Genomic DNA, 72,089 nt, shown 5'->3' on the forward strand with positions numbered 1-72,089 from the left:
CCTCCTGCCAGATGCTGATAACCTAGGATTTAGCCACAAGTTTCTATTGAAAAATTCCTCTTTTAAGGGATTTTCCATCAGACTAACTTCATTCGTTGTGACATTATCAACATTTCTTTTTTTTTTTCTTTTTTTTTTTTGAGGAATGGATGTGAACTTGAGGCCCCACATAAAATCCTTGGAAGCTGCAGGCTTGACAACCAATTCCTCTTTCCAGTGTGTTTTATCTCAGACATGAGAAATGAAAAAGTCTTCAGGCTTTTTTTTTAAAAAACAGGAGGAAAATTTAATGACTGATCATTGGCTCTGCAAGATGACTTCTGTATCACTGCTGAGAGCTCCCAATCACACAGCTGAAAAACTCGCAGCAAAGCTCTGACCTGCAGCTTTACAGAGCAGATGGTTTGTTGCCAGGAGATGTTGAGGCTTCCTTCTTTGAGATGTGGGTCTGCTGTCACTCCAAAGAGAAGAGATGAGTTGGTGAAGTGCATTTTTCCCTGAGACAGCTTCCCAAAAGGTCTCCCAGAGCTCCCTGTCGCTCTCTCTCACAGCCTCTTCCTGGAGTGGGTGAACAAATGTAGCAGATGAGAATATTGCAGCCATAAACTTGAAACCTCTATTTTTGTTCTTTACATACTGCCATTTCTTCCAGGAATAATTTGTTTACATTTACATTCATATGATATTCAAAAATATCAAATAATATATTTCCTAAAGTTATTCTATTCTTCTCCCTTAGAAATAAGCAGTAATTGCACCACCAGCCAGCTTCCAGGGGATTGATGACAATAATGTAAGCAGCTGCATTTTTACATTTTGTTTAATAAAATTGCTTTTATGTAAAAGTCTGCTATTAAACATTTGATAGCTTCACACACACACAAAAAAAAATCTCAGGTATGGAAAGGCAATTATAATTTGAAGAATTATTGCCATAAACTTTAATGTTTTTCAATTTCAATCTATTGTAAGGCAAGAATTTCTCTCGAGCAGTCGCATTCAATGTTTCATCATAAAAATGAGTAATGGAATAAAAAATTCTGTGTGATGTATGGAATTTTATGACAAAAAGGCAAAACCCCCTCAATTTTTCTCTCTGTAGTCATCTCTACATTGAGTCATATTAGTTTCCATGAAAAATATCTCAAAAAGTGCCAGTAAACCCAAATAATTATATACCTGGGTGCATAACTTGTTGATAGAAGCTGAATTTCTAAACATTCTTTATGCCTTGGCCTCGCACCTAATTCATTTCGCCACTGCTGTCTCTAGATTTGTGTGTTTTAGCTAAACTCTTTTGCTAGGCACCAAAGTACCACAGGAGGTGATTTACCCTTTTCCTCTCTTTTGGCATTTTTACTCAGGTAAAAGCAGTTGTGTTCCATTCCTGGGTGACTGAGATCAGGGGAAGTCCTTCTCTGGATAATGAATTTCATAGAGAACCACACCTTCAATGACCTTGACATCATTATTACTAAGGCAGTGGATAAGGCAGTGGATCAATTAAATCAGTGTGAAAGGAGGTTTAGATTGGCATTGGAAAGAAATTCTGTGGGATGGGGAGGCCCTGGCACAGGGTGCCCAGAGAAGCTGTGGCTGCCCCTGGATCCCTGGAAGTGTCCAAGGCCAGGCTGGACAGGGTTTGGAGCAGCCTGGGACAGGAGAAGGTGGCTCGTGGCAGTGGGTTGGAAGTGTGTGATCTCTGCAGTCTCCCCAGCCCAAACCACTCCATGGCTCAGAGATTTTCTGCAAGAGGGAGTGAACCCCTGCAGCTGGGCTCTAGGAGAGCAGACAGGGTCTGGCTGCAAAGCTGCAAACCCCTGGAGGTGCTGAGGGACAAAGAGCAGGTTGACATGGAGTTGTGAAAGTCCCCAGAGTGCTGAGGCACTGCTCCAAAGCCAGCAATAACCCAGGGATGCAGAGCGACTCTGAGCTCACCTCCTGCACACAGCCAAACAGATTTACAGCTTTGCTGCCAGGGGCTGACTTCAAGGTGTCACACCTCACCTGTTTCTGACCTGCTGACAAAAAGAGCAGCTGGTGACTCCATCAAAGCAACTGCTGGGCTAGAAATCAGCCTCAGACAGCCAAAGGGAGGGAGGGCTGTTTGCAAAAATCTATTGCTGTTATATGAAAGCTCAAAGTGATCAAACGATCTTGTGTTCCACATCCTTCCAGTGATGGATCACAGTCCAAAACCTTCCAGTTATAAAGCTTCACTTAGACAATGAGCTAAAAAGAGGGAAGAAGTGACAAATTTGAAGACTTCTCCTGAGTGCAGTGATGATAAAACTTCTGATCTGCTGTAATTCACCAGAACACTTGAGCACGTTCTTACGTTCAAGCTTGCAGGCTGGCACAGAGATTTCAATGCATTTTATTAAATACACCAAGTTAAGTGCTTTGCTGGCTCCCAGCTTGACACAAATGCTTCTTGAAATGACTCTCAGGGTATTTCTGTAAAAGAAATCAGTGTCTGAAGTCGAATAAACTGGAGGCTCCAGGATGCCAAAATAAGTTTTACCATGAACATTCTTCTTTTGGGAATTAATCTTCAAGTTAAAAAAAGAAGTATCTTCATTATAGAAGATCTTATTTTGAAATCATATCACTTTCTGTTGAAATATAGGCAAATAAAACAAAATATATAAAAATTAAATTATTTAGGAGTTTTGTTGTTGGATTTTTTTAACACGTGGACCATCACAAAAACTTTTCAAATACAAGCCAAAGAGAAGAAATAGTATTTTCCTCTTCAGCTGTGCTGAGTTTGACAAACCATCCATTTTAGTTACATACAGATGAGTAAATATTCTCAAAACTTAATTTATCTGAAGAGGATAAGTTATTCCAACTACTTTCTAAGAAGTAGGGAGAAAATTTACATTAAAAATTTATAATAAATAATAAAAATGTCACTGTGCGGTATGTTGGTGCTATAAAAACTGATTTAAAAATTAAATTCCACTTAAAATATAAAATAAGTGGAAGGGTTAATACAATACAGAATTCAAAATTAAATATTTGATTTTGGCATGAAAAGCAATTTTGAGTTTCTTTTAATTAATCTAAGGGTATTTGTTGTAAGCAAGCCCATTTTCTCTGTCTTAAAAAAATATTAAACATATAAAAAAATCCTTTCCCTGTGTCCTGTATTTGATTTTTCCCTCAGGAGAGCCTCTCTCTGAGCTCTGTAACTGAACACAATGCAGGAGAGCAAGTGCAAATGAGACAAAGAAATAGCAGAGAGATTTGTCTAAGAATGCTGAAAGAAGATCTCTTTTGGAGGTTAATATAGGTGAAGTAGCCTCCAGAAAATCTCAGAAGGGTGATTATGCTACCTCAGAGCCTAGTGGGGAATGAATCTGAGGGGATGCAGCAGAGATGAGTGGTTTTTGTGCCTCTGCTAAGATGTGGGCTTTGGTTTAACCATCTTATTTCCAACTTGAAACATCAGCATTTTCATGGGGATTGGCCACAGTGCTCGTGAGGTTTAAAAGGAATGAGCAAACAAAGATCAGGGCAGTGATTATGGAGTTTTTTCTGATATATTTTGTAATACACTTTCCATAGGGGAGGAGTGCCCAGTGCAGGAGGGTTGGATACTCACAGGGCCCTTCTGTATCCCAGATGATTAAATTGTTCAGAACATTTCAGGTCACCCAGGGGCTGTGCTTCTCATTCCTCTTTCCCAGATTGTGTGCTGGTGTTCATAACAGGTGCTGAAGTACTCAGCTGATGACTTTTTTCTCCAAATAAATAACCAAACTGACCTTTTATGGGAAAGCAATGGAAGCTCTTACACTTTACTTTCAGACATGCCTGAAATTTGTTTTTTCCCAAATGTAATTCATCAACTTGGTACCACAAGTACCCAGTTTGGAGCTCCCTTGAATTCAGTTCAGCCCAGTGAACTTGAGGTAAGTTCATGGGTCTGTTTTCCACGTGTGGCAGATCTGTAGGTCAAACGAGGTTACCCAGCTGGGAGGAACTTCATGGCTGACACCCCAATCATTTTATATTCCTTATATAAGTGATGAGTGTGGAAAGATTTATATGGAGGGATCTTGGCCAAGTCAGCTCAGGCAATGACACACAAGTGGAAAGCAAAGCAGCCTGATCCCTGATGTTCATGGAACTGACAACCCATCACTGCAGCTCACGTGTCAGCACTCTGGAAAACTCAGCATGATTTCAGAAGGGATTGAATGACTGCAGTCCAAACAATCACTGGAAGAGATTTGGCTGATACTCACTCAAAATGGAGTTTTGGTTCCAAACTGTTTGTCTCTAAGCAGAGTAATAAATTTTGGGTTTGTATACACAGGACCTTTTATTTTCCCCTAAAGAAATTGCAGCTCTAACAAGGAAATAACCTGAGTATTTTCTGACTGTCTGGAGTCTCCTAACAATTCTCACAAACACCTCTATTTTCAAATACTGAACTTCTGGCATTGTATGAGAACTAGGATTCTGACCTAGGGACTAAGTAAGGCCCGGGGTGGTGCAGAACCCAGCAGCCCAGATTATCTCACTTTGATAAAAAGCTGTGGTAACCTTTAAGAGGTTGTTTTCCACATCCCTGGTGTGGTGACCACCTGCAGGATTTGAGCTGGGGGTCCTTGGCAGGTGAATCCCTTTGCATCTATTGTGCTAAACAGCCTCAAGTCTTAGTTTTATTTTTTAACCTGCCTCTCTGCAGCTGACCTGCACACTCTCATTTTAGCTGCTAGCAGCATACAGGACTAGGCTTCAAGATGCTGGACTGAGTTTAGATAATGATTTTTAGGCCCAGGCACAATTTGGGAGTACAGAATATAACAGAGAGCATCAGCTAAGAGTGAGAGCCTCCTCTGCACTGACCATTCAGCCTGCTGTCACCACAGTAGCTCTTAAATACTTTTTTTTTTTTTTAATTAAAAATATTGCTGTTTATATGCAACTCTTGGCAGCTTTAATCTGAAGTGCCAGACTCAGCCATAGCATTTTGTAGCATTTAGTGGAATTGCATGAAATTCAAATCAATAAAAACTGGCATGGTGTGATACATGTGGTGTTTAGTAAACAAAGCAGATGAGATTGACCTGCCTGAAAGCTGTGATCAGCACAAACACACTGAATACAAAATGTGGTGTTGATTTGTGGCACAGCTGAGCTGTATGTGCATTTATCCAGCTACTTTGGGAAGATCTAATAGTTTTTAACAGTGATCCAGTCTCAGGTGTAAAGCTCAGTACTCAGTTTGCAAATTTTCCACATTTGTCCCCTTGTCCAAAAAATGAAAATAAAAATGGGATACATTGAGATCCTCTCAGACTTTACTTCTTTGAACAAAACTTATTGGACTCCCTGCCTTGCTCTTGCCACTTATGAATTCCCTAAGGAGAAAAAAGCAGGGTAACAGAAATAATTTTTTAAAAGATAATAAATTGAAGAAGGGCTTTTAGCTGGTTTTGGGTGGAAAAGCATTACAACAAAAATCCTGTTAAGTAACTTTGTCAGATATGGATATTACAGAGAAAACTCCATCAGGTTTATTTGGGGTTTCTCTCTCTCTTAAAAGTAACCAAAAATATGGAACATAGATACAGGATGGAGCAAATCTTTGGCACAAGAAATACAACATTTTGCTAATTAAATATCTGTTTGTTTTCCCTGGTATTAAATTCTAATTCTTGTCATTTAGAAGAAAGCAGAAATGGAAAACAGGATACAGCTCCAGTTTATGGAGATTGGCAGCCTGACACATCTCAGGCCTCACAGAGTCCATGGAATTGTTTATTTCCTACCCAGAGCTGGGACTAAGGGACTTAATGATGTGTCTGACAGAGGATAAACATTAATTGATGTTACATGGGAAGATAAGTGCCATTATATCAGTTTTCTAGGTGGGCAGCTGTGGCAGAGTAGCCACATGTTATGAAGCAGTTCCTATCTTAGGTCACTGGAAAAAAGCTTCCTTCACTCCCAGCTATAAATCTCTGAATTATTCAAATTCTGCTAATAAATGCATTATGAACTAAAATACAGCACCAGCTGATTCTCCAGGGTATTTGCTATGAGATGTTGTTTTAGCCCAGATGTACTTGCTAAGCCTGTGAGATTGTCACCTAATGTAAAGATAAAATTAAATGCTGCCATGAATTCAGAGCAATATATTCCAGACTGTCCTTAAAATAAGGTGGCCAAATATTAGCCCAGTTTGACCTTTTTTTTGCTGGGTTTTCTCCTGGATTTTTTTTTCTTTCTAAAAATTATGCTTGCCTTCTTTACATGCCCGCTAAAGCTCTTGCTTAGGTAAATTTTTAATCTGCATGCTGGTAATATAGGTAAGAAATGGCATAGGAATAGAACTTGTTGTCTTCCAAAGTTCCAGTAAAGTGACCAGGAGACAAAACCAAGTTCTTAAACTGATCCAAAATATGGCTCAGATGACTTTGGGGGAGATCTAAGCAATGGTCTTTGAAACCTCTGTGATCTATCACCCTTGGAGGCTTTAAACTCTGAATTTTCTGAGTGATTTCTTTTTAAATTTAATGTACAAGCATAAATGCCTTAATCTTGTAAAGACCAAATATCCCATAAATGGCTCTGGTATAAAAACATTTCAAATAATTTACAAACTCAGATGTTTTGATTTAATTAAAGTGTATTTAACTATTCCAAGAGGAGACAATATATTTTTTTTTATTATTATTAGGATTCTGCACTCTAAAAAATGCTGATACTTTATTCTTAACAATAAAAATTATCTTTCAGCACACAGCTCTCCAGGCTCCAGTGTACACTGAAAATGCAATTTAAATGATTATAATGTTGCCATAATATGATATTTAAGAATGGATGGCAAAATCTGAAAAAGATATAGTATCTTAGGAGGAAAACTTCTGTGGATGTCTACTTAAATTTACAAATATTTGCCTAAATTCAGCTGAAGGATGTCAGAGAAAAAAGTAGAGGAAGATGGATAGCAGGGGATCTGATCCACCACTACTGTCAGTGAACAATGCTGTGACCATGGATATTCCTCCTGATTTTCTTTTTTATCCATTTTTGCCTGATTTGATAAATTTTTCCAGTTCACTGACAGGTGGCAACATTTAGTCTTGTTCATCTGTTTCTACATCAGCCCTGATTTTGTGGGGTTGTCCAGAATGGCAGCAGGGAATCTTCCTGCTCAGGCAGGGAGGTTTAGGAGGAGCAGAGGCCTCCTGACTGGTGTTATCTGGAAATCTGGATGTCTTCTGCAGGTTGTTTCTACTCAATCCCCTGAAACAGGAAAATGGATTTGTCACTAGTCAGGTCAGCAAAACGAGAGAGATTCATTAAAAGATAATGTGGCAGAATGGAGCTAACAGAAAACAAGGACAAAATTGATGTTGTTAGATATTATCTTATGAGACACAGGGGGTTTTTACAAAACTCTCTATGTGAAGATATTTTTCCACCACCTATTTTTGTCTCTGTGCTTTTGAAATCAAGCTCCATTAAGTTTTCATGAATCTTAGGACAAGTGCTGTGTTCTGCCAGGAGCTGTTACCTGGCAAATGATGTGTAAAAAAAAAAAAGAAAAGTAGAAATCTGGACAGGGATAATTACTTATTACAGTATATCAGAGTTTGTTCATTTATGAGGGGTTTTTGGTCCTCTATCCAGAGTTAGCTTATGCCATCTTTCCAACTCAAATCACTTTAAAAAATGCTTTGAAATCTTAAATTAAAGAGTCATGGAAAAATTACTCCTTTCCCAGTCATGGATAAACTACTTCCTTCCCAGTCCTACTGACTCTGATCTCACTGTTGTCCTTCTTCATCTCTGTGACTGGTTTGGACCAGGATGTCTCTCTGGAAGTTGCTAAACCAGAAAGAAGCCAACCAGGTTGAAAAAGAGAAAATGACCAAAAAAAAAACTAATTATACCCACTGCTTTTCTAGATTGGCTTTCTAACTTATGTATTATAGTAAAAGTCTGGATCTACATTAGCATGAATAAAATATCAGGCAAGGGAAAACAGATTGAATGATTTAATTTTCCAGTTTCTCAGGTGCTTTTATTGTTTGAAAAATTTTATTATTCTCTCCTCTCATGAGGAAGTTGCACAGACAAGTTCACCTGAGCATCAGGAACCAACCCAAAGCTCTCTTGCCAACAGAAAAACTCATTATCCTCTGCTGAAAATCGGTTCAGCTCATACAGCTGGGAAAGTTCTGCACGATGAGGAGGCAAAGAGTGACTTAGTCCCTGAACAAAACCAAATGTCAGGTTGTTTTCCTGAAGGGAAGGATGAATCCTCTGTGTGATCCAGTGCACTGCAGAGTGAACACCTCTTTGAATTGCACAGGGAGGAGGATCTGAGGACAGAACAGAGTGCTCAGTTTGGTTATTCTGCTGGATGTCAGCTATGGCTGCATCTTTCCATGCTAGGAGACAAACCTGGCAGTTCCCTGCCTTGGCTGGATCTGCTCCCATTGCTGCTCTCTAATCCATGGGGATTTTGTTGCTATAAGGGGCTTTGCATGTTTCTCTCATGCCACTGGTTCTCTTTCAGCAGCTTTTTCTAACACCCTGCACTCCTTCACAAGCTGCCACACTGACATCCTTCTTCACATCAGCATCCCTCAGCTCTGCAGCTGCTGGTATGAGAAAGTGAAAAATAACTCCAAAAAATACCCCCAAGATAGGATGTCACCCTGAAAACTCAGCTTTTTGAGCATGCTGACATAGTTTTCTAAAGACTTGCCCAGGACAGTAACTATACACATAGATATGTGCACATTCTTTTTGATACAAATCTCTTGATGGACATCTCTCACAGCCAGTGGGGTTGGGAAGGTGTTATCCTGACTACCCAATCCCTGGCTGTGGTCAGAAACCTATAAATCCTGGGAGAAGAAATAAAGTTTCTCTTTCCTTTCATCACACCTTGAGCTGTGTCTGTGTGACTCATTTTGTGTCCAGCAGTGACAATTAGAAGTTCCCTTCATCCTCCTCCTGTGAGAAATGTGATTCTCTTCCACTCTTCTGATGCTCACACTGGGCATCACTCACAAGATTTGCAAAAGGTTGTGTGCATAGAAGGAAACAATTCTTCAATAATGAGGCACTTTCTCTGGTAAAAAAAGCACAAGTGATATAGCAACTGTTTGTTCAAACAACACATAACAACGGCATGTTTCTCTGGAGTGAAAATAATTAATCATTGGAACACTTGAATCCTCCAGCAATGGTCTTTGCTAAACTTAAAACTGAAAAACTATAGAGACAAATCTGGAAATGTATGTATATGAAATGCAAATCAGAGTATGGATTGGAAAGATAAATTCTTCAGTGAAGAATTACACTTGGAAAGTCTTAATCTTCTGGTTTTTTTGTCCCAAACTGTTGTATTCAGCCTGTGCTCTGTGGAGCTGAGAAGCATTAGCTAGGAATCAGTAGCAGGTAAATAAGAAAAATATGTTATTCATAATCTTAAACTTGCTGCAAGGGGAACTTTTCTGTGCTGAAAAATACACAGGGGGTGTGGAAATCTCTGTGACTGGAAATCACTGAGCACACAGGCAGGAAATGGCTTTTTTTGCAGTCTCAGTTGTTTTCTGAATAATTCCAGCTGTTGAAAAAAACAACACAAACCAATAAATGAACTAAATATGAACCTCAGCCCTCATTCAAAGCAGAGACCTACCCCTCAGATGCAGCAGAAAGATTGAAATTATCAACAGAGTGGAATCCAGAAATCAAAGGGCAAATGGTATTTTTGCTTTCCACCTTAAGTCATTTGAATCTACTGACCCAAGTTAGTTGCCATTAATTCATTTTCCAGCACTAGACAAAAAGGTTTTCAATCCAGCTATTAACATGCACAAATTTTATAACTTTTATTACTGTATCATAGTCAGATTTAGTGGAACAGCCAATTGCATAACTTGATGTGTAATAAAAACTCGTTGTAATCTATTTCTGCAGGAAGTCTTTCCCCTTCTTTTTCCCCAACAAGAAACAATATTACAAAAGTTTAATTTTCCCCTTTCCTCCTCTTCCCCCCACTTTATATCCTGATCATGATTCCATAAGGAAGGTCTGGAATATCCCTTTGTTCAGCTGGGCTCACCTGCCCTGGCTCTGTCTCCTCCACCCTCCCAGGCACTCCCAGCCCTCCCCAGCCTGGCTGCAGGAAAACAGCAGGAAAGGCCTTGGATCTGTGGGATCCTGCTCAGAAATAACAAAAACACCTCTGTATCAGCAACCCTGTGCTCAGCACAAACCCAGAACACAGCCCCACACCAGATTAACCCAACCCCAGCCACAGCCAGCACGTGCACTAAGACAGTTTGGGGGTTGACTTCATTGCCTTGATTACATTTTTCCCCATCTCACAGTTTTTCACAGAGATGAGAAAGGAGCTCACTGTGCATTGCACACACAAACACAGCCAAATATTTTGGTTATTCTCCCAGAACTGAGTCCCCAGCACTGCTGTGAAGGTCAGTCTTGGTAGTGGTGTAGCAGGAAGCAAAGCAGCCCAGCCTGGGCTCTCAGATCCCTGGAGCTGCTCTGAAGAACTCACAACCCAAGGCAGGTTTCTGCCTGCTGAGGGGCTCATCATTGCAGTCATCTTTTCTGTCCTACAATCTTCAGTTCTGCTCCTGCTCTTGTATTTATCTCTGCTTGTCCTTTAACTCACTCCTGTCTTAATCTCCCTCTTTGTCCCTCTCAATATTTTTTACGTTATTTCTGTTTTATTTTTTTTTTGTCCTTAAAGACTTCTGCAGAAACAAAAAAACAAAACAAGGGAATTTCCACTGAAGGTAGGTGTTCCATAATTCTATAGGAAAGGGTGTAGCCTGGCACAGGCACTGGGAGGGTCAAGGATTGTAGATTAATATCTTCTACTTAACTGCAGCTTAAGCTCCCACTGTATTTGTATTCAGAGCTGGTTCAACTGGGGAAGGAAGACCTCCTATATCAGTCAGATAAAATGATAGATGACAGAGAAAATGAAATGAAGGAATCAAAATTCAGTTATGTCCATTTACATATTTTAACATAAACATAGACCGGTGCACATGCTGTTTCACAATCCTTATAATGCATCAAATGTCTTACATTAAAAATTAAATAAAAATTATCTTCTCTCTGACCTCCATACTGCCACAACCTAGGATGCTTTTGTTGCTTGTAAACTTTACCTGAGTTTCAAATGCAGGTACTATCTAATTTCTCTTTTCTTGCCAGCTTTTGAAAGTTCTTGTTGCTGAACAGGTTTGGAAAGTTAACTCACTATGAACATATTTGGTAATATATTTCCACATCATCACTATCCCAGTGTCACAGTTCTGAACACACTGCTGTGACAACCCTCACATCCTCAGCCTACAGATGCTGATAACCATGGCTGGAGAATGTGGAATGGGAAGAGATGAATGGGACAGGAAGGACCCCTGTGACCTCATTCCTCACACACCAAATCTTTTAAGAATCTATTGTAGAGAAAGTGAAAAAAATAAAACAAAACAGCAAGCTCGAGATGTGAACATCCAGAACCTTTGTTTTCATTCCTCTATTACAGCTGGCACTCCAGATGCAAATCTTCTGTTTTCATGTTTAAATTTGAGATGGCCAACATGCCATCCAGAAAGACAGTGCTTCTATGCCTTGCAATAAGGAAAAAAATATATATATGGCAAGCAAAAAGCTCAAATCCCAGTCTAGCAGAAAAAAAAACAGCTTTTCACTTAAAAGTAAAAACCCTTCCAAAGCCAGAAAGAGGTCTTGCATGAGAGGTTTTACAATATAAATAGAAGAGATAGGAAACAAACCTTTTCCAGCCTCCCAAGCTGTTGCATCTCCATTATGTATTTTCTCTGACCTTGACAACTTGAGTCTGGTTTTGTTCAGCTCACCTTTTTGTTTTGGCTTTTGCACACTAGTCTGTACATGTCCCCATGTGTGTCTGGTGCATCTGATAAGCCTTTTATCTCAAATCCTTTCATTATCACCACTCTACTTCTCTCTGTGATTAGGTATTCAGAAATTGATTCCCACTTTTGTCCTGCCCATTGCACAAACATCCATTTCCATCCTATTCAGCTTGCAGCTATGTATATTTGTGATTTTTCCATGGGGAAAATGCTGGGAAGAAAACTCCTTTTCTTTCCCTTGTCCCTGGTCAAAACATCCTTTGAGATTTCCCTTTGTCCTCATATTTCTGAATATTGGTGGAGATTCTGATATATAAGAACAATGTTCTCCCTTGCAGAACAATAATCCACCAATATTTCCCTGTACTTCTCCATCTGTGTCATAGCTGTTCATTTCCTCCAGTCTCCTGTAGAGATTAGAATCTGCTTTAGATCCACATTTTTAAAGTTCTTAAAGTCAGGTCCTGACTTGTATGAAAGGTCATAAGTGTCACCACAGAAATTATGAGGATGGATAAAAAGGTGTTGCTATCTCACTCTCAGAGAGAGTTAGATCAGGAAGACAGCAAGTAACACATCAGTGGCAGAGCTGTAACTTAGCCCCCATCTTCTGAATTCCAAAATGGGCTTTCTGTATGAAAAGAGCCTTTGCTGGTTTCTAAATATGCACTGGAACTGTTCATTTCCTCTCTCTGTGTTATGTAGTGTGTGATTAGTCATGGTATGGGACTTTCATTGCCATTCTTTCTGTCAGTGCAGAGGTGTTTCTGTTTAACCCATTGCCCACGCTGCCTTTAAGCAAATGGTGTTGTTCTGCCACTTGTCAGAGCCCTACATTTATCATTCCAGGAGTCAAATGCAAAAATAAACAACTTACTCCTTTAATCAACATGATGGCCAATTTTATTTATCCCACAGTCCCCTTCACTCTCCCTGTAGTTCTCTTCATGCTCTCAGAAATACTGAACTTCTAGAGATTTTTTTACCCATTTAGCTCTTTTTAGTTCCCCCACTTCTTTGCTTTTAATGAAGACAGATGTGTGTTGACTTCTGTGAAGCTGCTCAAATTTAGGTGTATGGTCTTATTTGTCTGTTTATTTTTTTTATTCACAGCTACTGAAGTGCCAGTGTGAGCAATGCCAGCATCTAACATTGGCTGTCCTGCTCTTACAGTGTTTTAGAAAACTATACATAGCGATAAACTTTAATAATTCCAATTTTCCAATAAGATAATTTTATCTGAAGAAGTCAGATTTGAATTTAATATTATTATAATTGTTAATAGGCATACTACTGACCTCCAATCATAGCAAGTAAGTTTTTTAATAAGAGAATCTTTTCAGTGATGAACAGCACCCACACTGTGTTATTGTACAACCTGCTTAAGCTTTATAACATCTGTGAATGGATGAATATTATATCTTTTTAAAAACAGGATAGATTAGGCAAAAGGCAGTCAGCCAGCACTTCTGAACTCAACTTCAGTCAGTTCTGTGTGCTCTGAGACCTCACTACTTGATTTTATCTCTGCCAGTACCTATGCCCCATGGAGACTAATACACACAGAGAGAACCACACCACTGATTAAGGGGTCTGAAAACACATTTAGATATCTTCCTTCAGGGGCTGAGTTTTATCGAGAACAACATCTTCTTTGCAAGCTGTGTTCCAATGCCCAGGATGTCACATCCCACTGGCACTCAGCTGGTGCAGACTGGAAGGGACCATTAAGTTCCCAGTGGGGAGTTAAGCATTACCAAAGTGTGAGCTCTTGGAAATGATGCAGCTCAGGAGGGCTGTCCATGTGAGATTGAAAAGTGCACTTTTTTTGGTAATAGCAGGAGCGCTGGCAATTCAGCACTGTCAGTTTTAAACTTGGATGTGGTTTCCTGCCTAGTCTGTCTGCCCAAGTTATGGCACATCATAATCATCCCTGACATCACCATTTTATAGACACTCAGATGTGTCTGTTCTTTCTGAAGGGGTTGCTGCTACCTGTGGTGATGCAGAGCTTTCCTCTCTGGAGTCTGAAATCAGGTGGAAACACTAGAGCTGAGTGCATACACAAACCCTGATAAATTAACTTTATGGCACTTGCTGTATCTCCCTAGTAATGGCTAGTGTGGCTCCCACATCTAACACTTATGCAGGGCATAAAGCAGCTGTAAAGAGAAGCTTCAGTGAGTACTTCAGGTACAAATATCTACATCCATCTAGTACTGAGTGATAAGACTCCCAACAGCAGATATCTGGAAGTTTGGCACTTAAGTTGTATTAAATGAAAAATTTCTTCACTGATCTTAATGCTGCCTCAAATGAGGAAAAAATTAGATCAACTCTTTGATTTTTTTTCTTAATATTTAATCAATTTCATACCAGCTGAGGCTGCTAAATTCTATTACAAAGTTTGTCCAATAGATGTTCTGTGCAATCTTTTCATTGTTTGGATTTCTGGGATCAATAACACGTATGAAAGGTAATTTGTTCCTCTGTTCTCTTTTAAGTTCCTGTTCTTACACTATAGCAAATAATCCTAGCTATTTCTTAAAGTATATTATTTTCATAACTTAAAACTAAACATTACAACAGAAAAATCTTTCTTGTGGAGAGTCACCAGCAGAAAAATTTGCCAAAATTATATAAGTAATTAATCATATAAATAAGTAAATAAATAAAAATTCTTTTGAAGAAACTGAGTGAGAAAACTGAGTGGCAGGAATTCTTTCACATAAGGTGATGCTTTGTTTGTCTTCATTGTAGGTTGATGAGATCTGCCTTAAACATAGAGGGATACAGATAATTTCCATGAGTTATGAATATGAGTATTTTGTAATACTAATCCATGGGACCGTTTAGTTGACTTTAAGGAAAATGAGATTAATTTAGCAGTGGCAGCAGTTCTGAATACAACAGATGCCCACACTGTTCATTTCCTCAGCCACTGTCCAGATGATGGGGGGAGTGAACCTTCAGCAAACTTGTAGATTATGCTATAAATTATGGGAAGAGGCTGAGGTACCAAAATGTAGACTTTCTGACCAAATGAGTTTGTTAGACTGGAGCACTGTTAGTCAGGTGACAACCTGCAAAATCCACCAAGGGGAAACTGAAGCTTTTCATGTGAACTGGGAAATGCTCCAAAATCTTGCACAGAGCTCTGCAAAGCCTGGTGCTCCCTGCTGGAGAGGGCCTGAGAATAATTGTGGATGAAGTAGGAGCCAAAGGTACACTCTCATTTTGAGTTAAAGCATTTGTGAGGTTCAGGTCATTTCATGCAGAGCAGGAAGAGATTGTTCAAAGAGACTGAAATCTCCACCCTCAAACTTTCAGACTTGGCTAGATAAAATTGCCAGTTATATGGATCATGGTTGCCCACAGTCCTACTTTGATTCAAAGGTTGAAGGTTTCTAGAGGTTCTTTCCAAACAATATATAAATTATTCTCTATCTACATCAGGCTCTGCAGCTCTGAGTTGAAGAGAGAAAATTTCTCAGTTAAGTCCCCAGATCCGCACATTTCAGGTCTGTGCACCAACCTCAGCTCATGTTCTGGAAGCAGAACAAGGCTGCCTTCATTGAAGCAGAAGCATTAGTTCAGGAACAACATTATGCTGACATGACTGCTGTGTTTCTACATCAAGAGTTATTTTTTTGCAGTTAAATTGAGTGTCTCTGCAGAGCGCTGTTGGAAGAAGGCTTTAAAAGAAGTAACAGACATTTCAGTCCACACTGAAAGCAGAAATTCCAGTACACAAAGTCTGTAATGTACTACACTAGGTTTTGTAAAAGAAACTAGAATTTTGAGGCAGGACAAAATTTTATGCAACCTTAAACTCATTTTGGACCCTGCTGATCTAAATTTCATTGCAGAGATATTGAACTGCTTCATTATTGAATATAATAAAAAGTCTGAACTAGTATCTTGGTTTATATCAGTACTGGAGGTTTATTTCTCTTTGAGATCCTAATTATTGTTTTCAAAAGTAAATTAATCACAGAATCACTAGGACTGGAAAATACCTCCAAGGTCAAGACCAACCTCCAGCTGATCCCCACCTTGTCAGCCAGACCAGAGCACTGAGAGCCACATCCAGTTTTCCTTGGACACTTCCTGGGACAGTGACTCCACCTGGGCCACCTGGACCACCAGGCCACTCCCTGGGCCACCCATTACAATGCCTGACCACCTCTCTCCTGAAGCAATTCTTCCTGATGTTCATGAAACACTGGAACTGGTTGCCCAGAGAAGCTGTGGCTGCTCTGGAAGTGCCTGAGGTCAGTTTGGACAGGGTTCTGCTCTAGGGGAAGGTGTCCCTGCCCATAGCAGAGGGGTGAAACAAGAAGCTCTTTAAGGTCCCTTCCAACCCAAACTATTTGTGATCCTGTGACTCTGTGATTTCCAGCCACCTTTTTAGACATTCTCTATTTCAAGTAAATAAGTCAAGACTCATTATGGTTCATATGTTAATTTGTGAAGGGAAATCTGTTCCTCCCAGTCATTTAGCCATTGTCATATTGCTATTTGATGCTCCAGGGTCACAGGCTTTGGGTTGGCTGCACACTGAGCACTGTGGAGCACAGTTCCCAAGTCCTGAACTTGCCATGAGCAAGTGATGCAACTTCTGTTGCTGCCCCCAAGGGCTCTTACAACATCCAGCAAGAAGCCGTGGATAAATACTGGGTTTTGCACCACATATGTCAAATTCTACATTATCCTCAGAGGAACTTGCTGAATACAAAGTTTATAAAGTCGTTAGAGTCATAGCCTATCTAAATCTTTCTTTAAGACACAAATTCTCCCTGACTGACTTGTGAGAAACTCAGCTCTTTAGCCGTGATCCTCTGGATGAGTTCTCAGCTTTCAGTATAACAAAGTTTTTAAGCACGTGACTGCTTCCTTAGCTTCAAAGTAATTACTCTTACTTTTCAAGTTATGCACAAAAGCTTAAAATCTTTTGTCAGTCACAGTTCATCTCAGAAAGAGTAACCATTGTACTGTGCTTTACCTTTGAGACAGTTCTCACAGCAAGTAGAATAAAGTAGAATAAGGTATCATTTCTTTCTCTATTGCTGCTTGGGCAGACAGTGGAAAAGTTAAGTATATGGTTAACTGCTGTAGAATAATATAAAGATTTGAGAACACTTCAGTTTAGGACAGAACTCAGACACAAATTTATTTTCTGTAAGCCATCTGTATTTCTGTAATTGGCTCCTATCAAGCCCTCAGAATGTGTTTTCACACTCCTCTAAAACTTACATTTTAGTCAGTGGCCATGCTGACACCATTCTGCTGCAATAAGGCACGAGCACATCCCAGAGGACAGATCCTCTGAGCTCCTTCCAGAGATCCTTATGGCACCACACAGCAAGCTGGATACAGTTCCAGGAGTGCATTGAGGTCACTTACACACCTCTCAGAAAATGTGTGAGTGGTGCTGCTCGTGCCCTTACCACACTCCAGCCTCCTCCTGGAGGATGCATCTCTGAAATATCTCACATGAGATGACCCTTCTCATTTACTCAGCTGCTCTCCCCACACACATTACCCAGCTCTCCTGAAGTACCATGGAATCTCATGACAAACTTTAACAAGAGTGAGACTGATCACAGATGTGTTTACAGCAAGGATGGAGCTCTGAATCAGCCCCCAGAGAGAGCTGGAAAATTCAGTACAGCAGCAAACTCCAGAAGCTTTTCTCCTTCCTTGACAGCTGTTTATTGAGTTTAGAATCAAATGCTCCCTAGGGAGGAGCTCCATGAGCCAACAGTCTTGGCTGAGTAGAAGATTTGTTTGCCAAAGAACTCTGATTTGGCTGGCAAGCAGAAAAGTCAAAGCCAAAATAGGCACCTAGTCAATGCTGGTCGATAATCAGGATCACAAGTCTCCTGAAGTTGGTGTAAGAGGTGAGAAATGAGATGAAACTAAAGTTGGCCCACGTGGAATAGCAGGGTATCAGCACCTAGATGGCAATTTTCTGTCATTCCGATTGGGAACGGCGATAAAGAACGACATAAACTCTCAAGGGAGTTTCAACACGAGAATTCTCTGGTTTATTACTTCAGGCCTGTCCTATAGACAGATACATGGAAAGTACAGAAAGGAAACTCTTATTGGTTAGCAAAGTGCTACATCACCATCATTGGTCAGGGGCACAACACCCCCCTGACTTTCTCCTGCAAGAGAAAACAAGAGACTGCAAAACAACACCTGCAAGGCTGTTTAGTGTCCCTGAGAATTGTTTTAATTCCTTCTCATATTTTTCCCAGGCTGCTTTCTCAGGCAGCCTGAGGAGCTATGCGGCCTGTAATTTGTACAGGCACTGTGGTTCAGATTTAGCATCCATAATTTTCAGCTATCCCCAAAATTTTGTCCAGCAGTTCCTGCTGTACTTAAACCATCTGATAGACACAGCCTGTATGCTCATGTGTGTTAAATAGCATTAATGTGGATGAAAATCTGACCATCCCAGAGAACTCTGGAGGAGTTCCTGCTGCAAAATTGGCCATTATACATAGATAAAACACTTGTAAATAATCCATAACAAGTATTCCTGCAGATACAAGAGGCCTTTAGAACATCACAAACCACTTCCACATGTGCTATATACTGGAAAACTACAACTTTCAACTTTTGAATCTAAGAGGATAAAAAGACTTTTCCAAGTAAAAATCTCACCTAGGGATTTGACAAAACATTATATACACACAAGTGTGTATATACTTGCTTTGACACACCAGAGACCACGATCTTAGATTTGGCCAAGCGTGTAGGATTATTTTTATTCATTTCAATGGATTTCTAATCTCATGTGGCTTATTCTGGCAGGATTTAAAACTGTTACCTTTGATGGCTGGCCTTTAAAATCAATTTTTATGTTGTAGTACATATGAGGCCAGCACTGTCCTTGGTACATCAAGTGCCAATAAAGAGGTGAATCAATCAAAATTAAGCCCTTTGGGACTAATGCTAATCCAGATCAATGAGTAAGAAGTGAAAATTCCATGCAAATATGTTCAAGGGGTTTGTGTTCAACTATCAATTGTAAAAGACCTGGAATAGGTGGAGTTTATAGCATTTATTAGAATGCTATGAATACATTTGTAAGAAATGTTGGGAAAAGATGCCACTGACTGGATGGTGGAAGATCCTGCTTATTAAATTGAAAAGAGAGAAGAAAATGTCTGATATTAAGTGTTTAAGACATGTATCTTGCCTTGACTATGACCTGCAATCACTGCTGGAAACATTAGTAAAACACTGGACAGATGTTGAAATGAATTATATGTTTCTTCAGGGGGAAGAAAGGATGCTGAAGGAATGCTTTTGGGCTGAAGAACCAGCTGGGGGAGATCAAAGTTGTTAAGGAGCATGAGATTTTAAAAAATCTGGCACAGTGGGCACGTGAAGCAAAAATGGCTTACAACAATCACACAAATGGACTCCCTAAAATGATGGAGGCTCATCTTTTGTTGGAGAAATGTGGACAAATTAATAAAGGAAAGCACATAGTGCACCAGAAAAATATTGGAAAAATCTGAAATGAGTAAAGAGAACAATGTGAGATTTACCAAAGTGACTGCTTGTCACTTCTGCAATTTGTTATCTTCCTGTTTCAGCTTCATTTCATAAGAGAAAAAGCTACTTTTTCAAAGAGGGGAAGAGGGTAATTGTAGATTGTTTTGTACATATGACTTGAAGTTTTATGGCTGGAATAAGGTAGAGGTTGATTCTTTGAATTACTGTCTGAATTTTTTTGACTATTTTAGAGCAAGAACCTGTCAGAAGGATGGGGAGGGAGGTAACAGTCTATGAAATAATGCAGTCAGACTTCCTTTGTTTATTCTAGGGCTGGAGGCAAAAGACTGAGTGCAAACAATGAGGCTGAGAAACACAGAGGTATAATTATAATTGCTATAAATATAATTACAGAAAAAACAAAAAGATAAAACTCAAATGACTAGATGTTGGATCCAATTGCAAAATGAATAGTACATTCCTTCTGAGAGTAATTTTTTAGATGGATGTGAGCAAAAGATACATGAGAAGAAGAGATTGGGTAAAAAATTGAAAAAAATGTGTCTTGAGGCAAGTTGTTTGTTGTGCTTAAAATGTTCTTATGCAAGAAAAAGAGAATAACTAACTCTAAGTGAATTATTAAAGAACATTAGAAAATGGAAAAAAATTAACTTTATATTGCTAAACTTGAGATATTTACAAGTATAACTTCATTTAATATTCTTGTAGTCGCTCCATTTACAGCCAGCAGAAGAAGTGGACTTTTCTAGGACACAATTCCTTTCATCCTAATGAAGACATCCAAATTAGGCCAGATGAATCGAGTAGTGACTGTGACATCCCAGTGAGTACAAAGGAAATTTAAATGCCTGCCTCATCTGTGGATATCTACATTTGTAGGCATTTCCATTCATGTGTTATGAGTCTCATTCTAAGGTTTTATTTAGACTGGCACAGGAGGGCACCAGTCACAAGAAATGCAAGACCATTGGGTAAGAAAGGATTCCTAAAGTTAGACATCCAGACCCAGGTTCAAACATTGGTAAAAAATTGTCAGATAACAATATCAAACATCACCAAGTCAGAAGAGCTTCTCCCTGAGATATGGACCTCAAGCAGAAAAGAAATATTAAGAGTGCCAAAAAAAATTTCATGTAAATAAAAAGGGGAGGGAATTTTCAGCCCTTCTTTCAATTTTATACAAAATGTGTGCTAGGTTATGTATACAGTAAATATAAAAAAATGTAAAGGGAAAAGTGCACTTCATCAAAAACTTTTCACACAATGGAAATGTTTATTTGACTATTTTTGTTGAGAATAGCAAAAAAATTATGAGTGTCTTCAACAGAAGCTGAGGAATTGCTGGGTAATTAAAAACAAGAGCAAAAGACCAATTATTTTTGATATTTTGGGACTCAATGGCATCCACCATATCAAAACTATTTAAGATGGGGTTGGATCTACGTTGCACTTTTTTCCTCGGTATCCTTCCCACAGGAAGGAAAGAGACAAATGTAGCATCAGTAAGTGAGTCACAGCTTCCCAATCAATATTTTGGTTTCCATGTATGTGTAATCTTTCTGTCTCACCTTCTAATCTTCTCCCAAGATGTAAAAGTAACCCTGTAGGAAAGACAAGCAGCCACCATATCCCAAAGAAATCTGGGAAAAGGGTGTGTGACTTCCAGATTCACACAGTCACACTTTATTTGTATTATTATATTGAGAAAAAACAGAGATGTACTTAAAATCCTTATAACGGAAAAGTTTTCTTGTGTTTGGATTCCATTAGGCATTTGATGCAAGCCAGATTTGCAGCAGAAAATGAATCCAGCAGGATTTAACACCTTGAAAACTGAAGTGTAAGAAACAAATTAATGGATGCCTGTGGAAGGGTCTTCCTCTGGCAATGAGAACAATTCAGCCCTGCAGTAAATTAACAGATTATTTCTGTGAATAGAACTTTATTGCAAATGTCTTCTCTTGTTTTGTTAGTAAAAAGTTTACAATTGGTTGTGATACCTTACAACAATGTTGTGTTTATTATTCATAAGAATTTGCCAAACAGATGCACTTTTAAGTAATTTCCAAACCCTGAATCACCTGCTAGCTGCTTCTCAGAAGCTGTACTACAAAAACAGTCTCTCACATACTTAATCTGGGATTAATGGAATTTATTGTACACTGGACTTGGGGTCAAGCCATATTCACAAATCTGTGTGCATTTTATTACGTTGGTTGCTCACACATTTTTCTGAGACTTGATTAAGTGACAAATATATAAAAAAAAATTTAAAAAAAAAAAGGAAAGAGAAGGAGAAATGTAAAATAAATAATACAACTTGCTTTTTAAAATAAAAAACCCAGAAAACTGTATTGGATTTAATAACCTCTTAGGATTCAAGGACATTTTGCAAGTGGAAAGAACATGTTCAGACAAATAACAAACAACACTTTATGAATCAGGCAGCTTGGATGTTGTCCTCTTTCCTGCAATGAATTCAGTAATCATGGGAAACCAGAGCTGTGTTTGGCTTTGATCTAGGAAAGCATAAAATAGGTAAACTTAAAAATTTGCTGCTTCAAAAATAAAATGTGCACAAGGAAAGAAATACAAGACACAAGCAGGGAAAAAGGACTGAGAACTGAGGACATGTTCTATAATTTTATTATTGATTATATTATATGGATTAGATTAGATTAGATTAGATTAGATTAGATTAGATTAGATTAGATTAAATTAGAATTTTTACTTTGATTTTCTACCTTTATTTTGAGGATAAAGTAGATTTTGTTATGGAGCAATAAATGGTCAGGCAGGAATGAGTGTGGAAGCCATGGAATCCAGCCTGCTGATGACAGACACCGAGTGTTCCTTGAACACCAATATCTTGACAGGTTTAGCTCTCCCTGGTTCAAAACCTTACTTTTTCCTCTGTGAATATATTTTCAAAGCTTTGGTTTCCTGGTGCAGGTTCATCCCTACTTTCATTCAGTAAATGAGGACTGCTCAAATTAGAGTGAAGGTGGTGGTGAGGATGTGTCACCCACAGTGATGCCAGGTGTTGGGAAAGACAAATGTCACTGCAGAAATACTCTGCACTGTCTTTGGAAAGATTTCACTCTCCTGGAGCCACAGGCTGCTCTTCATTTGTCCAGTCTGCACATTTTCAGGTGCTCAGTTTCTCACCTGTCTGCTGTCCATGGCTCCTTTCCCTGGGACAGTGCTCAGTGTGGTGGACAGAGAAAATCACTGCAAATGACCAGAAGCAGGGTTTAAAAAATTACACTAAATTCTTGTTTTCATTCTGCTGATTCACCAGACTGAAACAATTGTGTTTTTTCTCATTATTCCTATTTTTATATTAACTATATTAACTACTAAATAATTTATGGTCATTTCCAAACTATTTTACTACCATGCTCCAAAGAATTATAACTACATGGATTCACTCATTCCTTGATCTCTCCAAAGGCAGCACAAGTTCCAAGTAGCTCAGGAGATCACAACAAGGGATTCTGTGGTATGGGATGCTTGAACAATAAAAACTTGTGCTTATGAAACTGTCACTACTTTCTTCCCCAAAGAAACGAGTCAATGATTCAAAATGCATGGATGGATGGGCCAGCTGATTATATTGTCTTCATTGGAGCCACACCAAAGCAGGAAAAGAAAAGCTAATGGATCATATAAAATGAAACACTAAAGTCACATAAATGAGAGCAACATTTATTTCCCTTTTAATCCATTAATGTTGAATACCATAGTTTATCAGTTCATATTTTTACTTCACTACATTCAGAATAAAATCCCCTCACTTGCCTTGGATGAGGTAAAGTCGCTTTGCTTTTCAGGATGCTCATGGATTATCAAATGATCTATAGAAGATAAAATGGGTTAGAATAAAAAAATAAATACTGAGTTATAAATCCAGTATTTTGACCTAAATTGTGTGAATCTTTTTACAAGAAAGATTTTAGAAGCTGTACATTTGCACAAAAAAGGATTTCTGAGCATTACAGTATATTTAAACTGTTTTACATTTTCTTGAAGTAGTAAAATAAATGTAGAATATATCTATGGATGGAAACTCCAAATGTTAATGTTAATACTCTTTTAAAAAGTGATTCCAGAAGAAGTGGAAAAGAAAAAGTAGTACACTGTGATTTTCATATCAGGTGGCATTTTGTGTGTGACATATGTTTGTGCCTGTGCATGCATATTAATATGGCACTATGTAGTGCAAGGGCTTTGGTGAGAATTCTATCTGGAATGATGAAATCCCTGTTTTTAAGTCCATTGAAAATCAATCTCTAAATTTTATTTACAAGTTGCTGTTCAACTTGCAATAAATATCTCTTCAGATTTTTCAGGAGAGTGTGTCACTGTTTTAACTGTAAGCTAAGGCTGATCTTCAGATATTAACTTTTTTTAAGGTCTTTCTTTTTAGTCTTCCTCATCTTTTGTTAGTACAAAACTCAGTCTCTGTAACTGATCTTATTGTAAGAGGAAAGCCATTCATGGGACAGCTGAAGTGTGATTAATTGGACAAAATATAGACAAGATCATTTCCAGCCTTCACTAGGCAACCCCTTGGATACTTTATATTCCTTCCAGCAAACTGGATGCTTTTAGATAGTTTGAGTACCTAAATCATAAGATATAAGGCTTCTAAACAAGATTCTTCCACAGGACACCTTCCACTACCCCAGGTTTCCCCAAGCCCCATCCATTCTGGCCTTGGACACTGGCCAGGATCCAGTGGGATCCTGTGGGATCCCTGTGGGATCCAGGGGCAGCCACAGCTTCTCTGGGCACCCTGTGCCAGGGCCCCACCACCCTCTCAGGGAATAATTTTTCCCCAAGATTTAATCTAAACCTGTCCTCTTTTTTAAAGCCATTCATCCTTTGTTCTGTCCCTCCACCCCTTGTCCCAAGTCCCTCTCCAGCTCTCCTTCAGGCACTGCAGGGTGTCCAAGTTCTCCCTGGAGCCTTCCCTTCTCCAGGCTGAGCACCAGCAGCTGTCTCAGCCTGTCAGCCCCCAGGTACCATGGAAAATTGCATTTGAGACCTGGAAGAAAACACAATTTGGTGATGCACCAGGATAAAAGCACACTCAGGAGGACAGAGGATTGTTATTGGTTGTGTTTCTTCCATTTGCAAGGCCCATGTGAAAGGATGTGATGAACAATGAACATTTCTAAAGACTTCTTGTCGCCTTAGGGAAATGATGAGTTTATTTTGGGTCTAAATTCATGTACAGAAACAACTATCAGCTTTTTCCATTGACTGCATTTCTATTGTGAGTCTTTAGTGCAGGACTGGTCTTTGTTATGTGTTATCTTAGTGTCATTACCTAAACAATTCTCTGCTGAATATGAACCTAGAGAGAAGGAAAAAAACCCAAAATAATGCAATAAATAGGTTTGGGTATTTTTTATTCAGGACTGCCAGTGATAGATAAATTTTGCACATACATTTTAAACTTGTTCAGAGATCCCAGTTTCAGTGCTCAGATGTTGTATCAGTGTTCTCAGACATTGCTGCATTGCAGAAATAAGTCACACTCAGCTGAATGACTATGAGGGAGAATATTACATTGAATAATCTCCAAAGGAGAGTGTTAAACTTTGCATTTTCAGATGCAAGCAAAGTGATGGTTTGATGAAATGGTATCAGTAGTACAGGAACCTCCAAGGGCCCCTTCAGCAGCCACAAAAGGGGCTTTAAAAAGACTGCAGTAATTGCCTGCAAAGAACTGTGTGATCATTAACTGTTAACCTGAAACTTCAGTAATGTTTTATTTTACCCATGAGTGCTTTTTTCTCTTTCAGAGTGAGCTCTGCTCTATTGTAAATCTTCCCAGAAAAATCCCTCAACCTTGCTGGTGCTGTGGTGTGAAACTCCACCTGCTCCTTGACCAAACATGGCCTGGCTGATTGCTGACACCAACAGAAAATAATAGCATAAAATCACCACTTATGCAATGTAATGGGAAGGATTACCAAGAATAATATGGGGATTTTTTTTGTTAAATCATGAGGAGAAAAAAAGTTTAAAAACTGGAGATTATTTTTAAACCGAGCCTACAAAACAAAACAAAACAAAGAAACAAAGAAAAAAGTTCTTTGAGATGTATTAGACAGTTATCCCCCACACCCTCAGATTTAGGATGGATTTATCACAACACATAAGCAATGTGAAACTGTAAGTTTGTGGAAGCTTTATTGGCAGGTTAGCAGGTGTACAGGAAGCACAAATACAGCCAAATGCACACAGGGAAGCTGGAGCTGCTATAGGAGCTGTGTTTCTCCCATCAACATTGATGGGTGTGGCAATTCTCATTTTTACTGCAGGTCTAATTAGCTGAAATGGGTAACATATTTAGGTAATAGCACTGCCATTAGCTCAGGAGCTGCCACATTTACAGGAAATGTGATTATCTCCTGGTAAATGTGGTCTCTGTATCAGGGATAACTATGCCCTAGTAGGATGTAATACAATAATTTGGTTTTTAATCTAAGGATGACAAGCATGGGCTTTGCTGTCTCCTTTGCAAAGGTTACAGCAGAAATTCAGATTCCTACAGAAAATTGTCCACCAGCACTGCCATGTTATTGAAAATGGGTAAATAAAGTCATCTTCAGTTGTCTTATTCACTAAATGGGAGGAGGAAGAGTGCTTAATTAACAAGTTTGTGAGAAAGTGTAGGTGAATTTGTACTTAGGTTTCATAAAAAGATGAAATATTAACCCAAATTTGGGGTTGAATTGATAATCAGGATGGGTATCCTCTGGTTTTTGGTTTGTTTTTTTTTCAGAGAGCTTAAACCTAGACAGTCATTTCATTCATCTTTTTCCTGTGGGACATAATATCTCTGTCCTCACCATTTCCTAGACCAAATAATCGAGATCCAGTGGTTTTTGATGCCTAAAAAGTGATTAAAGAATAATTACACAAACAATGGAAATGGAAGCTGAGCTAAGGTTCAAAGTCTATCCTTACTGCTTTGGGCTCTGAGTTAATGGGTTCTCACAGATGAATTAGAGAGGAAAAAAATATAGGAAAAATGTAGGAAATAAAAATAGAATATTAATACAATAGATTTAACCATGGACTAAGTGAGAATGGTGCAGACATATTTTTGATTGCTCCAATTAGCAGAATTATGGAGATACTTCTGTTTATCTCCTGCCAGGCTCTGGGGGTAGCCTGGAAATAGATGCTCTACTACAGGACAGTACAGAACAGGAGTTACCATAAACCTTTTACTTGCTTTTCTTACATTTTTCCCATTGAAAATAAAGTGATTCACAGAAGCTGCAAGTATTTTATGGTCTGAATTCACATCTCTTCCTGCTGTGAAAACCCTGTGGTTCTAAGGTCAGAAAGAAACTTCTTGGACTGCTGCTCTCTCCAATGCTCATATCAGTCACTGAGCATTTCCCAGATAACTGGATGAAAGAACAAACAGAAATAATCTCATGAATATGTATTTTATAATTTATAATTCACATCTGAAAATAGAAATAGGGCCTAAGCTTCATGATCTTACCATTAGAACAGACTGAACAGTGGTGTGTGTATTTTGTGTGTATATATATGCGTGTGTGTGTTTAAATAGAATTTTGATTAAATTTTCCAATATCAACAGAAAAATTATGTCTTCTAATTAAATTTTACAAACTCCACAAACTAATCTAGCTTTCTGGTCCCTATTTGCAACAATACAGTTGAAAAATCATTATAATGAATACACATAAAGAAGCTACAGGTCATGCAAGATGATAGGCTATAGAAAATCAAAAGCAATAGAATTAAGATTTTTTAAAAAACCCTTTCATTTCTTTTTTAAACTATTCAGCTAGTTAATGATGAAGCCAATGGAGAAACAGAAAAATAATTTTGTGATTGAGTTACCCAAAATTATGCTATAGAGACAATGCTATAGAGAACAATTCCACACTAATGGCAGTGAACTTAGATGATCTCAGATTATCTTTTCCAAAGCTGATTCTTGTGGGGTTACTTTTTTAGCTGACATATCCATTAATGGCTTATAAAGGAGAAATAAAGAGGGTGAATTCAAAAGGCTGTTAATAAAAGAAGTTTCCCCTAATTGTTCAAGGGACTTTTTTACACAGAGACATCATTTAGAGTCTCTACCACATTGATCACAGTGTTATGTTACATATTTCCCTTAATGTAAATAATTTATGTGTTATGTGTTTGTGCATCAGAAAGTTTGAAAAAAAAACAATGTAGAAGATGTTTAATTTGTCATATACTTTAATGCAACGGGGGTTTTTTTATATTGTCAGTGCCTTTTTGGTCCCGAAGGTTTTATTGTGTGATCAGCAAAGTGACTTTGGAGTTGGGCCCAAAGCACAGCCCTCACATACACCCAAGGCACACTTGTGGGATCCCACTAAGAACATCAGTAGTTCCCACAATATAAACAGCCACCATAAGCAAGGTGATCTGGGTTTTATCCCCACGGCTGCAGTCAAAGAGGAGACATCTCAAGTGTCAAAAGTAACTTGCAGCTGTAAATTCCTAAATGGCAGCAGATGTGCTGCAATGTACAACAGTTTCATGGCATGGGGGAAACTACAGGGTTAAAATAAATCACAGTGTGACCCCCCAAAAGTGAACACCTAAAAACCACAAGGGGCTGGTCTCAGGAGCCATTTCTCACCATGATATTGCCCTGTAGCCACTGAGTATTGCCACTGGAGCATTGTTGTGGCATTGTGGTCTCTGCCCTGTTGAGCACTGGTGCTGCTCTGGCTTCTCCAAACTTTCTGTGTTGTCCTTGGAAAGCACTCTCTTGTCCTCATCAATAAATCAAACACAACAAGAGCTAATGCAGGCAGAGTTTTTGTTCAGTAAAATACGAGTGAAACTTCTGATGTTCAGTGAAAATATGGTTGGTTACACAGCGCAGACGATGGTTCTGGTAGGGACTGCCAGGAGGCCAAGTCATCATCATCTCTCCCCAGTGAGATCTTCCCCAGCTCGTCTTCAGGCTGATAAATGTTTCCCAAATTGACTTCCTGTGAAGTTAGTGAGCTGCAAAATCAGAATGAAGACAAGGGATAAATGTGATCTCTGGTGTATCAAAGGGTTATAAAAATTGCAGACCAAGCTTTCCACTGTGCTTAGAGTGTGCTTCATTTAGATTAACACTGCATGGACTTCAGGTCTCATCTCTTTGCTAAAGGATTTACAGGCTTCCTTCCCTCTGTCATTACTTTTATTCATTCTAATTGCTTTTATTCCAACTACCAACCACTCCAGGGTCTTCTCTAATAACTGGGAATCCCAGACACCCAGCTGAGCATTTATAAATTGAACTAAAGAATAAAAGACAAAACAGTAATATTTTCTCACTATATTACAGTTGAATCATAACAAACAGCCACGTTCATCATAGAATCGTCATAGAAAGGCTTGGGTTGGAAGGTCCCTGAAAGCCCATCCAGTTCCAACCTCTCTGTCATGATCAGGGACTCCTCCCACTATCCCAGGTTGCTCCAAGCCCCATCCAGCCTGGCCTGGAACACCTGCAGGGATAGGGCAGCCACAGCTTCTCTTGGCAACGTGTGCCAGACCCTCACCATCCTCACAGTAAGGATGTTCTTCAATCCTTACTCATATCCTGGTGTAGATGACATAACAACTTGAGTCCATGGTACAAACCAGAGAAATTGGTCCTGTTGTCATTTTCCTGCCTTTTGTCTATTCAGAGCCTATGTGTCCATCATGATGTCAAACCTGTCATTCTACAGAGGAGAAAACTCTGCTGAAGAGCACAGAGATCACTCAGTCCTGTGCAAAACATTGCCTGCAAACTTTTTCTCATTTTTACAGTTATAAAATAAAAAAATCTCTTGTAAAGAGATAATCAAATAAAACAAATGCCTATCAGGAAGAGAGAAAATCATAGATTCTATTGTTTGTGACTTGTACAAATTTACACAAAGTTGTCAGCAAAGTGGTGTTTTTCTGTTCTTTGTTCCTGCATATTTCATTTTGTTGTTCTCACAAAAGAAACTTCACCACTGAAAGGACTTCAAAAACTTAAGAAAGAGTAAATCATTTCTATCTGTATTTGTGTCACAAAAGACAAAATAATTTTATGAGATAGAGAACAATAAATTCTCCTTTGCTCTTCTGATATGGGAGCCACATTTTCTGGGTACAGAGTCTATTTAGTTATAGAAAAACGTTAAAAATGACACCAGGTATAATTCACTCAAGAAGCTGAAAATGGCAAGGCAGCATGAGTCATCTTATTCAAAGTGGCAAAAGAGAAGAGTTGTGTTCTTTGACAAAACAAAATTGGACCTAAGCCACGAAGAGTGCATTGCCCATTATTTGAAATTGCCAGTGAGAACCCTGTGATTCCAAAGCAGATTGGATGCTGTCCATAGCTGTCTTCCATTGTCTCTGGGAGATGATAAGAAGCAGACAGGAGCTCATTTTAGCCATCCTGCCAAAATCAATAGTATTTTAGAGAGCCTCAGTGAGAAACAACTTGTCGTGCCAGCAACTGAAGCAGTGTGTGTCAAAGAAATTAAACTCTTCTTTTTACAGCCTTTGGTGAAATTTAAGGGAATGTGAAGGAGGTAGTTGGTGAGCTTTGCAGCCCTAATAGGGATGGAAGTTACCTCTCTGCAGCCTCCTGTTCTGCAAAACTGCCCTCAAGGTCAAGTAAAACTTTTGTCTGAGTAAAGACTGAAGGGCTGGAATAAGACATGTGGGCAGAGGGCTCTGAGACTCAGAGAGACTCTGAGCAGAGTGGTTTGAGTGCCTTTGTTTGGAAAATTGATCACAGACACCAATTGTGAGCTCGAGCAGTCCCTTTGTTTCGAAGGCAAGAGAAGTCTTCACCCCAGCACAGCCATTCTCAGGTGTGTGTGCTTCAAGGATGTTTGAAAATTGACATCTGTGAGCCATCAAAACTTAACTATTTCCAGCCTGCATTAAACTTGTGATTCCTTACAGCTTGTCTCACACCTTCCTCCACCCAGCAGTGCTCCTCTCCACCAGCTGGAATGCAGGGGGAAGCTGGGGCAGGATCCAGCACTATCACAAGAAAATATTTCTCTTTCAAGGGCTTAATTCCCTACTGAAAAAAAATAATCAAAGTACATAAAAATATGAACTCCCTTAAATCTCCCCCTCTAAGGCCATGACACTTTTGAAACAGCTTCACATTCCTGCTAAACAGTCCCAGTGCCTAAAGGAGCTACAAGAGAGCCAGAGAGGGGCTTGGGACAAAGGCCTGGAGTGACAGGACAGGAGCAATGTCAGACTGAGTTTCAAACTGACAGAGGGCAGGGTTAGGTCAGATATCAGGAAGAAATTCTTTACTGTGAGGGTGGTCAGGCTCTGGCACAGGGTGCCCAGAGAAGCTGTGGCTGCCACATCCCTGGAAATGTCCAAATACAAATTGGATTGGGCTCTGATAAATCTGCGATAGTGGAGGATGTCCCTGTCCAAACCATTCTATGATTCTATGAAATCACCTGCAATTGTTGAAGGGCTGTGTGATTAGCTTAGCTGCCAAGACCAATATTTGTCTTTCAGGACTAAGATTGATCTGTTTTGCCTCAACTTGCTAAAAGAGTAAAATTAAAAACTCTATCAAATAAAAAAAATGAAACATTTATTAAAAGTATAAGTTCTTATTTTTTCCCTGAGGGAAAATGATCAATAACAAAGCACAATCCTTAGTTTTGGTGACTTTTAGCTATAAACCTCCCTCTGGGATTTTACAAGGTCTCCCAGCCCAGTACCTGCAATAACTATGGCTCTAACACCTGAGACTGCACCTCCCATTATCCCCATCATCTACTCTTCTGAGAAGAGGAAAAAGAACTTATATTCAGTTGTTCCCATAGTCAAAGGTTTTGTCACAGAAGGGACCCACTGTACACAGTCTGATGAATTTCTCTAAAATCACATGTTTCCTTTGTTTCAGCATTCTTGCTTTCTTTGTATCTCAGTTTACTGATGTATCCTGTATTGGTCTCCAATTGCTCTTTCACTGTGACTGTAAATAAAAGAATAAAACATAAATGTAAAAATACAGAGTTGAATAACTCTTCAGGTCTGGGATTGGAAAGAAGACAATCATGGCATGACTCAACACCTGAACATTCTTTTTCTTCATAATTCATTAGATTAAAGCATTTCTGGTGAAGTAAATATTCCTAGGTTCAAGTGTAATTTAATTTGTCATGGTAGGTGGGATTTGTTCTACATTCTCTTAAAAATTTACCTGAAAAAGATTTATCTCTGAGTAAAGAAGTTAAAGAAATAAACACATTCAAAACCTACTTAGCCTGTGAGTAGTTTTATTTTCTGAGGCATTCATAAATGACACCTAGCATGTTTAAAAACATTTCACCATGATAATAATAACAATAAAGTTTAATGTTGTGAGGCTTCTGAAAATGTCATTTTTTTAGAGAATAATAATGCCATACCCGGTTTGTCCAGTTATTTTGGGGGAAGGGATTTTTAGCAGCCTGAATAATCTGATTTAAAAATTTATTTTCTAAAATAATTTTTGTGTACAATTTCTGGATATTAAATGTTACAATATAAAAAGAATTGAATTAAATTCTATTTTTTGTCATATGGAATTTTATTGTAGACCTTTTGAATTTACTTCTGCACCTTGCAGGAGGTGATAAATCAGTGTATCCCAGTAACAGCAGCTGTTCAGTCACATATAATGTTGCTTCATGACTTCAGAATACTAATTTTACCACTAGTTTTAAAGTGTCAGATCTCAGGTGATTACTTTCCCAATGTTTATTTTCAGAGCCCTTTTTTTAGACAGCACTGAATATAAATACAGGTATTGCTCAGCACAGCAGCTCAGCACAAACAGCTAGAAAACCATTTATCTTTGCTAGTTGAAATAGTTTTTGTAGATATTGATTCCCATTCATTATTTTTCATACAGATTCCTTTTAATGCAGCAACTTCAGCAGTAAACAATAAAGTGTGTCCTTAATGGAATCATTTGCATTTTTTTTTTAGAGCAGCAGCCTATTTAAAATGGATTTTGCCAGGCTTGGATCTCTCATGGTAAAAGAAAGAAATAATAGGTAAGTAGGTGAATACATAAAATTTGTGAAGCTCCACTCACTTGCCCCACGAGAGAAAACCAAGATTCTTGCTGTCATTGTTCCCCCAGTGTACCTTGTTAGAAGAGCAGCTGAAAGAAAGGCTGGATGCACACTGGACATTTAAAACAAGTGCCAGATAAACCCTGATGTGAATTCAGCAGCTGCATGGATTTGTGTGTGATATACAGTGCTGGTACTGCAGTGGATTTTAAAATAGAAGTTTACTGTTCAGTGCTCTCAAAGTCCCAGTGGATCTTAAACTTCTGTTGACATCTTCCACAGACTGCTCAGGTGAGCAAAAAAATAACTTAATGCCTTCATATCATTGGTTTTCAGCCTTAACTCCACTTTAGGGATGTCATTTTTCTTAAAAGGTGAGAATGGAATTGCAGTGAAACATTCATTTGATATCTGATGAATTCTGACAATTCTGATGAAAATTTTTAAGGAGAGTAAATATCCCTTCCTTTTTTTTTTCTTCTAAAAACAGTCTGTTGTAGTGAATTCAGAGTTAATGGCACCAAGTGTGGTAGCAATTCTATATGAGGCTTGATTAATGTTTTCTTGTTTATTTTGGGATTAGCTATTCCCTAATATTCCCTAAGCATGGTAGATGTGTGTAAACTGGGTAAGGTATAATATTTGGTTTACTGGTGCTCCAGAAGGTATTGTTTTGTGCTGCTAAATATTTACATTGAGTCTTCAACAGGACTTCTGACCTTCCCTGGGGCTGTCCTGAGCCCTGGCCACCACACAGATCTGCTCTTCTCAGCTTCATGGAGATCAGTGCAGAGCCCAAAAGGGATAACTGAGCTCAGCCTGCACAGCCCAGCTTTACTGGAATAAAATAGCAATGCTATTCCAGCTCAGAGTGCTTCCTGAACTCCAGAACATTTAAAATATTCCCACTTTAAGGCAGCATGTATAAAACCACAGCAAGGCTGAACCACTCCAGACCCCATCCTAAGGCTTTCTAAGTGTTCTGGTGTTTACTTATACCTTGACAGCACATTCCTATACTTATTTTCAAACCTTACTTTTTTCTTGCATAAAACAGTGCATGTCACTTAGGCACTGTTGAAACTACAGAAGTTTTAGGGATTTGTATGGTTTCTAGGCAACTAATTAGTTTTAAAGAAGTATATTGTTTCTAGGCAACAAATTCCTATTAACTTTGAGGGCAATTGGTTTTGTTGCCTTACACTCCTATGAAAAATTGTAGACAGGCATACTTATCTGAAAGGGAAATAATATCTTTAAGGTATTTAGAGGTATTTAAAATACATTGCTTTGTTGAAACCAAAACATTTCAAAACAGTGAATATTGCTTGAAGGATTGTTTTTATTCCTCTGAGGAGTAAAAAACAAAATTCAAAACCTTGAAAAATGTTGAAAGCTTCAGCAAGAATTCCTTAAAATATCAGCTGTAGTTTTCTTGGAGCATATATATAGCAAAATATATAGCAATAAATATATAAATAATAAAATATAGCAAAATATATAGCAAAATAGCAGATAACCTGTTATAGATTCACACAAATACTGTTTGCACACACTCATGTCTGCAGTAAGATTTGGTCAGTCTTCTTTCCATACCCCTACCAGAAGTGTGTGGAGAGTGGTGGAAATAGCTCCTAAACACAGTAAAGAAGGAGTTTTGTCACTGGGATGGATTAAAGTTTTTGACTAAATAAACTACATTGCTGAAAGGAGTTATATCTTAAACTGTACATCATCAAAACCATTATGAAATTTATTTATTTGTTTCAAAACCATTTATTTGACAGTCTAAGTCACCATACATGCCAAGGTGCAGGTCTGCAGGATCAGTTTTGCTATTCCCACAAAATCCCTTCTCTTTGCATGAGGGACAGCCAAAAGCTCCCAAAGACTCTGGAGAAGATGCACAACCATGCAGAACCATGAAAGTGTTTACAAGTGAGGAAATAAGGAGGTTTCTCAATACCTCTGAGGAGGAACTTATCGGGCAGGCTTCTCAAATTATTGGAGACAAAGGACTTGTTTTCACAGCTCTTTCTGCTGCTACCCTGGCAATCTGTATTCTATTGGTTTAAGAGCAGGATCCAATCATAGAATCACAGAACAATTTGGGTTGGAAAGGACCTTGCTCATAACCATGTTTAAACAGAAGCATTCATGGAAATGTCAAATGGATCAGACTGAGAATGGAATTTCATTATGAATTCATAGCACACAGGGAAAAAGGGAGGGAAATGCAGTTCAGAAGGAAAGGAGTGGGGCAGGCAAAGAGGCTGGAGAGGGACTTTTTATAAGGGCATGCAGTGATAGGAGAAGGGGGAATGGATGCAAACTGGAGGAGTAACATCTAGATTAGATATTAGGGAGGAATTGTTCCCTGTGAGGGTGTCAGGCCCTGGCACAGGGTGCCCAGAGAAGCTGTGGCTGCCCCTGGATCCCTGGAAGTGCCCAAGGCCAGGCTGGATGGGGCTTGGAGCAGCCTGGGATGGTGGAAAGTGTCCCTGCCCATGAGACCATCAACAAGATGGTCTTTGAAATCTTTCAACCTGAACAATTCTTTTATTCTATGGACTATAAGACAGTGAGGTATGTTGGGATCTTGACCATCAGAAAAAGAATGAAAAAAAACAAACAAAGCAGTCTTTTAACACAAAAAAACATGAGTTTAGACTCATTGCTTACACACTGTGGCTTGGTTTTCCAAAAACTTGAAATTTTATTATGACATTCAGTTATGAAAATTTGCCATAAGTTGTCAGAAATTACTTATAACCTTCTTTTCACAAGACTTTAATGATCTCAATATGGGTAATCTACAAGCAAACAAATGTGGCATTTCTTAAATTTCATAAATTGTTAGAACTTCATAATTTGCAAGGAGAAACTCATTTAGTAGAACTCAATTATTTCTTCAAATAGAGAAGCTCTGTCAAGATCCATCATTAAGGAGTTCTGCTATTAGTTATTTTTATTATTAGTAATTTCCTCCAGCTTTTCAAAAATTCAGCTTCACCAATAGCCTCTCGTCAAAACTTTTGGCATATTATTTGTAAGAAGAATGAAAGAAAAGAAAACAGAGCAAGTTGCATGAATAGATAAGGAAGAAATAGTTGTGTTCCTCCAATCCAAACATCCAGCACTAGGTGTTTACTATGTTAAATATTAGCAGACACAAATGTCTTTATTAACATTATTAACACCACTTGTAGAGTTCACAGGAGAAAAATAAAGACTCTGCCAGGGACTTTTTACTTAATTTCCTTGAGAAATGAGGTTCATGAGTTCATTCTTTCTTTATTAGTCCATCAGGCACTCCTGCTTCCAATCATGATGAGCACATTTTCCAGCTTCAATACAAAATCAAAAAAAGAGGACAACATCTTCTGAATGCCTCAACTAAGTTAAAGTTTTAACAGCTGCATCTGTGGCTGCCACTGCTGTGGAACAGACTTGTCCCACCATGGACTGCAAGGACCAGGGCAGAGAGAGATCTAAACACTGCTGGTGGAATGAAATGCACATCCCCACTGGCAGGGGATGAAGTTCAGCTCAGGGGGACAAAGGATTTATTTTCACAGCTCTTTCTGCTACTGCCCTGGAAATCTGCATTATCCTGGTTTGAGCTAAAGAGCTGGACCCAATCATAAAATCACAGAACAATTTCAGTTGGAAGGGGCCTTAAAACTCATCCCATTCCTCCCCCTGCCATGGGCAGGGACACCTTCCACTGTCCCAGGTTGCTCCAAATCCCATCCAGCCTGGCCTTGGACACTTCCAGGGATGCAGAGGCATCCACAGCTGCTCTGGGCACCCTGTGCCAGGCCCTCCCTGCCCTCACTCTCAAGAATTTCCTCCTAATATCTGATCTAAATCTATCCAATGACAATCCTCTACAAAGAGACCTGGTGGCTTTGAGACTTTTTTTTAGGTGGAATCAATCATTACTGCTTAATTTTTAAGAATTTAGCAAAACATCAAGCTACACTACACAAAGCAATATACTTATAAATTGCAGTTTTACTCAGCTCATTAAAGCTTCATTAATGAAGTAATCAAATAAAGGTCATAATAAAGATTAAATCCATAAATCAATGTTTATAAGCTTTTAATTCATCAGAATAATAAATACATTCTTATATTAAATTTTCATTTAATACTAGAAGAATTGCTCAATTTTTAGGCTTTTCTTGGCATTACTTGGAGTGCCTGTCTTCTTTTTATCTGAGGAAGGAAGTTAACAATTGTGTCACTTCTCTATTCCACAAAACCTCTTGTTAAATCTTCAGACCAGAAAAATACATATAAGGTTATGACACTTCTGGTTTAAACCCCACACTTTTCATATGAATTCAGTCGTGGTCAAACTAATTATTTGATTTAAGTGAAGAGAACATTATCTCTGTTAAAGGTAGGGCAGGGTAGCAAAAGGATTGAGAAAGTCACAGGATGGAAAAACAGGTGAAAGAAGAAACATCTTGTTAAAATCTTCTTTGTGACCCAGGCACCTCCATAATGCAGCAACCTCTATTTGCTTTAAATTGTGAAAATTGGGGAAAAGATGGGGTGGGGTCAACATTCCTCTGTTGTGGGAGTTCATCCATGGTTTTTACTTTGTGTACGCTTGTTGACTTTGATTTTGTTCTATTGAAATCAAGCTTACAGGCCTGATATGTCTTTTTTTAAATGTTGGGCATAGATTTATGAAAAATAGAAAATATGAAATGGGTGGACTTTTCCTCTTATTTTCAACCAATTATTTTTTATATAAAAACCAATCTTAACACACAACAAAACACAAAAATATTGAATTAGTTAATGAAGTCCTTTTTTCTATTTAAGCACAGTTACTTTGCACATTTGATTTTTTAACAAGTCTTTGTTATTAGCTAAAGAATCCATTCATTTGCTTATAAAATTTTCAAAGGCCAAACAAACCTTTTTTTGCAGAATATGCTTCTCTCATGAATGTTTTTTAATTTTTTTTTTAATACATAGGGAAATATCTGCAGCCTTTAAGGAAACATCACAATTTCTGCAGCATGATGTTTGTATATTGCTGACCAAATTGCATGAGGCTGTTACTTACTGTTTTAATTTTTCTTAAACCCTGGAAATGTGCTTCATGGATTGAAAACTCATTTGAATACAGGAAAGAATCCTTGCATAGAAATGAGTTGGTCAATCCCTTCCACAGCACCAGCTCACAAGTATCTGTGGATAATAGAAAGATCCTGCTTAAATGCTTAGTGCCAGCAGAAACAAAAAGCACCCAGGCTAAGCCATTATTAAGATATAAATAGGCTTGTAAACAATTTAATTGCATAAAAGAGTTGGTTTCCTTGGGACTAGAGCAATTTGCATAATGAACTGCAGCAGTAGCCCTTCAATATTCTCTGTTGACATCAAGTGAGGATGTCAGCTCTTGAAAAGCTCGGCAATGTTTGCTTGCAATCCTTCTGTTCAGGGGAGGAGCCCTGAAAAGGGAAATGTGTGTCTGGGGGACTGGGCTCGTGGAATTTTTCTGTACATTTGGTTTAAGGATGGTAACTGGTAAACAACACATGCTCCTTTCAAATAATATCTTGATAAGAATGATTATGCTTATTACTAAAACTCAGCTGTCATAAAGAACTTCTCAGTCTACTACTACCACTACTACTACTGCCACCACTACTAGTCTAGGTCTATTTTTTTCCAAGCCATGCCTGAAACAATGGTTTAGACCTGAAGGTTTCACTTTTTGTGAGAATCATCTCCTAAAGAGCCTTTTCATTTACATTTATAACCATGGGTTTTTCCTGTTTGAGGGAATGGACATTATCCCATTACTTAGTCTGATCACAAGTGTTTAGCTCCATTTTGGATAATCCAAGGATAATCAAGACACGGGAATGAGACTCGAAGATAAAGAGTCACAGAACTGGAAGGAGATCTCTGGGCTGATGCCCTGGCTCAGAACCAGGTCATGAATCCAGATCAGGTTGTTTAAAGCTTTATCCCTTCTGATCTTGAAAATCTCAAAGCGTTTTAATCCCACCAACCTTTAATCTCAGTGGCCACCCTTTTACCCTGCTTCGTTGTGCTCTCATTTTGAAGGAGAAGCTGAAAGTCAGGAAGTTCTATCCTAGAGATATTATAAAACCATGATATGCACTAAAATATTTGAAACAGTTAATAAGGAAGTAACCATGGTGTTCCTGATGGTGATTTCACCTAATGACAAAAAGGGACTAAAGTTGCAAGGCTGTTCAACTCATCTTTCATCAGCAGATTTACCTGTGAAACTTACATATCCCAGATGCCAGAATTTTACAAAATATTATTCTACCTTTATGAAATGTTGTCAATAAATAGAAAAAAATCCTCTTAAAAATAAAAAAAAATTATCTTGATAATAGAATAGTGAAATCACATATTTTGCTATAGCACATATATATTGTTATAATATCTTGTAAATTTAACTCTCAAATAAGGCTCAAAAATAGTCATAGAGTGTTTGTAATTTGGGAGAGATTTTGTTTGTTGGTATGTTTTGTTGGTTTGGTTTAATTTGATTTTATTGGGGTTTTTTAATCCCAGAATTAGTGCGGGTTAAAAAAGAAAAACTACTACCTTATAAGGGTAGGATATTTTACAAATAAAAATGTTCCCAGAATTTTAAACCTTTTTTAGCTGCATTTCAGTGCACATTACTGTACCAAAGATCTCATTTTGACAAATCAGGATTCTCTGGTCTATGATTCAGCATCAGCAATATAATTGCAGTAAATGAAAATATTTCCTGAATATAATATTTTTGCTTTGGACATCAGTGTGAACCTTGGATTCCTATATTCCTATCTGTCCCTTGAATGGATGGCAGAAAGGGGATTTAGGGGAAGATTAAGGATAAATCCACGTCAAATATATTTTTACATGCAGCCTTGGGAAAGTCATCCATGAAAAAACACATCCAAGAGTTTTAAGTGACACCATTAACTGCAGCCCTCATTGCCTTGGTACTTTTGGCTATTTCTTTTCCACCAGTTTTCCTTTTGTTCAGAAATATTAATTCTGAAAGTCTCATTTTCTCTTTACAAACTCAAATAGGGAAAAATTACTGATATAGGGTTGGGTGGGGTTTTTTGGTATTTTAATGGCCCTTAATGTTTAATCTGGAGAATGTTTAGCAAGTGTGGTAAATGCTGAACTGATGTTACCTGGATTTCAAGGCCAGAAGCTTTCCTAGGACACGTAAAATATTCACAGCAGATGCACGGGCCAACAATCTGCTGATGCAGCACATACAATAGTTTTGGGAGCTTTGAGGCTGCAAGAAACTGGAAAGGACTCAAGGGTGATGCTGCATTGACACTGCAGATTTCAATTTCACTGTTGTCCTGATACATTTTATTCAATTTCTCAGAATGAATAATGTCATTAACACTGAATTCCTTCCGAAGGAACAACACAAACATATCAACTAAATTCATTTTGAATCCATTTACTTCCCCACAGTCAGCCAATGCTCTTGGTCAGACACTTTGGAAGATTATTTCCTGGATAGAAAAAGAATGAGAAATGCTATTCTGTCTAAAATTATGTTGCATATAATATTTCTGAAGGATTATAAAATTCATTCTCACAATAGAGGCTGATTGCTCCCTGTATTTTCATTACTTTTCCCTATTTTGATCTATTCATGGTGGCATTGGAGGGAGACTTAAGAATTTTATTTCTGTGTGTCTCTGGAAAGTTAGATAACTACTTTTTCAGCTTGCAGAAAACTGTTATCTACTCCCATAGTCTTCTTAAATGGGAAATATCCATTTATACACAACTGCTTTGCTCATGGAAAAGATAGGAGCAATGTTCATGAGATTAAAGGTTCACACTGCAGTCGTGTGTCACTCTCTGGCTGCAGCTGAATTACCTGAGGAAGTTGCTGCTTTATTCTGTCCCCAGCTGCTCCTCACCGTGTCAGGAATTTCTGCACCTTCCAGTTTCCAACACACCAACTTCTGTGCTGCCTCCCTAGGCAGGTTCCAGCCCTGTAACCAAAATTATTTATATGTTTTCAATGCAGGTGTTTTCTAAACCATCTTTCACCTGCCTGATAACAGAGCTGGAATGTGTGTGGGTGTGCTGGAACCTGAAGGAACCTTTTGGGGGAAGAGGGGAAAGAGGCTGAGGAGTCACGGGAGGCAGGCTAGAGCAGAACACAGGCATGCAGAGCTTCCAGATGAAACAGCAACTTCCCAAATCTTGGCTCCAATTATTCCAGCTTCCTCCACAAGAGATTTCAACCCCAGAGGAGGAAAATCTCTTGCTGCTGGAGGACCTTGGAACAACCCCAAGAAAAACCCGAGTCCTGTGTATGAGCTTGAGAGGTGGAAGATGATGAACACCTGTTTCATTCAGGTCCAAAGTTTTCCTTTATAGGTGCCAGGTTCCTTTTACTTCTGTTCCATTAGAGAATTTAAGCTGATTAATTGTTTTCCATGCAGACTTGTCCAGGATAACGACAGTGATGATGATGATGATGATGGAAGTCTTCTGTGGAAGAGATTCATGGCATTCCCACTGGGTCTTTAAGAGGCAGAGGCTGGGTTTTTGTAAAGAGACAATATCATTTTGTGAGCAATTTTATCTTCCCAGTTCTCCTTCTTGGTAGTGGAATCCGCCTTTGGTGTAAGTCTGCTGCTTCACAGAAGCAGTAAATTAAGTCAGATTTTTAGCAGTAGTTTCTATTGATAATAAAATACTACATTCTATAGTAAAAATAAAATACTGTCCTCACTAAAATATAAAAGAGATAATTTTAAATAAAAAAGCATTTTCAGACTGGATGAAAGCTAGTAAAGCTGTTTTTGTTAAATTTTGAATTATTCCTTTTCTGCTTGCCTCCATTCAAATAGTGTTCCTGTAATTACCACGATGTAGCAATTGATAAAAGAAGGGGAAATAAAATGGTTCAACTACATCTTTTTTTTTCATAATATTAAAGCTATTTAATAAGAAAATGTATATATTTTCTTCCCTGTGAGGAAAAAAAAATTGAAATACAACTTGTATAGGTATTTCAGAGATAACAATAGGATACCATTATTAAATGTGTCATTATAAAAAAGCTGCATTCAGAACAAACAATAAAAAATAAAAAAAAAAAAAGAGAGATTAATCTGGCATCTTTAATTTTTCTGTGTGGAATTAGGAATTTATGAGCAGATGTTAACAGATGTCACATTCCACTGCTTACAGCCCTGTTGAGCACCTTGATGAGGTTTTGTCCTCTGTAGGACTGAGTGCAACCTCAATCTGAGCAGAGGTGGGGGAGTCTGGTAATCCATAGGAATGGATCCCAAATCCGTGCCTAAATTTCTGTCCACTTTGCAGTCAGAGCTCACTGTTTCTGAAAGATTTGCTGGAGGTTTGTATTGATCTGACTCTTGTAAAATCTTGAGCAGTGTTACAAAAAACTGAAAAGCATCTTTGGCTATTGTGGGGAGACAGTACCTAACTTTTGCTCTGAAGGTTTTTTTCCTTAAAATCATACCTTTATATAAGCAGCCTCATCAAAGATAGAATTTTTCATAGCTACAAAACAACACAAAATTGACAGTTGTGTTGTGGGTGATGGAGATAAAGGGATGAGAATTCATAAAAAGAAGTAATTTTCCCTTTGATATTTACCAAATAAGTTTGATTTTTGCCTATTTTGAATCTCTGGGAAAGACAGTTTACAAAAAAATTGGTTTTAAACCTTGTTTAACTGTGGGTTTCATTTTCCAGGTGGGTTATTTGACACACTTAGAGATTTTGGTGTTTGTGGAATATCCACAATATCCACTGAAGAAAAAGTGAGCACTGCAGAAGCTCAAAACCTCTGACAAAAGATGCTGAAGGAAGCCCAGAAATGGTTCAAAGATATAAAAATTACTTTATTTCCACCTCCTGTGAGCTCCTGGTTCTATCACTACGAATCTGCTACTGATGTCAGCCACCAGTTTTAGTGGATACCAATTCTGCTGCTGCTGAAAATAGTGTGTGAAGAACATTTAACTTAAAACTCTTCTGATGTGAAGTTGGATGTATTTATGTGAGTGTTGAGAGTGATAGTACTAATGAAATAATAACAAATATTAATATTATTTGCAGTAATAGCAAAGCATTTTTTCTGTGAAGTTACAAGTCAAATTTGTAGTATTTTTGGTTTTGTTACAGTCTTAATTTGTAATCTTTGTGAAAAGAGCTAAGGGAAAAACTCTTCTCACACTGTATCAAAAACTTCAGGAGTATATTAACTTAGAGAAACTAATACACTGTTAAGGGTTATTTAATTAAAATATTAAACAGGAGGAAAAATGGAGCTTTATAAGCCAGTTAAGAAGGAAACCAGTCCAAACTGAAGTCCACAATTTTAGCCTTTAGCATTTGGAGACACAAACACAGACATACAGAGACTTTCACCCCTAATTTTAGTATCTGCAGTTATTTTTACATTCTGCCAAAAGCTAGAGTCTTCAAGGATTGATTTCATATGCAATAAAATCAATTTATATTGCTTGAAATGTCCTTTTGACATTATATTAAACCACATCAATGCAAATTCATTAGATTGGGTAAATGGATCATTTAGCTGTTCCACTAAAGTTTGTAATCTTTTATTTCTTTATAATCAATGCAAACACTACAAGAAGTAACTTTCTTCGTGGTTGTATCTTCAATACACAAATGTACAAATAACTAATGGAAATCCTGGTGTCTCTGCAGCAAAATAACACAACAGATACTTCATCCATACAGTTCCCAAAACAGTATCTGCATTCAAGGAGTTTTAGTCAGGAATTGTTTATGGCATCCTGATGGTGAAGGATAAAACCATGTCCTGAGGTAAAACCAAGATGAGAAAAAAAGGGGGAACATTCCTTAAGTCCCTGTCCTTGTACTTATTTTTGCTAATGTAATCTTCATTATAATCCTGGGCAGCATTTAAGCCTCATTTAAGCACAGCATTATTTGTCTACCAATTTCTGGTGATCCTTGATGCAAATAAATACCTTGGAAAGAGCCCCCAGAACTCTGAAGGATATTTTAAAATGCTGAACATCATGGCAAAAACAGCCAGAAACCTCGGTGTCCCAAAGATGAGGGGGAAAGGCACTTCTGTGCCATTTTAAGTAAAAGGAAAGTGAAATAAAAGGAAAGAAATCAGGCAGGGGGAGGAGGTGAAGGAAGGAGGAACCTCATGTCCTTACTTCCAGAAGGGAATGAAAGAAAAACTGAAACCAAATTGTGGACAGATGGACTGAGGATGCTGTGGGAGCAGAGAGACATTTCCCATAAAATCACAGAATCACAGAACAGTTTGGGCTGGAAGGGACCTAAAAGATCACAGAATCCACAGGCAGGGACACCTTTCCTGTTCTGTGCACAGTAGAAGTAATCTCATCATTGCTTCTGAGCACGTTTAGAACTCAATAAAAACATTTTAAAAATCACCACAGCCTGGGGTGGCAACAAAGGCAAATTATAGCTTTTTACCCCTGCCCACGTGGAAAGCACCGAGTGTGCAGGTGCACTCCTCTAAAGGTGGGCACAAGCCTGGGAGTGAGGGTAGAAATGCTCTTTGCTAGGGCTTTGTAACACTTCTTCCTCGCAGAAGTCTTTCAGAAATTTTTACTTTGATATAAAATCTGATTCTCTCCCCGTATTTTCTGTGCAGTATATCATCAAGTCATGTTCTGTCTATCACCTTTTCACATCTTCCCTTCCAGTGCACTGCTCTGTACTTGACAAGAAGTGGCGCTTTTCACATCTTCCTTTATTGCCTTAGAAAATCAGCCAAGACATTTTCACTGTCAGCTGCTTATTTGCAGTATTTCCTTCTTTGTAGTACAGATAGAACTCTTCAGGTGGAGAGACACAATGTGAAAATCTAAGTAACAAAAAGACAAGACAGATCTTCAGAGGCACTGCCTGATATTTATGGCATAAAGAAGGATAGATAAACTTTCCAGTAGGATGAATGGCTAACTTTTCACAAGTGCTGTGTGCTGCCCTGAAATTGTTTCAGTGTTTGGTTTAGATAATTAAATAGTATTGTCTCATTATTAAATGTTGAAATACAGTCCATTAAAAATTAATTTACCAGCATTTAGCAATGAAATCCAGTTACGGTGCTGCACTGAAGAATAATAATAATAATAATAGAGACTCAGGCAATAACTAATTAATTAACAGTAAAACAACTTTCACCAGTTACTGCTAAAAATTGATTTACATTTAAGGATGATCACATACAAGTCACTAATCTAAAATTTCCTCATTCAAGAAGTAACAGGTATGAATTTAGACAGACTTTTATTGTGATAAATCCAACATTTTATTCTTTGATAAATAAAACTGATCTCCTTATCTTTTATTAGGTCAGAACATCAAGCTGACTGGCCCACAAAATTGGAAGCTGCACTCAAGACAGATATTCTTTATTTTATATTTATAGTTCTGAACACCATTTCAAGTGTCAGAAGAACATCCTGTGGATCTATTTATGAACTTGGAGCAGAATCCACAGAAATGGTTTCAGTGTCCAGCTCCACACAATGACCACAAGATGAAGGTTGTGGTTTTAATTATATTTCTACAGCAATCTGTTCTGATTTCTTATTTTGATTAGCTCAATAATTTGATGCATCTGATTAATTAATTCATATTTAGCCACTATTAAGTATTAGCAAATTACTAAGAGATTAAAACATCTTTCTGTATGAATGCAATTCAATCTCCTTCACTGTTGCTGTACTTGCTTCTTTTTCATTCTTTTCAGATTTGCTGTTCAGAATTAAAACCTTATGGATTCCCTAATTTCTTGAAAAATATTCAGGAATTAATTACTTTCATTGATCAATACATATTCATTTGCTTGGAATGCACCTTGTACCTGTGAATATACAGCAAAAAAATCCTTGAAAACTGTAGATTAAAGGATGACAAATAAGCAGTTACCATTTTATGCAGGGCTGGAGTGAGAATGGAGTAGACACCAACTTTCCACAAGAAAAAAACAAAGGTTTCAAGATGAAAGATCGACAAATAATTTCTCTGTTTTAAACCTCTCTTTTTCTTTTTTCTTTTTATCTAAATTAGTTTTCAAATAATAATTCCTAATCAAATAATCTTAATGTCTTCCTGGTGAGTCACGAAGTTGATGGCAGACAGCAGAGAAATATTCCTGCTCTTCTAGAAGAAATCTGTCATTGGACTCTAATCCCACTGTGTAGACAAATCTTGCTGCAAAATTAAAATATAGGAGAAAATGTTTTGAGGGAAAAACTGGGCACAAGCTGCAGTGAAGATCTGCATCATCCAGGAATATGAAATGGATTTCTGCTACATCAAAGATGTGGGTCTTGTCATTAGTGCATGGAAATACAAGACATTACAAACTGGAATTCAAGCTTGGATTCCAAGCTCTTAATCCAAAATTATGATGATACATGCATGAGAACAAATAAAATGAAACAGAATATTAAGTTAAAAAAGAATCAATTAATTTCATCAGAAAATATATTGCTGTGCATCCTTTACCTCTATAAATTCCATTTACTAGAAACCACACTGTGGTATTAACTTTAAAAGTACTTATATTATTGTACTGGACTGGTTTTATAATGGAGGATCTTCCTGCTTGGTAGGAAAATTATGTTTGTGCCACTCCCCAGACAAACACACTTGCAGGGTAACCTGTAGCAGTTGTTGAGTGGATGAAGGTTTGAGAAATCCTGACAGTGATAGAAAGCCAACTTCATTAGATCACAGGAGACTGACAGTTTTAAATCTCTCAGATTATTCTGTCATTCCTATTTTGTTTGTCTTTTAATCTTTATAACACACAACAAAACCAAAACCAAACAAAAATAAATTTTGTAATCTTAGTTTCAGTGTTTATACCATGAAACCAAGACACTTATTTCAGATTTCAGTGTGATTTATTGAAGCCAGACATATGTAATACTCTCTTCTCCTAATAATAGTATTCTACAAAATACATGTGTTCATACTTTTCTTTATGGTAAGTAAGGGAGTGCAAAGGTTCTGCTTCAGCCTATCAGCAATGTGTTTTTATCCTGTGAAATTGAGAATTTACACTCTGTGTCCAGGGCTGGAAAGAAGAAATGTTGAATATTTGCTTAAGAGAGAAAGTTCTGGAATAGTGGGGAAGTGCCCTGGCCCACAAAGAGCCAAACTGGCTGCATTCTGGACACTGATGTCTCATGAGAGGGGTCACGGGGGTGAATAATCTTCAAAACTACCAACATGACTTGTTTTGTGCTTTGCTGAAAGACAAAGCAGGAGAGAACTGATGTATGTGCAGTGTGGATGGTGATAACAGCAGATAACAGCTCTGAGATATTCTGAAGAATTCAGGTGGACCTGGGCATGTAAATTTATTTGTTTTTACAGACCACCCCACCCATGCATGATTTTGTTTGCAGCAGAGATTCTCATCCTAAAGAAAATAATTTAAGATCTCTGGGTTTTTTTTAAGGTTATGCAGACAAAACTTGCCCAGTGAAATCGAAAGGGACTGTGATGATGAAGGCTGTCAGGGACAGAGCCCCATCCCTGCAGTTAATATCAAATGTTCTTCTCAAACTCTGTTACTGACTGCAGACACTGACACCACGACAGGCCCACTCCACAATTATTTTCAAAGCTTCTTTTTTATATCATTGCTTTGGCTTGGAAAAACAACCAGTTTCCATCTCATGGTTTCTGCAGTCCTTACTGGACAGTCACAAAGCAAATATTAATCATATTAATGACACTGTACATCACTGAAATGTTAACCTTCAAGCCAATAACTCAGATTCAATGGATTGTTTTGGTCCAGGCTTCCGAATTTGAAATGACCTTTCCCTGTCTGAGAAAAATTGACACTGTCCCATTTAAGTCACAGTTTGTCAGCCTGGATGGTCACAGGCAATCAGTCAATGCAATTTAGACTGGCATCTGTGGAGGCAAAAAAGAAAAATAAGTCCCAGAGGATCCAAAGGAAAGCACACAATAGAGTCAGGGCAGAGTGGGCTCAGCCATAACACCCTAAAGAGGAGCATCAGCCGAAATGGAGAACACCCACACAGGCAGCCATAAGTTTGCTGGTGAAATATTTAAAGTTTTTTAAGAGACAAAGATAAAAAAAATGACTCCCGTTTTCATTGGGAGCCAGTTCATTAATCTGGAGATGGTGAATCTGGATATGCACTAAGCAATCCCTGAAAAAAACTCTCTTTAAAAAGGGAAAAAAAAACCAAAAAACAGGAGGAAGCTTGCTGTTTGATTCCTTTTAGATATTTTTGTTATCACTTCTCTTAACTGTGGATTAGTGTGTTATGGAAAAAGAGTTTTATTATGTGCATTGCTGAATTCCTGAGAGTCAGTGTAAAAAAGTTTCCTAGAAGCCACAAATGAAGTGCACCCAAGAAAGCATATAATAAACCAAATTTTCACTTAGATATCTTTGTGATCTTCCTGAAGTTTTTTCCAGGATTTGAAGTTAGAATCATAAAACCAAAAAAATCATAAAACCAGAAAATCATAAAAGCATTTTGTTGCATCTCTTACTTGGACATCCTGTTTTGCTCCAGTTCCCAAAAGCTGAGTGAAAAGCCAGAGACTAGTTTTGGTTCGTTGGTTGTTTTTTTCCCTTTGCATTGAGACATTTTTTTCTATTAAAAATGGAGGGAAGTTTTGTTTTGTGGGGGTTTTTTTGGGTGTTTTTGGTTTGGTTTGGTTTTTTTTAATAAAAATTCTGTAATTACATTCTCATTAGATTAGGGAAAAAGGAACAACCCAAAACAAAACAAATGCAAAAATCCCAATCTCTACTACCATTACACTGGAACAATTGATTGTTTTGTCCTACTTCTTATATTCTCAGTCATCATTTTAATTGTAAGGGTAAACAAATAAAGAACCTGAAACTTTTTTGAGGAAGGTAATACTTTCTTTTAATGCTCATTTTGCCCAAACAAATTGATTTGAAAACAAAAAAGGCTTAACTAATGCCTTAAGTGGTTCTGTATCTCTGCAGATTGTGCTTTCCTTGAGGTTTCTGATTGTGATTGGACTTACTAGAATGTTAACCACATCTCACACTTGGACTTTAAAAAACACATCTGTAGTACCTGTTTTGGCAGCAAACAGACATCAGGGCTGCAGAAAAGTGAAGAAGAAAGAGAAAATATATCTTAGAACAGTTCTCAAAGTGAATAATTTCTTCTTTAAGCTAAGCTAAGGTACCCTTGCACTTGTCAGAGTTGGGATCTGAGGCTGCTGCAGTCAGAGTTCACATAAAGGAGATTTTATTCCCTTTAGCTCTGTGCCCCTAAAGCTGCATTTGGGCTGTGTGATGTACTGGTGCCAGGGAGGAAAACTGATGACAGATAACACAATGTTCCATCAAATGCTACAGAAAGCCACTCAGCTTTGGGTAATAAACTCCTAAAGAAAGGGAGGATTAGGTTATAGCTTACATTGAAATAGATCAAAGAAGTTATTCTTCATTTGTACTCTAGTAAGATGGAGAAGTCTCAGGACCAATTTTTTACAAAACCTTCACTAAATCAAAGCATTGCAATTCATCACCTTACCCATAAATATAATTTGAGGGTGAAGTTTTGATCTTTGAATTCCAATACATTATTTTCCTACGTTCTCCTGCAAAATTCAGCTGCTCTGTAGCAATAGCATCATTGCATAATAAATATGGAACCAAGCAGAAAGTCTGTATGGGGTTGTTTGTAACTTTTGTGGGGAGGTGATCACTATGGGAAATTTTAGATTAAGTTCCAGATACTGAGGACTCCAAGAATCAATGCCTTTTGTTGGAATTTTAGGTTCATCTGGAAAGATGAGTATTGGTTGCAAAATTTGGAATCCAAAAAATGAAGATGTTGTACTCTAAACTGAAATCCAAAACTTGAGCTCAGTCAGTTTTATAATCATTTACAAAAGAAAAAAAAAAAAAAAAAAAAAAAAAGCTGTTGCTTTGAGATTTCTGGTATAAACTCTGAAATTTGAAATTTAGGAATGATCCATTCTGCTTTAGAACACTCCCATCTTCTTGCTGGAGATAGTCTGGGGACCCATGTACTATAAAATCAAAGAGAATAATGGAAAACAATCAAGGCCAAGGTATAAAATAGTAAAATAAAAGTAACGTTATGTGATTCAAAGAATAAAATAATGTTCATTTAAACAAAAAAATTAAAAAAGAGGCAATCCACTGGCTGTGTGTGGCAGTGGGAAGAAATTCACTGTGACCAACACAAGTGTGTGCTGAGCCTTCACCTGGGAAAGGAGTGATGTGACAGACTGCACACCATGCCCAGGGAGAGTTCTTCTCCTGGGAGGAGAAACTGAGGGACAGTTTGTGGGACTTGTCCTCTTCTGTGCCCACCCTGTGGCATTGCCTTCATCTGTTCTGAAAATCATTCTCAGAGAGGTCTTGTCAGGATGGTTTGTGAAGAGCAAAGCTCAGAACACAGCACGTGGCAGGGTGTGGATGCTGAATGCAGAAATCAGGCAGGGAGCACAGTGTCTGTGGGAAACCAAGCCACAGAACTTTCTCACACTGGCCTGAGAAATCATAAGGAGTCCAAACAACCCTTAGAGAAGGAAAACAACCTTTGCAGGTGTTGTTTGTTCCTTGTTGTTTACTTGCAAGAAACAGTCAAGGGGTGCTGTTCCCAAATGTCCAGTGATGGTGATGTGTTGGTTTGATGGCCAATGAAAGCTTTACCTTTTTGGACCTTCTCAGAACTGTCTATAAAAGAAGATCTGGAAGAATAAAAAGTGCTCTCTTTTGTACCTGAAGCTAGAGAGTCTGTGTTGTCACCATCACCATTCCCAATACAGTGTGACAGGGGGGTGTAGAGCCAATGAGGCTTTTGAGATACAGAAAATCTGACCTGGAGGTCCTAACATCTGAGAAGTTTCCAGTGCTAATCTGCTCAGGTTTTTTACCATTGTGACAGTCATCTTTTTGTCTGCACTCAGAAGTACTGAGCCAGGATTATAACCCTCAAAGTAAGAGGTCAGCATTTCAACAAAAGTCTTTAGATATTGCAATCTACAGCACAACAACACCTAAAATCTCTGTATGGAACTGTTTAATGGTGCTTACAGACCTCAAGAGTCTCTAAAATCAGTAATTTAATGAGATATGGAGTCTCAGAGCCTAAAATTGCCTGATGTATTTGAATATTTCAGCTGAATACATTTTAAACAATCATTCCCACAACCAGAGAATCCCCCTCTAGAGACCATACTATGAACACTTTCCAGATTTTTTTCTGCCTCTGCTGTAGTAGAAGAAATTAAAAAAAACCCCTGAAAAACCTTAGAAAAAAGGGATTAAAAGGGTCTTTGACCTGAACTGCAAAGACAAGAGCAAAAAAAAGAACTTTTCTTGAAATACGAATTCTAGATCCTGTTCCCTCAGGTTTCTAAAGGAATTTGTATTTAATGGTTATTAACAAAAGAACCAGAAGTTAAGAATCAGAATTACAGTCCATTTAACTGCAGCTAAATACTGACACACTAGAAATTGAAAGTCTTGTCTGCTTTTTTTTCTAGATTCCTGAGTCTGAACACTGGAGTGAGCAGTGATGACTCCTGTCCTTCTCCCAGCATCAGCAGGAGGAACGTGGTTTCCATAAAGATTAACCCCTCGATTCCAGATGAAGGTGCTTTGGATTTGCACCACGCAAGGGCAGGGTGAAGGCATCCCAGCTGTAGGGCCAACATTATTGCCACTAGTTTTTCATAAGAGGAACTTCCAGCAGCAGTTTTTTAACTCAAGATTGTTTTGTGCAAGTGAAAAAGGCATGGAACAAACATTTATAGCAGATTAGGCTTCCTTTGGATGCAAAGGCAAACACTTACCTGTGTTTTTCTATCATTAACAGACTTGGAAGGAGGAAGATAATTAGAGACCCAGTTTAGCAGGAGTGGCAATTTAGGAGGTCTGAGAAACAAACTGGAGGTGTTAATGGCTTCTTAGACTTTAGGTCAGATTTTCCTGCATCATTCATTTAGCTCAGGCTTCTGGTTTTTGCCAAAAAGGTCATGTCAGGAACTCAAGAGCCCTGCTCCACGTGTGCCAGATGCTGTTTCTCCAGATGAGGAGCCAGCACTCCCTGCCAGGTGGTTCTCATGGCTCACAGCCCTCCCAGGCAGACACAGTGAGCAAGAGGGAGAACAGGGGAAGCACTTCCATTACCTTCTACATCTGCTTTTCACAAATCAAGATTAACACAGAGGTGCTGCCACACTGTTCCAGAGGTGGGAGGCAGAAAACCACATCCATCACCTGGAGAAGTTCCTTGGCTTAGAAGCTGACCATGTCAACACTGAAATTGTGCAGGATGCCATCTGCACACCCAGGGAGGATTTACAGTGGAAGTTTAGCCATGATAAGGCAGTCTCTTTATTCAAGTAGATACAGCAGGAATGACCAATGACTTCCAGACCGTGGATTTGGTTGTAAAAAGAAAAGGTAAAGTGGTAGAAGGCACCCCAGAGATACCTTTAGGTGTTTCTAGATGATGATTTTAAACAAGGGGTTTAAAATAGTCATTATTAGCCAAAAAAAAACAAATGCTGGACAGAAACAACATTCAGAGTTGCATTAAAAGTACAGGGCACTTTTCAGTCTCACTGAGCTTTAGGTGTAAATCCTCTGCTCATTAAGCATGAAAATGATGAATAAATGTAAAACATTGTTTAATTAATGTGCAACAAACCAAGCACATTACAGCTTTAGAGGAATGAAACTTCAGAGCCTTTTCAGATTGGAGGTCAGGTTTTAGAGTCCCTCCTTGGTCCTGTATTTAAGCCACCAGGAGCATTCCCTAGGCATGAGACAGTGTCCAAAGTGAAGAAAATGTCAACAACAGCAACAATTAGCAAGCTAATTCAATAAGAGACATTCTGAACTGGACTGCAAAGGAAGCTACAGTGAATTTCAGTGAATAACTGCTTTTGATTCACCTTTACTCTCCAAATGTGCTTTTTTCATGGGGTCATGAGAGCTCATGGCAGAAAGATTAAATTACACTTCATTATAAACCATCCAGCTGAAGTCTGAGAGCATTTCAGAAGTGAGATTTAGATTCTCATATCACCTGAATCCAGACCTTTTCATCTACTGAGCTGCTTTCATTCCAATCAAACATAGCTAATTAGAGCAAGGTGTTCTTGAGGATATTGATTTCCTGAGAGAGAAAGGATCTTCACTATAAAATTGGTTAAACACAAGAGGGATGAGCAATGGGGATGGATCTCCATCCTTTCAGTTTCAGAACTTGTCTGTGCAAAATCCTGCACAACCTGATGTTCACATATGTAATACCATACCTGTGCATTTATGCATAAACATACTAATGTAGGAAATAAATATAAACATCTATAAAATTTCAAGTACATTTTGACACTTTCTGACTTCATAGATACCTGCTATAAAGAATATAAGGCACCAGCCTTAGAAAAGAATGACTCTATAAATTTTTATTAGATGGATCAGAAATATTTTCATGCTGTGGGCAGTGTGGGCTCATAAGAAGCACAGATTACTGTCTGCTGTAACAAGGAGCATTAACTATGATTAATGAGCTGACTTTGAAAGTCAGACCATCCCCACAATATAATCTTTTTCTCCTCTAAGGCAATTTTTAAAGAAACTTTTAAATATTTAAATATTTCAGCAGCCTTCTGAAGCTGGTGCTGTCTGAATGTCTTCACAAATTTCTTTCTAGGTCAATTTAAATTGAAAAAATACCATCTAGATGTCCCATTACATTATGTGAACAGAAATAGAATATGTATGTTAATGTAATTACATATTGGGAAAACTCAGTTCTGGTAAAAAATATTGATGATTTTGTCAGCTATATTTAAACTGATCTATATCTGAAGAAGTTTTGCACTCGCTTTTTTTTTGGTAAAAAAGGGGAGAGTGTCACTGACTCCTTTAAAACAGGGTTACTGACCTGGTGATTTGAGCACAGCCCAAAGATCAAACAAACCTGGAAGGAACTGCTCACGAATGCAGCAAGAGCTGGTGCCCTACCAGGGCAGGGTGAAATGTCAGCTTTCTGAAGTCCCAGAAGGGAGCATCAGGTCAGGGGAGCTCATACAGATTAATTCCAAAATGCACTGATGGGAGGGGTCAATCATGTTATGGGTGCAGGGATTGTAATGCCATTCTCAAATATGATTTTTGAAACTTTGATGTAGCTCCTCAAAAAGTATTCAAGCATTTAACTCTCTGAATGGCCAGTGTGTTAAACACTCTCTTGTTTTTGCATTAAACTATTGCTGGATGAAACACAGGAGCTGTTCCCATAGGAGTGATTGGAACAGGATTGTCCTGACCTGTGGACATCCAAGCAAATCCACTTCAGATCCCCCTCACACAAAATGTGCTTAAGGCAAGAGAAGAAATTACCCACATGTGCTGTCAGTCAACACTCAGATGCTCCCATCATTATATAAAAAATATAGACAGGTGTGGACAAATACAAAAGCTATTTTTCATCTGCATTGGATAAAAAGGAGTTATGCATTGTGTTGGTGGATATGTATTACTCAGGCTGTAATAATTTGGATTAATTTCCTCGGGGGATCCAATGAAAACTGATCTGTGTTCTGTCCTGACAGATCAGTGACAGTTTTATGAGTTCATCCACTATTTATCTCCTTGTCTGATGGTTGTCTGGAAATCCCACATGGGTGGAATGGACTGGCTGGCATGCAGTGAGTGATGTGCATTTCAGCATCCTGATGATCTCTACTCAGTTCTGCAACCTGGGTCTTCTCAGGTAATTCCAAATATCTGAGTTACCACCTTGTTAGCAGCATAAACAGTGCATATATTGTGTATGCAGCTACAGGAGCCATAACCCACCAGAACCACAACAACCCCACTCTGAGCAACATATTGCAAAATTATGGCCTGTAAATTGTTTCAATAAAGTGTTTGCTCACACAGAAAAATTGTCACCTTGGATGACACTGAGGAAGTTAATTAACAAGTTAGTTATTTAAGGCATGACCCCCAAAATCATCCATATTTGCAAAATGTTTGGGTTTATGCCTTAAATCTGAAAATGTAGTGATTTTTTACTGAGTGCTAATAAAAAATTATTGCTGTTCACTCTCAGAGAGGCAGACAGTTCAGGGGAGAACCAAGGAACACAGCAGTATTAAGAATTAAAAGTTAAGAATATGGGCTATATCATAATTTTCAGAAAAATGTTCCTTTGTGTTTCTTCCTAACTTGCAGTTTGTGTATTTTCTGAAGTACTCTGTGATCTTTGCAAATAAAAGGTGCCAAAGAAATGAGGGTGATAAAAAAGTTACCATTTCATAGTTTCTTAAATCTTTTACAGCTTCTTATGTCTATTTAGTCAGTTTTGTCAGCCCTTACTGAAATATCCAGACTGGCAAATTCTTGTTCAATATTTTGATTTTGCAAAGGGGAGTTAAACATAAGAGAAGACTATCAAACCTTTCTAATATTTCACATTGGTCACAGGAGCAGGAAAACAAGGGTGGCCACAACTGAAAATGTGCAAATCCCTGTGTTTTATTTCCTCAAACTTTTATTTAGTTTTTAAATTAAAACCAACACCAACACCAAAGTGCAATACACTCCATGACTTATGCTGTCCATAAAGCCTATGGGATTTACACTGCCATGGGAAGGAGACTATTTACATGTTAAAAAGCCATTTATGATGCTAATAAAAGTCCACAGGATTTACTTTACAATGTGTGAGAAGCTATTTTTGATGTTAAGAGTCAATTTACAATGTCAACAATTGTGTTAGCAGTAAAAATGCAAAGCAGATATACAGCATTGATTTTTTATTATTTTTTTTTTTTTAACTTGTATTGTTGATATTTCCCTGGCAATGATTCATGTCTCCACCACAGAGATTTTCTGGTTTATGTTTTAAGTGAGAAAGATATGGCATAAATTTTTTGTTCTCCCTAAGTGAGTTAATCTTAGAGAAAAGCTGTTTATGCAGATGTGTTTGGGATACCTCTATAACATGGCAGAGATTTCTGACCTGTTAGGCAGCGTTTTCTGGCTGCATCAATTTGCTACAGCACCAAAGATGTTCTCAGTCTTCACACACCCATTCACTTGGACATTGAATAGTTTTGATCTAACAGCAAACTTTGAGTACTTGTTACAATTTTAATTATTTTGGGGTTTTTTTAAATATTTCTTGGAAGACATCATATACCAAAGACTTCTAGAGTATATTCTGCTGCCACTTTTATGAGTACACTGGATAAAGAAAAATAACATTTTTTTTAAGTTCTACTTAAAGGCTCTAAAGATATTGTTTAACCAAAATCTTTACTTATGTAGGTTTTTTGATTGCCCAACACCAAACCCACAGCAATAATCACAGTAATAATTTCAGATAACTGGGCTGTCATCTCTTACTTCTTACTGTGGTACCAACCCCAAGTCACTTTCTGTTTGTTTAATGTTTTCAAGTGTGGGAGAAGGATTCTCCTCTCCAGGCTGAACAGCCCCAGCTCTGCACAGGAGAGCTGTTACAGCCCTCTGACCTTTTTTGTGGCCCTGCTCTAAAAATCTTTTTATTATTAGAATAATAACAGTGTAATTCAAGATTTTTTATTATTCTAAATCTAACTGCAACAGAAAAAGAAGATACAGAAATGCAGGTAGAGTATTTATTAACAGGAAAAGTCACAGGAATAGCAGTAGCACACTTAAAATCAGAACATGCATATGTAGTTACTGCTCCTACTTTGGGGATTATTCCCACCTCACTTCCTTCTATAATTTGGGTTTCTTATTTCACCAAATGAGTTGTTTCAGCAAAAAAGCACAACAGAAATATTCTGATTGCTAACCTAAAGGACAAGTCTGAAATCTTAAATACTCTAAAAGACATGTTTACCCTTTCTCTGAAATACAGCTCTTCAGATTTTCTTCTTGGTTAAATGTTCTCAGGGCTCCCTTTTACAAACAATTTTCCTAAGTTTTTGAAGGGGAAAAAAACAGCAAGTTTTGGTTTTTTTTTTTAATAACTGTACTTGAAGACTCTAAGAATTAATTAAAATTTTAAAGGTGCACCAGGAGGCCTGAAAAGCTATAAAAAGAAAGGATTTTTTGGATTTAATTGAAATAGAATCCCAAATGTAGTGTAACTCAACAGGTAATATATTATATTCAATTAAACACTTTAAATTTTTAAAAACATAAAGATTTTTCTGCCATAAGAACAGCAGAAATTAAAGTCTGCTGGATGTGTTTGAAGCAGAATATATATCCATGAAATTAAGATGTTCTGTGGTTGTTATGACCAACTCCTAAGTTCATCAAGCCAAGGAAACAGGAACAAAACATTATGAACTACACACATGGATGGACCAATCACATTTTTGTATCCCAGAATTAGCTATGAAAAACAAAGATTGTGAAATAATTGGAAATAAATTGAGAAAAAAAATGTCTAAATAGCTGAACTTACCTCTTGGATTTTCAAGGACAGGTTGGGAAAAGTTGCCAGGGTCATAAAATAGGAAAGTAATCATCACTCTTTCCATGTGCTCCCATTTTCAGTTTTACAATGTGTAAATTTCCCATTCTGTTGAATTCCTCAAAAAAGCAGGAAGCCAACAGTTGAGAAAATAAAAACCCCACAGTGACAGCAGAGAACCTAAAAGAAAACAGAACTCCAGTTCAGGTGACAGCATGACTGGAAATTCGGAAATGTGTTGGCAAAATAAAGCTGGAAGTCATGGCAACAGATCAGATTTGTAGCTTTTATCATTGATTTTAGCAGAATAAAATAACAGCACTGAAATTCAACTTCTACTCCCTGCTCCAATAAAGCATCAAATTCACTGACATCTTGAACTTAGAATCAAAAGTGACAAGTGATTTTTGGGAAGTATGTTTTTGATTATGTCATGCAAGTTGCCTGTAGAGAGCTGCATGTCTACATGTCAGTCCTAGGGAATATTCAGAAACCCAGTAAACACAGCAGCAAGCCCCAGTTATGAAGTTCTGCCTCTAAATAAGAGTTAGGAGTTCAGTAGATAAATGTTGATGTGCCAAAAAAAAAGCTTAGAGGATAACAAATCTATGCAGCTCTGAGAAAGGATGGAGAGGAAGCCTGAAAGTCTTCCTGATCCAGTGCCTGAGTGTGTTTAGCAAACTGATAAAGGCACATTTTTCTCCCTGGGGCCAACTTGGAACAGTCCCACTTACTTCTTACCACCTAAACTCACTTATTTCCTCAAAACAGGGTGGTGATGGAAAAGCTACCTTGTGGGAATATATCCTGGCTTGTGCTGGCCTCTGGGACATGCCTGGGAATGCTGGGGTTGCAGCAGTGAGAAATAAAACCACAGCAGTGAGAAATAAAACCACAGCAGTGACAAATGGCCAGGGCTGGACCCTGGCCAGTGGTTGCAGAAGGTTCAAGGCTTTTCTTCTTTGATCAGTGCACACAAAGTCCAAGGGATGCCTGGGGAGCACTGCACAGCCCTGAGGGGAGTCTCCAAATATTAACCATATCATGGAGAACTTGCCATGAGAACCTGCAGATTTTGATCTAATTTCTTCTTCAAAGCATCAAGGAATTGATGAAAATTCTGATGGCTGAAGGAGATGTGATTTATATCAGTAAGCTTCATATGGACAAAGCCTTTTGCAGCTTTAGGCAGCAGAGGTGGGGAACTCTGACCATAAATCAGCAGAATCAGCATTGTGGCCACAGCCTCCTTCCTGCTTTGCCACTCCAGGAGCAGGGAGTGGTGCCTGGTACTGGGGATTAAAGGGGAAAATAAGACTTTTAATGTTGCTGCTCATTCTTGATACTCCATTTTCCCTCCACAGCAAGGGGGGCTGGAAGGCTCATCCCTCTCTTCCCTTCCTCCACCTCAGTCCTTTTCCTTGTCTCACCCTCAGATCAGCAAAATTCATGTTTTCCTTCTCTGCTCAGAAGCACAGAGTGCATTATGCTGTCTCAGTGTTCACCTCCCAGAGAGCACAACGTGAAGTTTACACTAAAGTAGGTATTGACAGGTTTTTTTCTATAAAAAGAAAGGATTTTTCACATCTGTCACCCCTTTAGGACTGGTAATTATTTTTCTAACCTGATAATGTAATTACTCTTTCTCATTTCTTGATCCTTTGGATTCTGGTTATGGTTTTGCTAGTTACACCTGAAATGTCATAAGAGATCCAAAGTCCCAGAGAGAAATATCCACTTTTGTTCAAAGAAGCTAAGTATAGCACAATCAGTCATGTCCTTCAAATCCATTTTCTGAATTTGTAGTTGGCATCAAAGTAACTCCAATGATGTTAGTGAGGTCATTGCACCCTCACTACAAATTAATGAAGCTTCAGGAAGAACTGTATCATTTTATATCACTGTAGGTTTGCACAGACTCTCAGATTTTACTGTGATGGGGGACCTATATGAAAGCTGAAGGAGGATATAGAGGATGGAAATATTAATTCAGAATTATGTGCTGTGATCCCATTTTAATTTTTCCTCTGCTGTATTTAGGCAAGTAAAATGTCACTGCATTTGATGTCTCAGATGCTTCCTGAAACACTTGGAAAAAAAATCATCAAAGTTCCAGACATTTAGTACTGCCTGGCCCTTTTTCTCTGCTTTTATTTGGTCTCTAAATTTGAACTGCTTCAGCAGGAGTCTGAGGCTCTCTCCTGAACATCTCAGCCATTCCTGCTGCTCTCCCTCACCTGTGGTCATAATTCTCTGGTGATATTCCTGTGAGTGAGATGTCACAAACCTCAATGGGACTCCAAGCTGAAGGGAAGCAGGAGTGGAGAGCTGCCAAATCAGACATGACTTTTTCTTGAGCTAATGATGTTTGGGATGGGTGATGAGGCCTCTGCAGGATGCTGTGTGTTCTGAAACCCCCAAGAGGCATCAAAGTAATCATAAACTGTGTAAGGGCTTTCAAATGCTTGAGTACATTCAAATAATTTTTTTTTTCACGTTGTTCCATTACTCTACATTCCTGTGATTCAAAAGATGACAGTCAGAATGCTTCCATGTGTTTTTGAACTCAGTTGTGCAGCTTCCCCCACTGTGATGAATCTCCCTACACACTCCTTGACTCATTCTGAAAATACAAAAATGAAGTGCTAAGAATGGAAATCCGTGGCACTGAGATTTCCCAAAGACCAAAATCTCACATTTTAGTTCATCTCCTTTCTATTTTTCGCATTGTCTTGATGCCATTTTGCCTCACTTGAACTTATTTTCCCTCGGCGAGTTTCAAATCGATGCCTGAACCCTCATCCAGAAGGATATTTCTTTACTTAGCTTTCATCTCTCCCTGTAGGGCACTGTGAAAAAATCCCCCCTGGGCAGCAGCTGTGAGTGTTTAGTGTGGTATTGTGGTGTCACACATTAGGGACTGCAGAGACACGGGGCTGTTCTCTGCAGAGATTCAAAATTGTCACTTATGAAGTAACACCAAAGGCAAACGAAGCACTGCCGTCACAATTTCCAAGTAGATGAAGCTGCAGGGCACTGAGGTTCTACTGGACTGTGTCTTGTTCTAGAATATAAAGTTGCAAAATAATTAGGGGAGGAGTCAGTGGATAACAAAAAGGAGACAAAAGTGTATTTAAAGCATGATCTTCTCCCCCTCTGGCTCTTCCCAGGGACAAAGATGGGTGACCAGATAGAGCTGTGGATTGAAGGAGCGTCAGCTCACTTCTTGGCTTCATCCCAGCCTCTCTGTGGAGCTCTGGGAAAGCCTCTAAATCTATTACATGTGCCATTCTCAGGCTATCAAAGCTGTGAGAGCATTTTCCTGTCTCACAGGGATAAAAACCATTAACTACACTAAAGTGCTCAGCTCTTATAATTAAGGGGATTGTGTGCAATGAGTACCAAGACCAGGGGCTTTGAAGCTGATATTGAAAGATAGTTTTCTGTTTAAAAATACTGAGCAATTTAATTGAAACCTGGGAATTAAGAGCTTTTGAAAATCCCAATATATAAAAATCCCTAATTCTGCCTTTACAAGTTAATAAAACACAGCCGGAGCAGGAATCACACCATGGAATTTGCTATGACAAGGTTTCCATGCCTGAGTAGGCAATGTATAAATAGGAATCTGAAGTTCTTGGGGCTCTTGCTTTCTTCAACTGATTTAAAAATCTCTCTTAAATGCTTATGAGTGACAGTGAAAAATTGCAATTTAAAACTCTTATTGGAAAATAAGATTCAAGTTTTAAGATTCATTTTCAGTGACAGACTTATACTTTGCAAGACTAACCACCAAAACTCAGAGCTGTTGAAGGACCCTGGTCCATTCCTTACAGATTTAATCAAAATCCCATTTGAGGGGCACTTTGTATATAAGTTTTATTTATTTAGAAAGATCTGCATTAACTTATTTAAAGATTCAAAGTAAAAACTCTGAAAAAACACCTATTTTGATTTATTTGTAGTAGAGGCAGAGACACACACAGTCTTTGGGAATGATGACAGAGAATGACAAACACTGACCAGAAAAATCACAGCCATGGTTTTACTGTTATTTTCTTATTATTGCTTTATTATAACACACCATATAATGCACTTCTAAAGTGCACATGTGTTTGGATTAAATAAGAATATTGTATTCTATATATAGCAGTCCTATTATAATGGATATTTTGTACTCTCAGTGATTTATTTCTTTATCCATCCATCCATTTCCATGACATCAAAGTAGATTTAATGATAAAAGGAAATAAATAATGAACATAAACGTTATGACTTCATTTTCTAACAATATTCTAATTTAACGATGTTTATACTGTATTTCATAACTTTTTTTTTTTTTTATATTTAATCATTAAATTATTTTGAGTATTTTTGGTAGGAGGGTTGTTTCAGAGTGGCAAACAACACATGATCCACACATATACTGAACAACTGTTTTCCTATTGTTATATTTTAAGATTTTGGATTTACAGACATTAAAAAGTGAGAAAACAATCAGTCTATTCACCTCTAAAAAGTATTAACTCATTTCTCAGCCTGTGGCTGGTGCCTGTATCTCTGCATTAGTTCATATGATAACAAATTTAATGTATAAAGTCCAAACTTTTTTACTTGACTCAGGTAAATATTGGTGAAATTAAGAATTTAATCCTAAATTGAATGAGAAGGAACACAATTAATTTGGCTAAATTATGATGCTGATTATAAAGTGCAAAATCAGGTCTAATCTTTTTATATAATTGCTCCTTTTCCTAGGAATCCTTCTTCAAACTACTGAAGTGATAGTTCAATTCTTTTGTATAGGAAATTTCATTTTTAGCTAACTGAAAATACTCAAATATTTCATTTCTACCTACATTTTTCACTTTTCTCAGAAAACTTCCTTATTAAGTTAATTCAGAAATGGAAATAAATAAGAACATTATTTTGATATGAGGAAAATTGAAAGATAATAATTTGCAATGCAAATATTTTCGGGTCTTAATTAAAATATATGGTTTTCCATGGAAGAAAACATTTTTTTAAAGAGAAGCACATTGATTATTTGATGACATCTCTTGGAAAAGCACAAAGAGAACAATGAGTTCTAAACAAAAGAAAAATTAACATTTTTAAAGTGTTTAGTAAGAAAAATGTTTTGGTTTATTTGATAACTCCAAGCATCTGACATTTTTCATAGTCTTATCTACAGTGTCAAATAGGTGTAAGGGTTTTACTGACACCAGAATTTAAATAAACCAAATTTTTCATTGCTCTTCAGAGTACCTAAATATTTCCCCCCACTCATTTGATTTCTCTGAAAAAGTCTCATGCTGGTCATAGTGAAAACAGTCAGGTGTTGGTGTTGGTGTTAATGTTGCTGTTATTAGTAGCAGCAGCAGTAAAATAGATTTATCATGAAGCTCAGCTTTCAGTTATACTAAAATTTTACAAACCAGACATCAGTTACTCAAAAACTGTATTTGGAGATTTATTTAATCTCCTGGAAATGAAACATCAGGTGGTGAAATCCCTGCTGGGGACACCATGTCAGTGGTTAAAACAAAGTGGGGGAAGCCTCCAATTTCTTTTTTCCATTTATCAGAAAGAAGCTCTTTTTCAATGCCACCTTTTTATTAATTTCCTTTTTTAAATAATCATCCTCATTTGAATGGATTATTTGCTGTAACACTCACATACATTTAGGCTTTTCAGCTTCATCTAATCTATCTCTTTCTCACTGTTTGGCCACACAGATCAATTATTCATGCAATCTATCTGTGCACATTTCCCACAATGAGGAAGCAATTAACAGCTGGGCAGAGCTCTGCCACCCTCCTTTATCAGAGTGATCCACAGTCCTTTTTGAGACAATGGGATAAACAGAAACAGATCTCAAAAAACCCTGCCCTGTATCCTGAAATATTTGCACCAGTGGAAAATATGGCCCACTACATTTACTTACCAAGCTTAGCATCAAAATTATTTTTAAATGGAAGATTAGAAAACTAATTTTGGATGCTTTGCTTTGCTTTGTTTTGGGATTTTTTTGTTTCATTTTGTTTTGTTTCAAACTGCTTTAAATCTACTTATTTCTCCCAACCTAGAAAAAAAAAAAAAATCCTGAAAAACTGAAGTGTCCCAAATTTTTCAAGTCATTGAGAATCCAGAGCTTTTAATAGCTTCCTTATTTTTACTGCATTTCTACAAATATTCTCAGTGGGAATACCCCAGTCAGTAGAGCAAGTTCTGCACACATCCTGCTAACGCCTACAGCTCATTATTAATGCAGCGTGGACCCCTTGAGATTTGCTGAACTAATCAAAATAATGTTAATAATTGGCAATGGAGATTGCCTCTGGACAAAGAACATTGCACACAAATTAGTGTTTACTTAACTTCTGAGGCCATCAACAAATGGAGATTTTCCCACCTCCTTGAAATCTTCTCCTGGTTTGGGTTCTTGGTTTGTTTGTTGTCGGATCACACTGGATGAAGTGATACTGAGAAAGTCCATGGACAAATCCAGAGCAGAAACAGCTTCAAAAACCCAAATACTGGTGAGTGGAAACAGCTGAGCCTTAACTGCTGACTGCTGATTAATATTTTGAGGTGCTTGGTGATATCTCACTGCTCCAGATCATATCAGAGCATGAGCATCTGAATTTTTGCCTCAGGCAGTGCTGAGCAACCTGTTCTAGTGGGAGGTGTCCCTGCACATGGTAGGGGAGTTGGAACTGAAGGATCTTTAAGGTTTCTCCCAATGCAAACCTTTCTGTCATTCTGGGACTATTGTGAAAAAGGCAGGAAAAAAAGAATGTTTAGGCCTAATAACCAAACCATGCATGTAGTGCCTACATCTTCTCCTCACCTGAGCACTCCAATATCAATAATAGCTGTACTCTATTCCTCCTTATACATGCTGCCTGCAAGACTATCCCAGAATCTTTTATTCTGAAAAAAAACTGCTGCCCAAAAAGTCCATTAACATTTGCAGTCACTGGGAGCCTTGTCTTTCTCCTTTGTGCCTTGCAAATAAATGTGAATTTCTGGAATTCATGAAAGGGAACGGACTATAAAATGTTCAAAGCAAAAATCTTTAATGTGGTGCTTTTTGTTTAATGCTGTGGTGTTTTGTTCCCCCAAGTGCCTGCTGTCCTTGGAAGGAGGCGTTGTGGCCATACGTTAAAGAGCTGGCTGGGGACTGTGAGAACCTGATTTCAATTCATGGCTTTTCTGGTGCTCTGAGGAGTGACCTTGAACAAATGAATTTCTGCCTTCACTCCCTGGTTTTACCAGCCATTAAAAAAACCACAGGGATTATAATAGTGACCTTTTTATAAAATGCTGTAAGCATTTATTAAAAACTGTAAAGTTTTTAAGTGGTAATATTGATGATGTCATAATAATATTTTCAGAAAATTGCTATAACTGCTGTTGTTATTATTATTTTATATCTTTTATGATGATAACCTGTAACTGAACTGAAAACTAAGATGCAAAACTGGAAAGATTTGCACTCATTTGAAAACAGCCAATGAACAGTTATTTAATATTTATTTTTTCCCCACCATGCTCCTCTGTGGAGTGTCAAACATCAGAGAATTTCAGATTGATGGGCACAGAAGGAGCAGGGCTGAGGAAAGGACAACCACTTCTGTCTCTAAGAACAACTCCACAGAATCATAGAATGGTGTGGGTTGGAAGGGGCCTTTAAGATCATTTAGTTCATATCCTGCAAAATACAACAGTGATAAAAATAAATTTACAGATCTGATACTGTTTGTCAACAAATCCTCTGCACATCTCTTGCTGCTAAGAAGAAAGAGCCATAATCACTGCTGCAGAATGAATGCTCTTGAAGGTAAATTGATAAATATAATGCCTGGACTTGTTCTCTTCTACCAACACAAAGGCTGAGTGAGTGAGTAGTGAACAGGAGGTGTGTTTTGCATCTAAATTCAGAAAAAGCTGTTAAAGCAAGTCATACTTATGCATTTTTAAAACAACAGCTTGAAAGTTTCCCAAGAAGACCTTTCAGTCATTACAAGCATCTATAAATATTTCAAAGCTGCAAGAGTAGAAAGCTTTAAAGCTCTGTGAGAAACGCCTGCAATCGGTGAACAAGCACCAAGTTCCTCTAGAGTGGTATCCCTGCAGGTGTTGTAAAGACCCCCACAGGGTTTAAAGGAACTAACTGTGGCCAGGTTTAATAAAACCAAACCCACTGACACCCTTCTGACTCTGTTCTTTTAGCGTTCCAGAAAGCCTCAGTGTTCATCCGCCATAAATTCAGACACCTGAATTTCCCAGATATTTACCCCCAGTCTCCTTTTCTTCTAGTGCACAAACAAAGAAATCCAGAAGTTTGGGATTCTTGATTCAGTCATGGGATGGTCCAAAGATGCAGGAACCTAGGAGGCAATTCTAGTAAAACTTCCAGGATAGTTACTCAGGATAGAAACCCAGGTGTCCCAGGGTTAAAGTGAGCTGGGAGGCTTCTTAACATCTCTCAGATGCTGTTCTAGGAAACTGTCCTGTAGATGCTGTTTAAATTATTGCAGTCCCATATTACATTCCCATAGCCAGTGCTCCCCAGTTTTAACACCAGCCCATGGAAAAAAATCCAGCTAGTTCCAGTAGCAACACATGGGCCCAGATTTGCAGAGACCCCCCTGGGTCAGCAGTAGCATCACTGACATCTCTGCAGTCAGTGCCGAGTTCAAAAGGGAATAGATAAAAGAAGGTTTTATCATATATAGGTCGATGTAACCTAGTTTAAGTTTTGTATAATTCCATGAACTTTACTAGAGTTGCTCTGTGTTAGCTCAGGCAGGAACATGCTGCTCTCATCTTGACATAAAACTGCTTTGGGAAAAGGGATCTCTTTTGGTGACAGGCTGCATTTGCATCTGGCAGCTGTGATTGATATAGTACTGGCCAGTACATAATATCACTGAGCTGCAAATGTCACATCTTTTAGAGTCACTAATCACCTGAGGTAAGACCACACAGATGGGTGCATCGAAAACACAAAATACCTCTATTGGGAATACCTGTTGGAGCCAGGAACACCTGCTCATACTCTTTTTTTGTCTCTTTCTACTTCTAAAGCCACAGACAATACATTTTGCTACTGGGAAAAAACACTGTGAAAGAGTTTTGGCTGTAAGGAGTGAGGTCTGTCATGAAAATAGGACAAGGTAATGTGCTGGTTGGGTCACTGTCTATAGAGAGATTTAAAAGATGTGAAGATGGGGTGCTTAGGGACATGATTTAGTGTTAGTGCTGATTGACTGTTGGACTTGACAGCTTTTCTTTTCCAGCCTAAATGATTCCATGATTCTATGAATGACAGTAAAAGAAAATATGTTCATGTGATTCTGTTTATGTAAAAGGAATTTTTATAATTTCTTGCTACTTTTCCTGAATTACTGAGGCAACTGGCCAAAGAGAAGAGTATCTCTGCACCCCTATTGAGTCTAAGAAAACTAGATAGGCTTCATCTGGAAAGCAGCAGGGATGACTAGCTTGGAGGAATTAGCACAAATAAGATCAATTAATGCTTTTGTGAACTGCAAAAAGAAACATGGAGAGCTCAAGTTCTGGAGGAGATACCCTCTGACTGAAGACCATGAAGCAAGGCATGGCTCCTGTATTTATTAACTCCATCCAGGTCATGCTCTGGGAGCTCTGACAGAAGTTTGGAAGGGAGTGATGCCTTGTGTTTAAGTATAACCACATCTAAATCCAGGAGACTTTTTCTACTGCCTTGATCAGGCCTTTAAAGGGGCAGAGGCAAGATTTAGTGGCTGTGTGTGCACACTGAGTATTGCTTTGGTTTGCTTTTCCTTACTTTTTACCCTCCAGCAAATGTGAAGGATAAGCAGTGTTAGAAAAGACATCAGAAATTTTGGCTCAGCACTGGTCCAGATGTCTGCATCTTTGCTCACAATGCTAACAATTGCATCTTTAAAAGACAAGAAACAATGACCCATCCGCTTTGGGGATACTCTAGATGAGAACAAAAAAAAAAAAGAAAAAAAGAAAAATAAAGCATTTTCTGGCACAGAGTGATTCTATCATCGGGCCAAGTGTTTTTTAAAAGCCTCTGGGACTGTGAGTTTAATTTTGCTGTAAGTCTCCAAATCCAGTAAAGCTATCACTGGAATCACATTTGTGGGGGCAATTGTCTCAGGATGACTGGATAGACATTTTGCCTTTCAAACATATGTCTCTGAAATAGTGGTTGCCACCTGGCAGACTGTTAAATTTCAGCAAGGGATGGAAAATTTATGATTCTTTTTCTTAGCCTGAGGAGGAGAGTTTACGATTCACCCCTAACATGACTTTACTGCTAACATGCAGATCTTGTAGCATTTGTGCAGGTCTAGTTTCAAAATCCACAAGAATGGGATAAAAATCAGGTCCAAAGAGACTTTTGCATCATAATCTTGCTGGTGGAAGAGAGATATAAAACAAATCCCCTGAAGAGACATCTGCATTAATTGTCAAATCTGCTTTCATCACACTCAGCTCCTGTAAGACGATGAGCTGCTACCAGATGGTGCAGATGAGGATGATCTTGGTGTCATACAGGTTCTTTCAATCAAATGCACAGGAATCAGCTCTTTGAAAATTAAGCTGACAAGTTGTGTTAACTTCTGGATGTTCACCATAAAGTCAGTAGAATTCAATCTCACTTTTCTCCTCTCTGTCCTCCTCATTCAGGGGTGAGAAGTCTCTCCACAGCCAGACTGGGCACATATAGAATGTGGATTTAAACACAGGCTGACCACAATGCTGTAGTAGATACTGGAAACTACCACAGCATCCTTTATAAAAGTGTCTCTAGAGTAAGGTGCAGAACTGACTTTAACAAATTTCAGGTTAGTGCAAAGGTTCTTCACTCTTTCCAGGGTTATCTTCTTCCAGCTCTTTTCAGGAGTTCAGGAACACACCAAGTTTTCACAGATATTACATATTTCATACTACATGTTTCTATTACTTTTGAATTTTGCAACTATACTTCCTTCATTTTTGTTAGGTTTGGTTTCGATTTAGAGCTTTTAGGCTGTAAAAGAAGCCTCAATGTCACTAGAATATCCTTGAGCCTTCATAAGTAAAATATTTGCAGGATTTTATTTTTTTAATATGTATACATACACAGCTATATATATTTATGAACATATACACATATATATGCACACACATGTATATATATATATATATATATATACACACTTGTATATATATACTGCATGGAAACAGCAAAATACATGAAAAATAATCACATTAACATGCAACCATACATGATAGAATTTCTTCATGGGTTTCATTTATTCAGATCCTGAGGAATCAATTTCATAAGGTGTTTTAATGTACTAATTTATTTTTTACTATGCTTCTGCCATTTATTCTCATATGAATGCGAGGACTCCAATAAAATTTCTTATTATCTTTTTATTTTAGAAGCTCTAGCCCGATCTAATCAAACTAGAAATTGCTTTGACTACATCTGAAACACAAGGGCTGTGAGAAAATCTCACCCACACTGAGGTCTCTACAGCTCATCTGTACAGTCAAGGTTTGAGGAAGTGGAAGGAAATTGAGGTTGTTAAGCAGAGATTCCTCAAGAATATTTTAGACTGTGGGCATTCATATTATTTTAGTACCACATGCAGATATCCACATTTTATCAGAGGAACCTCTTTTCTTCTTCCACCACATACAAAGAAGGCCCTGGGGCAGGTGATTTGTCTAACATGTAAAACATCCTTTGGGGATGTGATTTTGTCTCTGAAGGTTCCTCTTCCCACAAATTGTAGAGGGATAATAAATGACTCCAATGGTTTATAATTGATCTGATTATTTCCAACTTGTTCTGGTAGTAATGGTTATCACCAGGTCAGTCCATTTCTAGAAAATGCAATAGGAAGAGTGGCTGGTTAACAGATTGCTGTCTTCACCATATTTTTGTTTGACATTTTTATTGTAAAACATTCTTTTCCTTCACTTGAAGAAGCAGCAACCTTATTATTCCCTCTCTCAAATTGTTTCTTTTTAAAAGATTACTATCAAAACTACTAAAGATTGTAACACTGCTGACAACAAAGGTACCAGTGATCAGTCAAACACCTTCAAATGGTGACATCACTGTAACTGTATTTTGTTTGTGTACCTGTTTCCAAAGGCCAGGTTATTCCCCTCCTTTTATTCAAGGACATTTTATGGAGCCAATCAATTTTAGTTAAGCATCAGATTTTCCACTTCTGTTTCCACCTCCAAGATTAACTGGCATAATTAAAGTGTGGTTGCTAAGCAAAATGCTGATTACCTTTTTGATGGGTAGAAAGCTCCATCTGGATGTTTTGTAACTTTTATTCATTTTACACAACTGATTTATTTACCTTTAAATAGTACAGAAACATTTTATGTTTATACAGTGTAAAACAATAGAAAATTCCTGCAAATACCCAGATTTTTTTAGTCCTTAGATCTAGGAGGAAGGGAAAGGGAAATGAACCAGGATAAAACCAGCAAGTACATATCACTGAAATATTATGATAAGAACTTCAAAATTTGCTTAGGGAATAAAGTAAAATCAAACTCAATGGTGGATTTTTAAAAAGTATCAAACATTGATCTATATCTAGAAACAATGTCATAAATTTGAGTTTGTAAAAAGCAGATCCACAGAGTCATGAAAGAAAACAATGTAAAAAATTATAAAAATATAATTCTTGCATAAGAAAATCTATTTTTATCTATATTTAATGTTTGGAATTTTGCTGTTGAATTAAATTAAGTAATTTGCTATTGAATTAAATTCAGGTGATATACAACATCATATACAGGGAGTCTATGGTTGGTTATTTAGTGAATATCTATCAATACATGGACAGTGAGAAATTCTTCTGAGTTATATCTAAAAACATCATAAAAATTAAATGTTTTCATATCACTGAAAGAAATGTAAGAATTTAAATCATATTCCAAACAGCAGAAGCACTAAAAATATACTGAAAATTACATTTGAATTTTCACTCTGATGTTATGGAAGAAGATAGGAAATTTCCAAGACGGTAGGAGTTCCTTATTTTGGATTCCTTTTTCTATATTAAGAAGAATTGTTTTAAAGCCCTTGTGAAGCATCTCATGCCAGACACAAAGGAAGTTTCTCCTTGCTTTGGTAAACTCTTGATCTGAGTTTTGACAAAGCAAACACATTTTGGCAGGTGGAGTAAGTGGCAGCAGATTTTCCCTTCTCTTTGGTGCTACACCACCAATCCCATCAACAATTAGAATAAGAGTATATTTATTTGCACTGCTCTGCTGCTCTTGGGGTCACACTGCTCCAGCAGCTGGAGCAGCAGAACAGAAAGTGCCAGAAAGTCTTGCAGCTTGGAATTCTGCTCCTCCTGCTGATAATTTCATCGCCAGCCTATTCAAGATGAAAGCTCAAGTCTGAGTGCCAACCCCTTGACACACAAACCCCAGTAACCATTCAGCAAGAGCATCCTTCTTCTCCTGAGCTATCCATTGCTGTGCCACAAAGTCCTGCAGGAAAATCCCTCTGGAATTTAGCACGTTATATCCCTTACATTTACAATATGTGATATAAGAGTTTATATGCTAATAACTCATCCTCCCAATTTTAAATAAAGAAATAAATGAATTTCTTCATAAGACAAATGTGAAATCCCACCCATAAGATGGTGCAGCCCCTTGGGTCAGTGGGGGAACAGCAGACCAGGTGTCACAGCTCTGAGGGAGATCCCTTGGGGTCAGGGTGGGCAGCAGGCTGTACCTGAGCTAACCCTGCACCCTCAGGACAACAAAGACAGGCTCTTCTCAGGCTCTGAAAACATGCAGTGGGTGCAGGCTGCAAAAATGAACATTCTGGTTAGATTAAATGAAAATGTATTCTCTGTGTTGCTGCAAAAATGTGTGCACTGAGGGGTAAGCCTGTCTCTGTCCTCACGGGTTTTAAGAACTTGACTGGATAATGCCCTCATAAACCTGCCCTAGCTTAGATGTCAATCCTGACTGAAAAGAAAGTTGGAATAAATATTGGAGTCTGAGACACAGAGTGTGTGCCCTTGTTTCTGATGCTTAGCTCTGAGATGCAGAAAAACACTGAATTTCATACAATATGAAATTTATGAGCATGTTTTCACGGTGATACATGAAAACAACTGTTAAAGTTAGAAAAACTAAAAGTGTGAGTGTGTAGATTAGAGAGTTTTCTTAAGTCACTGGGTGAAAAAGTTAATTTAGAGTTTAAAATAGTTTAGAAAGCAGAAAGCAAGATGGAAGATTTAGAATGTTGTTTCTTTTCCTTCTTCTTTCTTCTTCATCTTCTTCTAGAAGTTTTTGGGTAATAGTAAGTGATTGGATAGAAAATACAGCAGTGCAGCACACAGGTGTTGGGTCATTGGGTCATTAAGAAAAATAATATATGTGTCTATTGTTAATTGGATAAGAATGAGTATAAAAAGAGCTGCATAGTTCAGAGCCTTTTTGTGCTTTAAAAGCCAAAGTGAGCCACAAGGCCATTTTGTACCATCAGAAAGAAATGAGCCAGATTGCAGTGAATTAAATTTATGCAGATAGGCTGGAGAGACCTGCCAAGTTTTGTGATAACATCCTAATAAACATGAGAAACAAGATCCTAACAAGCTTTGGAGTTTTTGTTTATCCTGACCCAGAGGACTGTGACAAGCAGGACTCCCCGTGAGAGAGTATCCCAAAGGAGCTGGGCCCAAAGGGGACTGAGAAATCCAGGAGTAAAGAAAAGTACAGAAAAAGTGCAGCAGAATCAAAAGAGAGAAAAAGGGAACTAAAAAGGAAATTTTAAAAACAGTTCCAATAAACACCTGGAGATTTTCCTCCTGATATTTCCCTTCATCACCTTGCCCAGTCACCTCTGGCTGGCTCACAGGTCATTTCTG

At 38.0% G+C, this 72,089-nt stretch overlaps 2 long non-coding RNA genes across 2 annotated transcripts; both read right to left on the bottom strand.

The window, feature by feature from the left end:
• Positions 1-6,631: 6,631 nt before the first annotated feature.
• On the bottom strand, positions 6,632-9,109 carry LOC147652877 (uncharacterized). The gene is made up of 2 exons (XR_015287461.1): positions 8,923-9,109; positions 6,632-7,269 (listed from the first exon to the last, which is right to left on the bottom strand). It is a non-coding gene; the product is annotated as an uncharacterized LOC147652877 (long non-coding RNA).
• Positions 9,110-28,297: 19,188 nt separating this feature from the next.
• Positions 28,298-30,260, bottom strand: LOC111929166 (uncharacterized). The gene is made up of 3 exons (XR_002864541.2): positions 30,107-30,260; positions 29,136-29,218; positions 28,298-28,505 (listed from the first exon to the last, which is right to left on the bottom strand). It is a non-coding gene; the product is annotated as an uncharacterized LOC111929166 (long non-coding RNA).
• Positions 30,261-72,089: the final 41,829 nt, after the last annotated feature.

The sequence above is a fragment of the Cyanistes caeruleus genome, chromosome 5, assembly GCF_971803275.1.
Source record: "Cyanistes caeruleus chromosome 5, bCyaCae1.hap1.1, whole genome shotgun sequence".
Classification (NCBI taxonomy): domain Eukaryota; kingdom Metazoa; phylum Chordata; class Aves; order Passeriformes; family Paridae; genus Cyanistes; species Cyanistes caeruleus.